This window comes from Prinia subflava, chromosome 14 (assembly GCF_021018805.1).
Source record: "Prinia subflava isolate CZ2003 ecotype Zambia chromosome 14, Cam_Psub_1.2, whole genome shotgun sequence".
Lineage (NCBI taxonomy): Eukaryota > Metazoa > Chordata > Aves > Passeriformes > Cisticolidae > Prinia > Prinia subflava.
In genome coordinates this window covers 17,639,134-17,709,817 of record NC_086260.1, presented here as the reverse complement: position 1 = coordinate 17,709,817, position 70,684 = coordinate 17,639,134, and the positions used below count along the sequence as shown (strand labels likewise).

Genomic DNA, 70,684 nt, shown 5'->3' with positions numbered 1-70,684 from the left:
CAGAGGCACTCAGACAAAACAACTCAAGTCCATCTAATCTCTAGTTAAAGCAGAAACTCTGTAAAACACTCTCAGCTTTCCAGAGGTGTCAGAAGCTGAGTAGTTCTCACACCTCCCTGCAAAGCAGTGGTGACGAGGTGAGGGAGAGCCATTTACTGTAAGGATGGAAGAAACTGCTGTGTTTCAGCTGTAGACTGAGTACCCTGGAGTCCCTGGGTGCTAAGCAAGAAGTCTTCCTCACCTCTGTGACTGATCAAGGCATCGGGGTGCCCCTGTAGAGGGAGAAGGGGTGAAGCTGGAAGAGCACTGCCCACTGCTGCTGATTGCATTTCCCATTAGCAGCAAACAGGGGCCTGAGAGTCTCAGCCCTGTCTGAAATTGCAAGAAACACTTGGGGAGGGCTCATTTGTATTTAATAAAATCCAGGAACAACAACAAAATAAAACTGTGCCCAGTCAGCCCAAGAAGTGAGAAGATGAAAATAAACCAGTAAAGTGTGGTCTAGACACCAGGAAGCATGGGGCACATGGAGGGGATGTGTGGGACCCAGGATGGTGACAGAGCTATGTGGAGAGCCAAAGGAGGTTTTCCAAGGCTTCTGGGGAGAAGTGCCCATATTGAGGGGTTCAGAAGTGCTGGAGACTTTTCTCCTGTATCATAAGAACTGTGAGAGGTAGCAGAAGAGGAGGAGGAGATAACTGTGTTTCTTTTGGCAGGGCAGCTTGAGGCTGGGAGATAAAGCACAAGGACTGTTTTGTCTGTGCCTTAACACTTTTTCCTTATTGTGTCTCCCAGTGCCTCTTGCCATGGGCCCTTTCTCTTCATAGCTGTGTTTTGGAGGGAGAGGAGCAGGGACTGCTCCCTGGCTCTGGTTCAAGCAGGGCAAGGCAGGTGCCAGCCTAGGAGTGCCTGTCCTGAACACCTTTCCCCCTTTTCCTTTGGGCAGAGAGCCCCAACACCAAAGGCTGGACAGAGCAGGATAACGCCAGGATAGAGCAGGTCCAGGAGACATTCTTTGGTGGGTTGATGTTGGAATCTTTGCCTGTCCTCTCCCATCCCTCTTTTCAATCTTGCCCTTCCTTTCCCACTCTGGGAGACCTCAGCACCATCATTTTCAGCCCTATTCCTCTACACACCACTTCCACAGTGGGATTTGTTCACTTCCCTGCTTGGCTCCAGTGTCCTTGGCCTCTGCTGCAGCACTCCTCCAGGTCATCAAACTCTTCAAGTTTGATTTCTCTCTGGATCCATCAGCAGGGCCTGCCCTGCACAGTCCTCTGGCACATGGTGTGCAGGGCAGTTGTTTTGGTGGAAGTGGCCTGTTCTAGGTGCAGACCCAGATGTAGCATAATTGTTACTTCCCCCAGCCAGGGCAGCAGACAGGTAAATCCCCAACCTGCCACGGAAGCCAGTGGGTGTTTGTCCCACTGGGTGCAGGATGTGCAGCCCTGGGAGGGATGTTACCATTCAGGATGCACAGAAGACAGGGGACACAGAACTGTCCCCTCTGTCCCTCTCTGGGAGCCCTGAAGAGAGACGGGGGTCAGGTGTGCTTTCATGGGTGTCCAGAAGGATCCTTCTGCCCCAGTTCAACCTCTGCAGGAGGGATGGGTCAGTGCATGGGCTGTGCTCCCATGGCGCTTCATAAACACACCAAACACCTCAACAACACCAAATAACCAGGAATTCCAAAACTTTTCCCACCTCCCCACTGCTCTGCTATGTGATGCTTGTTGCTGAGGCCATTTTGGGGACACGCTGGATCTTTGACAACAGTGTGACCTTGTGCAATCCCAAGCATTCAGATAGGATATGTGCTGCTTGATTTTCTGCTTTAACATCGTGGGTTTTGGGAGAAAGAGCCACGAGATCAGGCTGTGATGGCAAAGAATGGTTCTTTCCAAGGAATGCTAGTTTCCTCGGGAAAAGAGACACTCCCCACATACAAACCATCTTTTCAGGCACATTAGGAGTAATGGCTGTCAGATGGATGGAGTGAGCTGGGGATACACAGCCAGTGCAATTAGTTGGTGTACAACTGGAGGGAGTTAGTTAATTCAGGCTTTGATTCTGTCCTCTCAGAAGAAAACAAATGAGAAGACATACCATTAGAGGAGATGAGTTGTCTTAATCACTGGTTTGACATTCCTGTTCTTTCTGTTGGACACCTTTTACCAGCAGAGATTTGGGTCTGGCTGAGGGTGCCAAACAGACACTGCATTAGTCCTGGAGGAAAAGTCGTGGCATGTTAGGTCATGGCTCAGAAACTTCCCAGCAAAACTGCACTGGTGTAACAAAACCCCGATATTTGGGGCAGCCTCAGCATGTGGCTGCACTGCTGACTGTGGGGTAGGAGAGATGCTACGTGGTTTTACTGCTCTAAGCATTGTTGTGAGGGGACACTTGTGACGGAACATTCACGGAGGCGGATGTGCCAGTGGGCGTATTGTGACTTAGCTCGCAGTGTCTGCTGAAGGCAGTGCGTGTTTTCCTCCCCTGTGTATATATATATTTAGGTAGGCAGCAGTTCTGCAGCGTTGCTCACATCAGCCCACCAGCCCTACCTACCTCACGGAGAAAAGAGTGTGACAAGTTCAGATTTTGGGGGAAACGCCGCCAGGGCCTCTGCCCCTTGTCCAGCCGTAGGGTTGAGGGTGCTCAGGGGGAGCCCATCTCCGAGGTGGGTGTCAGGCCATGAGGATTTCAGCCATCCCCACGGATCCGTGGCTCAGCAGGGAAGGGCTGCTCTTCCCTGGACTGTAAACCAAGCCCTAGCTCTGGCAGATCCTGTGGATCTCAGTATGCTTCCAGCTAAACTCACGGTGGCACAGATTCTTACCTGAGGAGAAATCCTGCATGCAGAAGTCATAAGTAGAGAAGCCACATTCAGCTGGAGGGGAGCCAGCCTCAGAGCAGTTTTAATCATACAAGGGACAGCCCCAGTGCAGGGATTTTCTTGGTCCCTTTCTGTGGTCCAATAGCTCAAAATAGACATGAGTAACTCCGCTAGCACTTTTATTAGAAGAGGGGTATTTGGAGGGGCCGGGAAGCAAGGTGTGAGAGGCAATTACACACCCCGAGCTTGGAGCCCAGTCGTGACTTTTATGATCTCATTTCCTCATCCACACACAAACGCTTGGCCAAAGCCCAATCTCTGCAAATGAGCTTTGGTCACCACTGGTTTTAATTAGCAGGAACAGTCCTGTGCAGTGTTCCCAATAAGTTAATGACAAAGTATCAGTCTCAGTCTCTGGCACTTTTCTCTTCTTCCTCCTGCCAGAGGGCTTTTTCTGAGCCCCAAACCAGCCCCTTGATCTCCGCTTTCAGGAAACCTTCATAAAATTCAGACCAGATTCTTGAGCAAGAACCAAATGTTTCAGCCAGAAAGATTTCTTTTTTTTCTTTTTTTTTTCCATTTTATTTTTGGGAAGGGTGAATGGAGGATGATTAAATCTGAACCGAATCTGAACAGATGATATTTTCAATGGCATGTTTAGCATTTCTCTGAGCAGGCTCCAATGGGCACAGCACTGCCGTTGTTTTCTTAAAAATGTCAGTCAGGCCAACGTGTTTAAACAGGTTTGGCTGTTACCTTCTTTCCTCATGTTTCACAAGTACAACCAGTGAATCATGTGCAATATTATTTATTTGTATTCGAGCACAGCAGTGACGGGCTCCTGTGGGAGGCACAGCAGAAAGCCCAGAAAGGGGACGGCTTTCCTTTTAAAGAGGAACCCGGCAAAACACCCAAAGTGCTGCCTAAAATTGCCAAAGCCATCCGTGCAGCAGGGATGGAGGTGGCTGCCCTCCCATGGCATGTGCCACTGCACGGAGCTGATGTGACTCTCTGTGGGGCACGAGTGGTGAAATGCACCCACATCCCAGCAGGTGTTTCCATACAGGGAGAGGTTTAAGACTCACCCCTTGTCATTCTAATAAAGTAAAAAGGACCTAGAAACTTTGCTGTCCTGGCAATATTTGACTCAGTGCCAAATCAAAAACGCTGATAGGTCTCTTTACCTGTTCCTCAGAAGGTGGCTATTCTCTATTGGGCTGTTTGCCAAAAAAACCCACCCAAATCGTTCAATACTTAAGAGAGAGCATGAGGCTTCTCAGCGCATTCTCAGGGTGTTGTAGCAGGTGTGTGGGACCTGTCCCTACACTGTGAATGGCCTTGTTCTTTTGTTTTGTATTATTTTCTTCTTCTGTTAAAACCTTTCTCGTTTTTCAAGACATGCTTGACCATGCCGTCTCACTAGTTATTGAAACCATTTTCTGTGAGGTACTGGACACCCTCAGAGGTATCGAACCCTCAAAGAGCTAAATACACCCAGCTCTTTGAGAAATTCAATACACATGGCCCCTTGTTGGCCGTGCCAAAGAGGGGGCTGAGGTTCTCCGAGCCAAAGGACAGCCTGGTGCTGCTCAGGGACTGCCCACAGTGGAGCCGCAGCCCAGCTCTGAGCCCTGCTGGGGGGTCACACACACAGGGGCTCCCATCCTGAGCGTGCAGCTGGGTGAGTGAAGGGAGCCTGACATCCCTGGAGGTCTCTGCCTCCATCTGAGCGCTCCCCCAGTGTAGGCACTGAGCGAGGGCAGCGTTGCAGCGCCCGTCCGTCTGTGCCCTCTGACGGGCGCGGTGTAGAGCATCCCTCACCCAGCACCCAGTGTGACTGCCCAAAGATGTTTTTCTGCATTAAAGACCGTCTCTCTCCAGACCTTAGTTAACATCCCGATTAATGCAGAATCATGAATTATTCATCAAACCGCCAATGAGGCCATTAAGTTTCCCATCCTTTGAAGACACCGATACCTATTCCTATTACAAGAGCAAAGGAGGAGGCTGCAGATCTAATTGCAGGCAACAAAGTGAGGAAGACTCCTGTCTGCTGCTTTCCTAGTGAGCCTGAAAAGCCTCTCTTTTATAGAGGTGTCAATAGCAATTTCATTCCCTTTTCAGAGAAACAAGTGCCTTTAACCATTTAAACCCCCTTAAACTGACGGCCTTTGTGCTTCGATTACAGACACAATGCAGAGAAAACCAGCCCGGCTGGATGCAGGGTCCCCCGCGGGGGAAGGTCCAGCCTGTGGCCAGAGGGGTCGTGGGTGCTGCTCTGCCCTCCTGACCCTCCCGACCTCTCCCAGCTGGGACAAGCCTCTCCCTGCTAATCTGAGCCTGCATGTGGGGCTGGAAGGGCAAGGTTTGGTGCATCAAGGCTGCACTTTGTGACACAGAGCAGAACCTCTCACCTCTGAGGGACACCCTGCTTCACCCTGCAGACACCTCCAAAAGCCCCCACATTGCTTCAGGAGGCCTGGGCAGCCAGTGCCTGACTTGGCATCTCAGGAGACATTTTCTCACTGCTTTGCCTTCCCCTGCTGGCTTTGTCCTGCTCAAAACTGCTCATGGAAGTGGCCTTCTGAAGCCCACAGGGGTCACTTTGCTGCAGAACTCAAGCCTCTGGCTGGGCATGGTGGTTCTCTTTGCTGTTCAAAATGCGTCAATAGCTCTGGGCTAAGTGGACGACAGCAGCATTAATAAATAATAAAACACATCAATAGTTCTGGGGGATTTTATAGCCACTCCTATCTCAAGATCTCAAAATGCTTCACAAATTTGTGGAGCCTTACACATGCTCTTGACAGACTGAGTGGAAATGAGCCGGGACATGCAGGAGAGCAAGAACCAGATCACAGCCTCTGCCCCCAGGCTGTGAACCTGTTGGGCCACAGCTCTAAGCAGCCTGCACTTGTACAAACATCCAGGGATGCTGCTTTTGCTCCCTGATTTTTATAGGCAAAGCACCATTTTGGTTGGATAGAAAAAAAATCAGGGAGGCTGCTTCTTCTTGTTGAAATTTTTTCCAGCAACTTTTGGTATAAAGAGCCCAGAAGAGTGATGGTGATACCCACCAGTAAGCACTGGCCTGTTTATGTGCTGTGAACCATGTCCTGAAGGGAGCATAGTACCACTGTCATATTGTTTTGATGTTAAAATGCAATAGTATTAATTGATAAGGGAAGAAGATTGTTTGGTCCAGGCAATCTCATCCTCCAGGTAGAGTTAAGCAAATTAATAGTTAAACAAGGACGTAATGAGTTTTAAGGGTAGTTTGCTTTCAGAGTCCTTCTAGCAGGGATTGTATTAAACCTGGTCCCAATTAGCTCATGGCTGGAGCGAACTTGAGGAGACTTTGCTGGGCAGGCTGAAGGGCCACAACTGTAGGAAAGCCTGGAGGAAGACACCCTGTCTTCTTTCTCCATGCTTTCAAGGTGTTTGCAAGCTCACCACATTGAAACGTGTTTCTTTTGGCATTGCAGTGGCCTTGACTGACTTGTTGCTCAGTCTGGTCTGAGGAGGGTTGCAGATGGCAGCAACTGAAAACTCGAGTATGAAGAAGTTGCCTGGTCTGAGTCTTTCAGGGAATAAAGTCCTGTTGAACAGCAATATTAGCAGAAAAGGTTTTCTCTTCATCCCATCTAAACTGACTTTTTAGTCTTGGCACAAGGCAGCAGGGAAGAGAAGGGACAAAGCAAGGCACAAAATGCACCTTTCTCTCTGACCTATGCTCGGTTATGTCCTCTCCGATGGTTCCCCAGGACAAATTGTCTGTGCTGGCAGTCTCTAGTGAGGAAGATCTCATCTCCTAGGTGAAACCTTTTTCACCCACTGAAGATTTAGTTGTTTTTGTACTGAAGGCCAAAAAAAATCCCATGGAGACTTAGATCCTCTTCTGTTTCCAGGAACATTGAGGGGAGGGAGTGATTTCCACTGCAGCAGCCGAGTACTCGGCAACGTGACTGTGCATGGTCCACCCCAGGGCTGCCTCACTGCACACCAAAAGTTGTACCAAACTTTACCCCTTAATCACTGAAAAAAATGTAAGTGGATCAAAATAATTTAGGAAATAATTTCCAAAAAACCTCATAGGAATTCAGCATCTGCACTTATCTGCTAAGCTGCAGAATAGTGATTTTGGTTCAGAAGTGATGCTGGAAGCAGTTTCTGAACTGTGTTAAGATCTTTCTTGGCTAATACAAGCCCAAAGTGGCTACAGCAAAAGCAAAATGCTTATGTGGCTTTGTAGAAAAGCTTCCCAAGTTCCTGGATAACAAGAGCAAAGGAGAATCCAGTTGATTTTGGTTTGGTTTTTTTCCTTTTTATCAGCCTCAATTTTATTTTAACCCACCTTGGCGGGAGGTGGATTCCTTTGGCAAACATGCTGCTATTGGTGCAGCAAGTCCCCTGTGCTGATGCTAAAGGCTGCAGCACCCCAAGGTTCAGTGAGCCACAGATGCAGCCTTGCCCCTGGGTTTATAATGGCTTGTCTGAAAAAACAGGGAAGGCACAGCACAGAGCCACAAAAAGAGAGGAGAGCTAGAGGAAATAGGAGAGGAGACCTCTTAAAAGAGGCAGAGAGAAGTGAGAAGAATTTGACTTCTGTGCCCAAGTAGCTGAACAGAGAGAAAGCATCAGATAAGGAGGGGCTCCTTAATCTTGGGAGGTAAATCAGGGAGTGCATCCCTGGCTGGTGAAAAGAAGCAAAGAAAGTTCAACAGGGCTTGTGTTTTTGGCAGTGGTGACAGCAAGCCTTGGGGACAAATCACCCACAGCAGAGGCTGCTTTGTCTCAAACACTCTTAATAGTCCCTCTTTTGAGATAGGCGTAATCAACAGAAGCCATTAATCTTAATGTTGGGGTAATTAAGCTTAAATATAGGGCAACTGAGTGAAAATGAATAGGCTGGGATGTATGGGAAATCAGATGGAATAATTCTTTGTGGCCTTCCAGTATACAAACAAGCTCTGTAGACCTTTGAGCCCCAGAGATGCTGTGTTTCACTGTGAAAAGGTGTGGGTTTACTAACACCAGATACCCTTCCAGACCACTTTCACAGAAGCTGGAGGATGTTGCTGGTGTAGAATTGTTATGAACAAGTTTGTAAGTTAATCGATTGTTGCCATGTTCTGTTAATTGTTAAATGTTACCATGTCAAATGTTGATCACCAAGATGAATGCATAGATTCTGTTAATCACCATCTTTTTAATTACCCTAACCAACAATCCCTTACCTCTATCCTTTTTCTGTTGGGTATGGCCTCTGCTCCCCAAAATGGCACACAACATGCAAATGAAAGGACACTGGGACACTGGGTACTACTCAAAGATAAAGAACCCTTAAGACAATGAGCCAGTGCAAAATCCAAGACTAGAAATAGATTGGCGTAGCAATGGAGAAGAAAAGACCACCAACCAAAGCTCCACCTTGTTGCCATGACCTAACAGTTCTCCATCTGCAAGAGATCTTCAGAGAACGAGCCCAAAATGGGACTTGCCAGGCACGCCCGTGAGGAGGGCAGCCCCAGCTCTGCCCTACAGCTGCCCTCCTTGATGATCAGTGGCGGCATGCGCGACCCTAGGCCCCCCACCCAAAGCTGATTTCATAGTGAAGGCATTAAAAAGGAGCAGGTCTCCTTGCCCATTCATTTCAGAATGGCTCTGGAGTTATTTTGAATGTTGGCAGATCCGCTCCCGCTCTCTTTCTGCTCCTCCAGAGCCTGCAGGATGTGAAGGGATCCGGGTCCAAGGCCGTGGCCAAGGGCTGCTCCCGCCGAAAGCGTGCGGGTGGCGCTGGTGTCGGGGCGGGGACGGGCAGTGCCACACGTGTGCTCAGCTGGTGCCACCCGAGGAAAGGTCAGCCCCGACCCTGCCATTTGCAGCGGGAGCAGAAAGCTGTCCGTGCTGGAGGTGTCCCTGAGCAGGGAGGGAGGCAGCGCCGGGGGCGCTCTCCACAGTGTAAATGTCACTGCCCATCGCCTCCTCCTCTGCCCAGCCCTCCATGGAAACCTTTCAGCTTTATCGAGGGAAATGCATTTCTTTCTGTCTGCTTTCCCTTTTATGACTGTGCTGGTTCTGATTTTTTCCAGCCACATTTATTTTATTAATTTTTAAATCGCCGTTAGTTTCAGCCACGTTGTCGTGCTGAGCAACACTGGGGAGAAAATGTGAATATGCTGTTCTGCCCAAACCTGGGGCACGTACAGCCAGGTGGCAGTTCAGGCTTGGCTTCTCATCCGGAAGCTGGAGCTGTGTTTCTAACACAGCACCCACCCAGCATGAAATTGTAATGGATCACGCCTTGCCCTAGGTCCTTGGCTTATCCTTGGTTGACACTGAATTAAAGGACATGATGTGTGGGACTCAGTAAATCCCTAACCTGCTGTCCCAGAGACAAGTATTTCCAACCTCACTGCACTGACACACGAGATTAGTGGGAGAGGTGCCCTCAGTGCCACAGGCAGAAATGGGTCAGCTCCTATTTGGAAAGCTCTCTACTTGAAGTGAGCAGCCATGCAGCCTGTAGGAATAAAAGGCCAAAAATCCTGTGTTTTCTGCCTCGCAGCCCTGCTGAGATTCACAGGCAGTGAGTCCTCAGCAGCTGAACAGGACCATTTTTGTGGTGGATATTAGCTTTGTGAATTGTACTTTATTAGAAATTAGGGAACAGTGCATCTTAGGAGCTGCACTTATTAAGTGTAAAACTCCTTGCTACCACCAATGCCCCTGAATTTGTATAAAGTATATCAGCCAAGAATTGATTTATTAAAGGCTTTATTGTAAACTTTTCAAATGCAATACCAGTGTCCCCACTGCTTCTAATAACTGAGTGCAACAACAAGACAAATCTCATATCTATTGCCCTTTCCCTCTTCCCTTTGCCCTAATCAAATCCTTTATTCATTCTTTTTCTGACATACCAGGTTTCCTGGCTTGGTTCAGCAGTGACTAAGTAGCTGTACAGTAACAGAACAGTGCTGTCTTTGTTCTGGAAAAGTGGAGAAATGAGATGTATGATCTTGAACTAAGGAAGCTCACAAGTAAAAAGGAAGCCACGTGTATTCCAGCACGAGCTGGGTTGAATTTCTCAATGCTGCCTAGAAAGACAGCAAAGAAAAAAACAAACTCATTTGTTGTTTTGTTTTACCACCTCTTAAATGACCCAAAGCCCATCAGAGCTGATGGTGTTTTGCTGGTTAAACTGATGATACTCATCTGCCTCTCACACATTTGCCTTATTTTCTCCACTTCACTCTCCCACTGTCTGTTTGCTCTCCCACACTGCACATGCTCATCCTGCCAGCTGGGATCACGAGGAGCCCTGATTATGTTCTTTCTCCTGCATAGCATCATGTCTTCAGCTGGTATTTTGGACAGCAAATCATCCCCAAAGCTGCACTTCACTTAGGACAGCCTACTGTGCTTCTTCCATCATGTGGGCCCCTCCAAAGACAGCTCAGTTGACGTGCATCCTCTAAGGAAACCTTAGCTGTATCCCTTCCTGGGTCATTTCAGTAAGTCCCATTGATTCACCAAGCTTGTAGAAAGCAAAACTGAAGTGTAGGAGGTTTTCCCTGCCGTGTGAATCTGCAGGACAAGAAGGCAGAGCCACGCTGTGCTTTCCATGGTGGTTGGAATGCCCCCAGTCTGCCTGTGCTCCTGGACTGGCCACAGTCCCTCTGGGAGCATTCTAAAAGGGAGAGCTCATCTGCCACAAATGTGTTACTGCTGCAAGGTGCAGGTGGGACAGGGTAGGGAGATCCACTTGTATTACATGAGAGTCGTAAGTGGAGGCAGAAATCATGACTCAAGTCCTCTTAATCATAAGACAAACAGCCTGTTTTATTGTTTAAAACTTTCTTATATAGGGGGTTCAAAACTCCTGGATCTAGACACTGATTGGTTTGAGTTTTAGCCCTGCTCAGCTCTTGACCAGTGATGTCTGCTCTCTGGACTGGCTATGATTGACTGAGGTCTCTGCACAAGATCTCTTATTCACCCAGGGACTTCTAGAACAAACCAGGTCAGCTGAACTGGAGTTGCCATGACGAGATTTATTTTGTCTTAGCTAAAGACTAGCTGTGACACACTCGAGCTGAGGACAAACCCCTGCTCCTCCCTGGAGCTGCTGTAGCCAGGTATTGAGCTGGAGAGCAAAGCCCTGTTTTACTTGCTGGTAACCTTGCAAAATCTACACAGACATTCAAGGCATGCATCAAGCAGGAAAGGGGAGTGCAGAAAGGGTGGAAGCCAGATGTGAGCTGGCTCATTCGAAGGTTTGTGCACAGACCTGGGCAGCATTGCTTTGTCTGCTCTTTTCAGCCTGCCCTTTGAGCCATTCCACAGCATGTACACCAGTGGTGCAGTTCATTCCCCTGGGAAATCTGGCTTCTCCAGCCATCCAGTGGTGTGTGTAGTCTCCCCTGTGTCCAGCTGGGATTCTGTCCTGGTGAGATGTGCTCCTGCTCTAGGTCTGGCCCTCAAAGGCAGAAAGATCTGCCTGCCCAGAGCCTGCTCTTTGGGAGAAACATCTGAGCTGGCTACAGGACACTGAGCCTAATGGGGAAGAGAGGCAGGGACAGCTTGACAAGGACCCCAGCTGCTGGAGAAACCAGCTGGAGGCTCCTCAGAGCAGCAGAACAGGGGTGCAGAGCCAGGCCACAGAGCTGATGGGAAGAAAGACACTTGGAGAAGGCTTCTACACTTCACAGCAGTGTAGAAGGCTCAGTAAAACCAAGCCTAAAAAGGACTTGTCTTCCAGTCACGAGTGGGAGGGGAGTTAGTTTTAATCCTTTTTGGTGATGGTTTTGACCCTTTTACTGTAGTTCTTTATTCCAGGAGTTCATTTCTCAGGAGTAGGAGGCAGTCACAGGGGCTTCTGGTGATGTGCTCACAGCAAGGGAAGGCTTGTGTAAATCCACCTCAAAGGTCTTCAGCTTCTGAAAACCCATGGCCAGGTTTATCCCTTCAGCCAGTTTCTGTGGTCTTCTTTGGCCAGTCAGGACTGGTTACATCAGCATCAAGCCAGAGCCACTTCTTGGCCCAAGCAGGGACCCCAGTGGGAGGGCAATTCTGGACTGGAAGTGTGCAGTGTCCCAGCAGCACTTTGCAGAGCAGGCCCTCAGGTTTCCAGCCTGCTGGGATGTGTTACTGTAGCAAATCCTGTTTCCCAGATTTTTCTTCGTTGGTGGGAGCCTCATGAAACACAGGGCTACCTTCTGCTCTTTCCCATGTCTTGGGGGTCCTTTAGGTACTGTGGGCTGTTTTCTCCATCAGGGTGGTTTCCCTGTGTGTTCCCCGTGGGAAGAGCCATCACTGTGGTCGTGACACTGGAATTCATTATGAGATGACTGTGACAGCTTCAGGAAATAAACAGAGGGAGCAGATGGGCTTCCAGAGACCAGAAATCCCATTTCTCTAAGAACATCCTCAATAATTGGATATGTGCAAAAACAAAGGAAGGAAGGAAGGAAGGAAAAAATGCTGAAGGCTTGGGACAGCCTGTGGGCAGAATTGCCTTAATGAGTGAGCCCTTTCTGGTGGCTGCAGCGTGGTGGGCACCTGCAGAGCTGCACATGAATCACCTGACATGCTCTTTGTTTCACTGTGCTGTTACTCATGGAGCTGTTGCAGGAAGCTTTCCACCCCGCCACCCCAAAGCACGGTTATCCTTCAGGACTTTGCGTTCCGTCAGCTCGCTGGTGTGACACAGTCACCTCATTTAACTGGGACTTTTTTTCCCTCCTTTAAGTGCACTGTTGTGAAAGTATTCTCTTTGCTTCTTTGCTCTTGAGGCAGTGGCTGAACCCCATTTTCCTTCCCCCTTCCCCATCCCACTTTGCCCATCTGTAAATCCTGTTCTCCTGCGTTGAAATGCCTTTGCTGCACAAAAAATTACATCCTCAAGGGTGGTATTTGGCAATACATAGAAGACAGGAGAACTGGAGGAGGCTGTGGAAGCAATGGCCACCTAAAGCATTAGGTACTGCTCACAGCAGACCCGCTTGGCTCCAAACCCCTTCTAGCCAGTTTTGGGTTTTTTCTTAGAAGGGATTTTAGAATTTGATACCTAAATAATTGCTGTGATAAGTTTTGTGCTTTCTGCAGCACTTTTGAGTTGTGCAGGAAAAGGAAAAGCCTAGAATCCATTTTATTATTTTTAATGAAAAGCCTCAATATTCTCAGGATAGGGAGTCAATCTTCCAGCCACTTCTGAAAGTGGTGGTAACTTGCTGATTTTCTGGAAGCGACATTTGGTGTCTCCCAGAGGGCTCAGACACACAGTGATACCCTCCTTCATGTTGAGAGTGTGCTGTCCTGGGTTTGCTCCCTGAGAAGAAGCAGATTTTCCTAAAAATCCCTTGAATTGTGCTCCAGCCACAACCTCATACACAGTGATTTAAATTGCCAGTGCAAATGAAAGTTGGTTCAAACAGCTCCTTGTCTGTAGTGATAAATTAAAATGAAGAGCTCCAAAATATGCAAAGATGCAAAATAATCCTGGCAGGGGGGAGTTAATCAGGCATTAAAACCCAGGGCAGAGTCCAGGCAGAGATTAGAGAGTTGCTCTTTAATCAAAGCAGCTGAGCTCATGTGTGCCTGTTAGTAACACTGCTTTTCAACCTGGAATTGGAGTTAGAAAAGCAAGGATTTCCTGTAATTCCATTAATACTATTATTATTTGTGCAATGATCTAGAAGCATTCACTTCAGCTGTGGTCTGGGATCAGGTGCTGTCAACCCCACTCCCTGTTCCTGCTGGAGCAGCAGTGGGATGGGGAGATCCTGCCTGGCTTGGTCCCTCACACTGCAGGAACCGTGGCAAAGCATTGCTTGTGCAGGGGAACAGCTCCCCTGGGCCCTGCTGCCCCTCCTGTGCTGGTCACGGTGAGGATGATGCTCTCTCTTACTCCCAGGGCCTGGGGAGCACAGCCCAGCAGAGCTCTGTGCACAGCCCAGGCCCTGCCGTGCTCACAGCCAGGCAGGGGTGTGGTGGGTTGGGGTGTAAGCTGGGAGCTCAGTCCCACAAAGCTTTCCCTCATCACCCGTGCTGGGAGTGATGCTTTGTGTGCCCTCCAAGGCTCCACCACCAAACTGGAATGTTGCTGCTGAGTGGCTTCAGCCCTCAGGCACAGCCAAACTCTGGGCAGACCAAAGAGGGACCAGAAGCCACTTGAAGGTGTCAGCACTGCACGCACAGCAGTGCCAGCCCCTGGCTCCTGCCTGGTGGAGCTGTGCACATGTGAGAGCACAGGATCAGCAGGGCCCTGAGCTCCTCATTGTCAGGATTTAAGGATGGATTTGAGCTGAGCAGCTCAAGCACAGGGCAGCTGCCCTTGTGGTTGCTGCTTGGTTTCTCCTGGCCTGAATGCCAGTGTGTTTCACCTCTCACCAGGCTGCCTCTCTGCATGAGTGCCTCTCCTCCCAGCTCTGGCAAGGTCTCCACTCACCAAGCAGAGCTGGTGCTTACCGGAGCTTGCTGGGCCCTCCTGGGTGCTTACTCAAGTGAAACTCTTTATGGCATTGGGAAGGCTGCCAGGTCTGTGAGACACAGCACCAGGTTTGCACTCCCACATGCACATGGTCCCTGAGAAATTGCAGCCCAGACTCTTTGGTCCTTCCTAGTGCCTGGACAGGGTGGGTTGTTACAAGCAAAGCAGAAGGAATGGTAGATAAGGAGCTCATTTTGGCAGTTGTCAAAGTTTTCGTGGCTCAGGTTTTGTTCAGGTAGCAGGTCAGGCAGACACAGGTTGGCTTTGCTTATCACTGGTCTTGGAAAGCTTCTTGTCCAAACCTGGCTGCAATCTGTGCCTTTTGCCTTCAACCCTCTGCATTTCCATGCTGATCCATTTGAGCAACGGTGTTTGAATGAGCTTTGCCCAACAGTTGCTCCATGATACTCCAAGGAACAGAGAAATAGAGCAAGTCCCTTTGTTTCCTCCAAGGGTGCCAGTGATGGCTGGCTTGAGAGAGTAGATACAAGTCTACTTAACTTCCTAATTTTTTAACTAAACTCCAAGTATTTCACTGTTCATTGATCATGACCTGTCTCCTCCCTAGCAGATGGATGTGTATTGGGGACAGTCCTCATTTTTCAGGATTAGAGAGAGTCTTTTCTCCACCCTAGGCATTGTGCAGCCATGAGAAGTGCTTGCCAGAGGCACTGTCTGCTGGCTGACCTGGCACTCTGCTCTTAAGTTTGGCTTTTCTTGATGTTAATGATTCTCATCACTTTCCAGCTAGGATAGTGCTGTATATTGTGGGCCATAGAGAGTGCTAAAAGGAAATAAAGCATTTGGGAATAGGCCCATGCACACAAAACTCAGCTGATCTTCATCTTGAAATTCAACAATAAATAAAAGGAGGTAAAGATATTTGCAAGAACACCACCTTGTTGCTTTTCTGTGCTAAAAGGCTATGAAATAGAGATGTGTGTGCAGACACATGAGGATGCTGCTGGGCAGAGTGATCTCCAGGTCCTGTGCTGACACCCTGCTCCTCTCCATGGTGATGGGCTGCAGTACCCACTCCTTGTTGATTGATGCTCATTGCCATCAGGACTGCAGGGCAGCAAAGGCACTGAAAACAGGCCAGCCACAAAAATGGCTCTTCTGAGTTGATTTCTGCTGTGTTAGGAGAAAAACAGTCTAGGAAGGAAAATGCAAGAGAGAGCTGGGACAATCAAAGGCAGCACAGGGGAGAGACTGCTAAATAAAAGCAGTGGCAGTGATGTGCCCCCACGAGGAAAGGCTGCTTTCTCCATTAAGAGTTAACACTGGATCATCACAATCCCTATTTTTAACTGTCTCCAGCAGTTTCCTAGCAGCCTGCTTTGACTGGGTTATGCTGAAGGCCTGCCTTAATGTTAGTGCCATTGGGGAAAAGAGGAATTCCTGTGCTGGCCCGGGAGCGGCAGGACATTCCCAGAGTGTCCTGCTTTGCTCATTGCCTTTTCCACAGCTTCTGTCTGGTTGAAATAAGAGCCCTTCTAAAATTTCCAAGCAATTAAATTAAAACTCCTTGGAAGGCAGGCCTGGGCTGGCTCTCAGGAAGGGAGGCTGACTGCAAGGAGAGTTAGCAGTGCTGGTGTTGAGCTGTACAGCAATGCTTGGAGCAGTTTGCCCTCCCATGGCCAGTTGGAGCTTGCAGCTTCTGTTCTCCACTGCTGCCACAGAGGATTCCTTTGGCTCAGATGGAGTCAGACTCTGGATTAGCATCGTGCTCTTTGCCTGTGTCTTTACTCCAACCCCAGGATAATCTGTCTGAAAGGGAGAGCAGGGGCTCGTGGAGAGTGCCCAGCACCACCTTCTCCAGCAGCACCTGCTTCCTTGCAGGCAGTTCTGACTTCTTGGGGATACCACGGGCCTGCTCTGCATTCTGTGGTTTGTTCACTTGTTTGTGGTTTGTTGAGGCTCTTGTGTAAGCTCCAAAATGCCCAGAGCTGCTGCACCTCAGTGGGAGCACCTGACAGTGATTGCAGGCCAGAGTCCTGCTGGATACAAGCTCTCTGGAGACCCCTGCGTTCACAAGACAAGGGAAAATGGCCTCAAGGTGTGCCAGGGGAGGTTCAGGTTGGACATCAGATTGAATTTTTTCACTGAAAGGGTGGGTAATCATTGGAATGGGCCACCCACGGCAGTGGTGGAGTCACCATCCCTGGAGGTGTTCAGAAAAGGAGCAGATGTGGCCCTTGGTGATCTGGTTTAGGGGTTTGGCAGTGTTGGGCTAAGGGTTGGACTTGCAGATGTCAGAGGTCTTTTCCAGCCTTTATGATTCTGTGGTTCACGGATCCCGTTGTGAGATCATTCCTGCATTTTGGGGATCCCTCACACATCCCTGAGGTCTGAGCAGCCCCACTGCAGGGTGTGCCTGCCACAGGGGCTGCAACCTGCCCAGCGTGCATGGGATCAACAGAGCCACAGAGCAAAGGGGGATAAAACAGGAAACTATTTTGCTTTTCATCAAGGTTTTGCATAGGAAAACAAGAGATTAACTGCATACTCCCAATTTCTGCACTTTTTTGGTTTTTAAATTGCATTTCGTGAGATTCAGCCTTTCAGGCATTTAGGCAGCAGACAGCCAGCAGTAGATAGGCTGATTCCTGCCTCCTTCCCACCATCTTTAGTGACATCCCAGTAGACAACCAGGTATGAGGCACTGATGTTTCTTTCCTCCATCCCTCAATAGTTTGCCCGTTGAATTTGTTGGGTGTCCCTTCCCCAGCATCTTCAGCAGATTCCCAAACCCCAGCTATCCCTGCAGCCCAGACTATCTGCAGTGGATTTCCAGGCAGTATGTGCATGACAGCAGTACCTTCTCCCTGGTGTCCTGTGGTGTCCCCAGCCCCACTCTCCAGGAGACAAAGCACAGGAATCTGGTCCCTGTTAATAGACCATTAGCACCAGCAACATCCAGAGTTGAATGTCTTGGTCTTTGAGCAGCCAGCAGTTCCTGTGCAGTGTCCAGTGCAGCAAGTGTGGAAAGCCAGATGATTTTAATGACAGGGTGTCCATTGAAGTCTCTGGTTTGCAGGAGGTTGTGATAATTTCCTCTTTCTCCCAGATAAAAGAAATGCAGAGTAAGAGAAGTTCCTTGGCCACTGCTGGGTGGACACTTTGAACATCTCATTTAATTTACTAGATAATGATCACATTTATGGAACAGCTTGTTTCAATTTTCTCATTATCACTAACGGAGATGATAGCTTATTTAATCCACTTCTGCACCACTTCACAGACAATGAGAAATGTGGGAAGGAAAGTCATTCAGAAGAGCATGTGGAGCCCTGGTGTAAGCAGGTTGGTACAGATGAACCTTCAGTGTGGAAGCCTCAGGTTTCTGATGAAGGTCACTTATAGGAAGCCATATGGAACTGAGTAATTTTGCAGGACCTGTGCTGTTGTCCATTCAGGACTCAGGTCAGGCTGGAGTTCAGTGGCTGAACCAGAGGCCAGAGCTTTTTCTCTGAGACAGTAAGAAGCCTGTGCTGTTAAAAGACTGATGTATTGTCTGCCAAGAGGACTGAAGCAAATGATGAATGAGATCAGAGATGAATTTGCTCTAATACTAATACGTTATATGTAAGAGCACAGAGTGTTTCCGCTGATCCTGAAAGAAATTTAATCCTCTGCCACTGAGAAGGAAATGGGCTTGTAAGTCTGAGGAAGGAATGCATCATAATCCCAGCAGAATTAGGCAGTGATTTCTTGGCACTGGAGATCTGGCAGGATTTTGAAGTGGAACAGGAGCAGGTTTAGCCAGTAGATTTCAGCAATGGCAAGTGGGGTGAAGGACACCTGTGGTCTCTTGGCTGTCCCTGGGCTGTTGTGTCTGTTTTCATATCCTTACCCATATAATAGTAGCAAGATTAATTATCCAGGGTTTTCACGTGGAAGGGAGCAAGTTTTCATGCTGCTAAACCACCTCCTTCCCTGCTCACAGGGCATGTAAAGCCCTGCCATGGGACAGGATGGGATCCCAGCTTCACTGTCAGCCACGGAGGAGAATCACCCAAGGGGAGCTGCCAGAGAGCTCTGACATCTTCTCTTGATTTTTCCAATGTGACAAACAAACAAACCCACCAGCTGTCCATAGCAGAGCAGGGAGAATGTGACTGAAGGATTTTATTTACCTTTGCACCTTTTCTGAAGGCTTATGCAGACCCCTGAAGCATAAAGTAAAATTCTCCTCTTTATTTCAGTTGGCTTCTAAAGAAGGAGGTACAAAGGAGGGGCCTGAAGTATTCAGACACTGAGCTGTGTTCAGTGGTCTCTCCCTAGAATCTTCTGGAGAAGTCAAATGAAAAGCCAGCTGTGCATTGCAAGGGATTTGTTTTTCCAAATAGAAATTATAAGATGAGGAGAAAGGCTGTGTTTTCAAAAGCAAGGAACTCTTTGTACTCCAATTGTAAATCAGACTTTCCTGTATCCATCATATAAAATATCTGCTTGACCTGTAGCTGTTTAGGAATTATTCTTTAAATATTCTTTTGAGCACCAGTGTCAGAGCTCTGTCTAAAAAGTCCTTTATAATGGGCTCTTCTGTCTTCAGCTCCTACTCATTTTATGCTAATTGCTGACAAGTCATAATTTTCCAGTAAACCACTCAGAATAAGCTCCATGTAGATATTAATGACACAATAAGTCTTTGAGCAGCCACCGAGACTGAAACATGAAAAGCTAAAGGCATTTCCTCTTGGAATTTGACCCCCTGACGTACTGCTTGTCTTCTAGGCAACAGGCACAAATTCTGTGTGGGGATGGTTGGTTTCTAATCCCCAGGTCACAGTGATGAGCTGAGCAGTTACCTACAGGATCAGCTGCTTTAGGATGGGAGTGCCTGGGTTGCAATTCCTGCCCTGAGTTAGGGGAATGAGGTGCCCAGATCCCAGCAGGTCTGGCAGCAGGCAGTGCCACATTTACTGAGGGTTCCTGGAAGCCAGGCTGTCGCCTCAGGCGCTGCTGCCTGCACTCCCACTCCAGCCTTGGGGAGGGGTGGCTGTGAGTTGTGTGGCATGGAGGGGTGGCCAGGGGCACTGGTGATCAGAGGAAGACTCAGACAGGACTGGGGTACCCCTCCTGCCTGAGGAGAGAGCCTGGGTAGGCAGCCCCAGGAAGGGGTGCCCCAGGAGGAACTTGTGGCCAGACCACCTAAGCTAAGGGATAAATCCTCCCGTGCATTTAGCCCTGCAGACACACATCTGCTGTCCAGTGGTGAGCGGGGGAAATTCTACAGAGAGAGCTCATTCCAGCAAGATTTAGCCCTATTAGTTTTTGGAGGAAGCCCAGGAAAAATTCCGTTGGAAAGCTGAAAGCTATTATGGCAGGATAGCTGCTAAGTGACTTGGTATTTGCCCTTGGAGACCAGCTCTCCCAACTTTATGAAAAATTATATAATCTGATTCTCTGGTTTTGTGTCACTGCAGGCCCAGTGTAGTGTTTTCTACAGAATGATCATGATGTTCAACATCTGCCATTGTATTTCAGTTCTTTTTTTTTTTATTGGTAGAACAAAAAGGAAAATTAGAAAGAATATGCTGAAAATATAAAATTTCTTACTGACTTGCTTCTCCTTGGAGTACAGTAAGTTGTGGAACACTGTAGAATTTTCAGTCCTTTCAGAAACTTTATTAAGTAACTCCTAGTGTCGCTTATGGGTGTTTAAAGAAAGGAAAATGGGTTTTTTCCTGTCTGCCAATTAATTTATTGTGATTAGCACCCAATCTTCAGGGCATCACCACCACCTGTGGGCCTCTCCTTCCTCTGCTTCCCACCACAGCTGTCTGGTCACCTGTTGAGCTGTTAACTCGGGGCACTGTCCCCACCTGGAGATGACATTTGTTGACATTTGTCTGGAACAGGCTGAGGATATACTTGGGAGGAGATGTGGAGGTGTAAATGAGCAGCCAAGCTGGGATTTCAAGGGAAAGAGTCAAGTAATCAATTCTTACAAACAGCTCAGCCCGTGGTGGGGCTGCACTGGTTAGGAGCTGATGAATACCTTCCTCTTCCTTGCTTTGGTTTGAATGGACAGGCTGTGCTGCTGTGCACGAGCTCGAAGCATCTCGGATTTGAGGGGAAGGTTCAGTTGTCCTTGGGGACCAGGGCTGGCCCTGGTTGTGGCTGGGAGAGGAAGAGGGGACCCACACAAGTGGTTTCTGCTGCTCAAAGTGACCATTGCCCCTCTGGTACCTGCAGCACCCTGCTGCTCGTGGTGCCTGGTGAGGGCTCGAGGAAGGCTCTTCACAGCTCTGCCTCACACCCCTGAGGTTGGGCTGAGTCACCCCCCAGGCAGGTCCTGACAGAAAATCCCTGTGGCCCAGGAGGTCCCGGGAGCAGCAGCTGGGCAGCGCCACCAGACAAGGCAGGATTTCTGCTTGCCACCAGAGGATTTCAGCTTGCCACCACACTGCTGATCCTGGCCTGCCTGGGGGCAAACAGGGCATTCAGACAGCTCGTAGACTTAAGAAGGGAAAAGAGTGAGCAGAAAGCAGGAGAAAAGAATGAGAATGGGAATGGAAGGAGGAAAAAGTCATTTTGGCCTGGTGGGCTCTACAGCTGCCTACACCAAAGTCTCTTCCCATCATCCCTGTGACACAGAAGAGGCTTCAGTGCTCACCAGGAAACTGATGGAAGGTGGAAATGCAGAAAGCAGAGGATGTTAAGCTTTGTTAAACACTGCTGAGCAGTGGCCAGCACAAGCAATTTCTGCTTCAGAAGAGGGTGCCCAGTGTTGGGAGAGCAGTGCTGAGCCTCAGGCTGTGCTGTGGGGGCATTCTGGAGAGCAGAGGGGCTGGGTTTGTGGCAGAACCAAGAATCTGGGCAGGATACACACCACAGGCATTTTAGAGGGCTGTGGCCATCACCAGGAGGCAGCTGATGTTGCATCTGGTCAAAGAATGGGCCAAAATGAAACTGTGGTTCTCTGAAGTGGCCGTGTCCCCTATGGAATGGCTGAAGGGAAGGCCAGCCTGCACTTCCCAAAAAATGTTATGTTGTGGTGTCATTAGCAGGCTAGGCAGCAAGCTAAGGATTAGTCCTTTGAAGTTCCCAGCCCTCTCCCACTCTGCTGTTTTGTGCTTGGGGCTGTTTGAGGCCAAACAGTGTCTCTGTGTTTGCAAGGAGCTGTCATGCTGTCAGAAGCTAGTTAGAACTGACAGATAATGCTTGATTTTACATTATAACCCATTTTCTCCCCCCCACACCAACTGTACGTGTCTCTTCATGCCCAGGCTGTGTCATTTCCGTTTGTTTCCAGTTCTTACATCTCTCTCTGGCTGGGCTCTCCTCCTCCCTGCCTGCAGAGCACCCGTGAGGTCTGTGAGGTTTGGGCTGTGCCTGGAGCTGTGCAGACCTGCAGTGCTGTGATTCCAGGTGGGCACAGGGGCTGGGATGGCACAGGCTGGGTTGGGTGGCACTGGGCCAAGCAGGAGGCAAAGCCAACAGCTTGCACTGCTCCCACAGTAGGTGTGGTATCACTAACAGCAAAGGTCTAGGAACAAATGAGTAATCTCCCTTTCAGCCCCAGTAATTTTGTCTTTCATAATAATAATAATAATAATTAAAAAACCTAAAATCCCTTTGTGCTCCATTGCTGCACCCTGAAGGCCTCTAAATTTACTGAACTAGATAATGTTAAAGGTCTCTTCCAACCCAAACCACTCTAGGATCCCATGTAGCCCTACCATCAGTGTGGCCCCAGCTGAATCTAGCCCCCCTCTGTGCTCACAAGTGTTGTGCACCAGACAGCAGGGATGTCCTGAGGTGCCATCAGGCACAGGAAGCCCAAGGGGGAGATTGAGGCTCAGTTCAAATCCCCTGAGCCCCAATCAAGAGCTTTTAAGTTTCTGACCACTCTATCTCACCTGATCTGGAAAAGCAGCAAAGCAACTTGTCCAGTGTTAAACACACCAGGAGTTTTGCTTTGATTTGCATAGCTTGTGACCACCAGCTGCATTCATTTTAAGGTGTCCCAATTTTAAGAAGATAAAAATAAAATTTATTCCATTTAAATAATTTGGCAATTCATTTAAGTCTTCCAGGAGTAAAGGCCAAGCTGTACAACTTGTGTTAAAAGAACGAGCTGTAGAAATGCAAGGATTTTTTTCCTTCAGGGAAGAAAAACCCCACCATTTTCAGACTGCTACGACAAGTTTTTATGTATTTATCTTTTCCCTCCCCATTGATGTGTTGGAGTTAACTAATAAGCTGGTAAGGCTGATTATAATAGATCCAAAAATAAGACTCAGAGAGATTCCCCACAGCCTATATCCGACAGGTCTTGTCACTTGGATGCGTTTGTGAAAAGCTGGTTTGTCTCTCAGATGACAGATGCTTTGATGAGCTAATCATCTCATTTCCGTGAACTGCACATCTGTAAAAACAAAAGGGGATGAGACTCCAGCAAGTGACTCAGCCCTGCTCTTGTTTGCCCTGTTCCACTGCTGCTGGTGGAGGGGAGCTGCCGTGCCCCGCGCCAGCTGACAGGTGATGTGACACGGGCTGTTCTCAGCAGATCCTTCTCTCCGGGGCTCTGCTCACCACAAAGCCCACAGCAGGTTTTTACCCACACCCTGGTGGTCTCTGACAGCCCGGGAGCCACCAGCCTTGGCTCAGCCAGCCTCCCATCTGGTGAAAGTGCTGCTGCAGCTTAGGAGGCAGGTGGGAAGGGCAGAGCTGAGGAGGCGACAGCAGCACGGAGCTTCCCGGGGGTGGCACAGGCTCCTCTCCATTTCCTGCCCCAGTGGCCACTTCAGCCCCACTGCTGGGTCTCCACAAAGGCCACAAGCAGCAGCAGGGTCCTCCTTGTGCTCAATATGTGTAGAGCAAGTGCTGGCCAGGGGTCAAGACCCTGCCACAACTTTTCTGCCAGGGCCATCAATTTTTACAGCAGCTCTCTCATCCTTGTTAGCTTGGGCAGAAACTGGATGCTCAACAGGTGGTTTCCTGCCTTTGTTTTTGCCAAACCAGCATTTCCCACTATTTTTTCAGTGTTTGTTCTCAGCAGCCAGTGAGGTACAAAGATGAACAACCTCTCTGAGGCTTTCTATACATTTTCTGTGCTTTTTCTTTGGGTGTGGCACCTTTAAACCGAAGCATGAGGGTTCTGAGTTCCCGTGGACTGCAGAGGAACTAGGGGCAGTTCAGTGGCTCAGTCCTGGTGCTGAAAGTCCTCATCCATCCTGTGCATCAAACCCTGCAGCCCATGTATTTGCTCTGGAGAAGGGTCCAAACAAAGAAATTTAGTGTGTGGTAACTAATTTACATTTGCTGTCCACCTTTAGTTAATTTAGATGGAATTTTCTGTATGTACCTTGCCAGTCATGTTTTCCTGGTTTTCCTCTTTAATTCTGTGGTCCTAGGTTTCACTCCCTTGTTTCAGTGTTTTCTGAATTAATTTTATAGCAAAATAAATTGTAACTGTGTCAATCCACCAGTATGATTATCTGAATCAGGAAGTTTGTATTTTCTTTAGGTTTTTTTGTGCAATAGAGCTGTGATGAAGGAGGAGCAGATAAAGATCCTTGAGAGAGGATTATGCCCAGCTACTGAGGCTGCAGATCCTCAGAAGTTTGTTTCCTTTTTTCAGTTCAAACATGAATTTATGAGAAGGACACACTGTATGTCCCCCACCTCCGCCTGTCCAGAGCCAATTATTTCAAAGCAAGAAGGTCTTTTCGCTCTGAAGTGGAAGTTTAAAAGGAAATTATCAGGTACTTTCTAAACCAGTTTTGCATCTTTGTTGCTGTTTTATCTGTAGTAATTCGAAATGCTGGGGGTGGAACTCTTTTTGATGGAAAGCCAGCAGAAAAGTAAAGCCCAGCTTTAACCCTTGGGCTCCTCTTGTCATAGGTCTGTACCTCAGGATCGTGTTCTGTGGACTGAAAAACTTCCTTGCACTTCTCTGGCAGATGTGAGGGGAATTCAGGCTGTGTGTGTCTTTGCCTGACAGTGGGCACAGAGCTCTGGGGGTGTTTTTGCAGGGCCAGGGTGGTGTGAAGGGAGCTGGCAGAGCTGATGGGGTGCAGCACGTGGGTCTGTGGCTGTTCTCTCCCTGCTCTGTCTTTGCTGGGGCTCTGGGCTGTGTTTTCCTTTGGTAGGGGTTGCAGAGGAGCAAGAGGAGCTCGTGCTGTCCTTACTGAGGTGTTTCCAGGCTGAAAATTCAGCAGCTACGCATCAGCCAAGTTTGAGGTACTGGAACAGGATTATCCCAATCCACAAAAATGAGTTGCATGGTGAGCAACCAGCCTTGGGGAGTCTCCTACCTCCATGTTCATGGATCAGCCCTGGAACATCACTCAGTGATGGCTTTTTCTAAGCAAGTGGTTCCTGTTCTTTTTGGTTTTCTTTTTTCTTTTTCTTTGTTTTTTTTTTTCCTTTTTCTTCTTTTGTCTTAGTTAAATGTATCAACATCAGAGCATGGAAGCTATACCATGGGCTAATGCTGCTCCCAAGCAAGAGTTAAAGCATGACCATGCCCTCTTTTCCATTTCCTTGCCAACAGCTTCAGAGCTCAGCATCTATCAAAAGAGATGCTGGAGCCAAAAGCTAACAAAGGTGGAAATGATCTCTGCAGGGCAGGCTGCTGTTTCCTGTGATCTGGTCTCAGGCCAAGCAGACACAGCTCCAGCTCCAGCCCCTGCTTGTGCTGGAGATGTTTGCAAAGAGCTGCCACGCTACCCAAGGCTGGAGCAGCCCAGGGAATGGTCTGTGCAACATGGGAACAAAACAAAACCAGGAAAGAGCAGATGTCCCGCCTAGGAGTGTGGGCTTGGACTGAACATGCATGAAAGGATGTTATGGTTGTGGGTTGTAAGGTCACCTGTCCCTTGGGAACCAGCTTTAGCTTACAGAGGAGAATGGTAGGGAGATAAAAGTCTGGAGGAACAAGAGTTTGGTGGAGCTACATCTGAGCTGCTGAAATGGAGGGAAAGGCAGCTGCTTCTGATCCCTGGGGCATGTGATGGGAGAATGGCAGCCCCTGCAACCCCATTTAAGGGCAGTGGACACTACTGGGGGTTAGAAATTCCAGCTCTGTGCAGGTATATATGAAGGGCAGGTATTTAAGTCACCCTTGTCATTGCATCTGCAAAGGGTTTGGCATTGACAGAATTTTACTTATGGCTCTTGCCTCAATGCAGTTAGGATCTCCTTGACTTTGAAAAGCGCTTTGAGATCTTAAGATGGATTGGTCTTTCTAAAAAGACAAAACATTGCTGTATTCACCTTCCTTTTCAAACTTTTTATTATAATTGCCCTCTGTGAGCACCAAATTCATATGAAAAAAAAGTATAAAGCATTAAAAAGTCATTGCTGTCTGTCTCTTTTCCCCCACAGATTGCTGAAGTTTCTCAATTTTGTGCTCAGTTTCCATCACTTGGGAGACACATACATCAAGCCAATAGGATCCATAAATATTCTTAATCCCATTTTGCTGGCAATTTTTTCCTTGCTTTAATCTAATGCAAATGGGATCCCAATTCATATGAGAAGCCACTCTTCTGCCTGGCTGCCTTGGCAGCAATGCCCCCCCAGATGAATCACACTTATTTCATGTTTACATGATCTCTAGACTTTGAAACCCTTCAAAGGCACCCCATAACACACCCTCAGTTTCTACCAGTTTGCAGGCACTGGAGGAAATACTGGAGGCTGTTCAGAACAACAGCCTCGAGGCAGGGATCAGGGTGTGCTGGAGACTCATCTGGCAGTGCCAGAAAAAGGGAAATGCTGCGTTTCAGGAGGGTTTCTGCAGCTCTCCCCAGCACAGTGGGCATGGGGCTGGCAGCAAGGGGGATCAGCCAGAACAGAGCTGCAGCCCCAGCCCTGAGAGGGGCTGGTGCCTCCTCAAAGGTGTGCTCAGGGTACAGAATGTGTCACCCTCGTTCAGCTCCCCAACGTCACCCAGATCTGGAGCTGGGGATTTGCTTCTGGGACCACTGCCATGCCTCGGGGTGCCTGACGAGAGGATTATTTTTGTTCCTTGCAGAAGATGCTGTTTTCCAAACGGACCATAAAAAGAAAAATGTGCTCGTAGGTGTTGAAAGAGCAAATGGTTTTGCATTTGACTGCACTGTGCTTTTTCTGGTTTCTCTGCTCCTTGGAAGGAAATGGGGGCTTTTGTCAGGATTTTACATTCTGGGTCCTTGTGGACTGGCTTTGTGCACATAACTGCAGTGAGGACTGTGATTTTGAGGGGAAGGCAATTGAAGCAGTGTACATTGATTCACAAAACAGACCTTCCCAGGCACCCTGTGCTCCCTCAGCCAAGCTTTGCCTTTTATATTTTTCTGGGTCTTTTTGGGTTTGGTATGGAGGCATTCATGCTCTCACAGGGTTTCTAGAGCTCCTTTAGGGCATCAGCCATGCCTGGTTTGAAGCTCATTTCCTCTGTTCTCAGGGAGATGCTGGTGACCCCCTCTGCAGTATTCTGGGGCAGCCTGACATGCTATGTCCTGTAAATCCTGTTGTCCTGTGTTGAAATGCCTTTGCTGTACAAAAATTTATATCCCCAAGGGTGATATTTGGCAATACATAGAAGACAGGAGAACTGGAGGAGGCTGTGGAAGCAATGGCCACCTAAAGCATTAGGTACTGCTCACAGCAGACCCTCTTGGCTCCAAACCCCTTCTAGCCAGTTTTGGGTTTATTCTTAGAAAGGATTTTAGAATTTGATACCTAAATAATCGCTGTGATAAGTTTTGTGCTTTCCGCAGCACTTATGAGTTGTGCAGGAAAAGGAAAAGCCTAGAATCCATTTTATTATTTTTAATGAAAAGCCTCAATATTCTCAGGATAGAGAGTCAATCTTCCAGCCACTTCTGAAAGTGGTGGTAGCTTGCTGATTTTCTGGAAGTGACATTTGGTGTCTCCCAGAGGGCTCAGACACACAGTGATACCCTCCTGCCCATGGTGCTCTCATTCCCTGCTCTTTCTCTGCTCTCTGCTACCAGAGACCCTCCTGGACCCACCCATGCCTGCCCTGGAGCTTGCTTCTGGTGCATGTTTTTTCCATGCCTCTGGCTTTTAGCTTGGGTTTCTCCAAGTCCTTCCCACAAAGTCCTTGGCAGCTTCTTATACACTGATTTTGGAGGATTGTGGCCCTGTTTTTCTGCACTGTAATGTTTGGATCCATCTGGAGATCTGTTGGTTAGCAGCTCCCTATGGCTGGCCTGCTGTCCTACACCAGCAGGCTTCTCCTCAGCCACCAAATGTGCTGGTGTGTCATGAAATCCTTCCCCTGACTCATCCCTCTGATCCTTCAAAGTGCCCACTCCAAAAGCAGCTGTAGGCTGGGATGAGGCACAGCTGATGCCCTCAGCCAGGCCTCTCTGAAGCTTCTGGAAAGGAGACACTGGGGACTGGGACATGAGCTTGTGTCTTGTCTGGATTGCTGAGGAGAAGCCCTGGATTTTCTGAACCCAAGAGGATTTTACCTTCTCGTGCTGGGAGAGTGTCTGGGGAAAGGCTGAGTCTGGTGGTCAGACACAATTCTCTGCTGCTGGTGTTTTGGATATGGTGATATCTCCCCTTTCGTTCAGTGCTTTCAAAAAGCTCCTTTTTGGAAGGTCAACAAAATCAGTTTTTCATGTGTATTTTTCACTCAGTGGAGGAGAAGGAGCCGGTGTGGCTGCAGCTGGGGATGTCTCTCCCATCACAGGCTGGATCCTCACCACGTACTGTGGAGGCCGAGCTGGCACTCAGTGAATGGCCAGAAGGAAATCAACAACATCCTCTGCCACTGGACATGCAGGGTTATCAGATATTCCCTGCTATTAAAACCCCACAGAAATGGAAACAGCAGCTTCAGAGAATTTTTTCTCTCCATCATTTCATTTCCCAAGCATCTGAGCTCTGGTTGCAGGGTCTGTCTCTGCAGCAACCTTCCTGGGGGGGTGGATATTGTCTCTTTCTCCTGTGACTTCTTTGTGGCACTGTTGATCTCCTGACTTAAATTTTTTGGTGCAATTAAGGAAAGCAGTATCATCAAACTGTCTGTGCAGGAAAGTGATGATCAGTGACAGCCTGAATGTGTCACATCAGCAACTTCCTACGAGGTATTCGCTACCTCCACAGAAGCTATTTGCAGATAGTTTTAGTTACCCTCTGACTTGCCCAAAGGGGAAGGAGTTGCTCAAAAATTAAAGAGGTCAGGGGGGCCTGCAGAAATTGCCTCTTATTTCTGTGTGGTCCTTGGAAGTCTTGCTTCCCCAGCCTGTAAAAAGGAGGATGTTCTTGCCTGGTGGAGGTGGGAGGTGTGTTGAGATGTGCAGCACGAGTGTGGCACAGGGAAAGGTAAAGAGGCCCAGTGCTCTGCAGTGAGCCCAAACCACACAGGGCAGAGACTGAGCAGAGCTGCCACTCCTGGAGAGGGCAGGACACAGCTGAGGTGCTCCTTGCTCCAAAATAAAGGGGAATGCACCAAGCAGGCAGCCCTCACTAGGAAACAACACAGGGCCTGCAGAGAGGCACGTGTCAGGTGGGAGACATGAGTGACAAAGGAGCCTTGCAGAGAAATGTTATTATTGGTGCTTGTGTTTGTGTGTCTGTTTATTAGCCTTCAAACACTGTATTTGGTTGGGTTTTTTTCATTTTATATACTTTTTGAGCCCAGCTTCAAAGTGACCTCCTGAGGTAATGGATCAGATAATTCCTGGCAGGGAACGACTTTTGAGTAAAAGCTGGAGCCACACAATGAGGCCTTGAAATATAAAGCCATCACTTCATTTCCCCCAGGTACCTTTGTGCCTGGAATACATCCTCCTTACACTCCTTTGTTTGAACTCCAGAATGGGTGACAGAGTTATTAATTAAAACTGTGGCATGCACAAGGTTTGGAAAGGGAACAAGAAATGCAAAAAGCAGTGATTTCCTCCTCCTCCTCTCCCTCCCCTGCAACTTATTCTATTCTTGGATTTCCATGTGATATCTTGTCCTGCAAATAAAAAACCCAACCCACCTCCCCCATCCAGACTTACTTTGAGGAGGTTCTTGGGAACACCTTTTGCTTTGAACTGAATCATTGCTTTATTTCCTAGGTATAGGAAAGGCACCAGCAGAGACCCACCCACCTTTTCCTTGGTCAGGGGTATTGGCACTCTGCAAATGTAACACAGAAATCCATGTAGGCAGTAAATCCCTGGGCTGGGGCTAGGAGGGAAGTTCACAGAAACATCTTTTCCTTTGGATCACAGCCTTTTTTGAGTCAATGGTGGCCACTTATGTTGCCTCCATCTAGGTCAGGCTCCTGAAGTGGAAAGATGCTGAGAAAGTTACAGGTAAAATCAAGGATCCACTCTGGTTATCTCCTCTAGACAACAGCTCAGGGCCCATTATCCAGTCTGGCATTCTCCAGTGCTCTGCATCCCACAGAAAACCTTTTTTTGTAACCTTCTTGCTGCTGCTCCCTGTTGCTAAAGAAAACTGCTCTCCTTTACTGGCCTGAGTGCTGCAAGGAAAAGTTCATTGTCAGTAGGGATGTCATTTTAAAAAATTAATGCATTAAAAATGTTTCCTTCCTCTACAATAATGATAATTTTTTTAGCTTCCTGCAGTGGAACATTTTCTTAATTGAATTCCTAGTACATTGAATATCTCTAAAAAGCATGAACGGCAATTTCATCTTGCTGGCTGCATTCTCCTAAGGGACACTCTCTGGGGACTGTTCATGACACAAAGACCCTTTTATCCCTCTCAGGCCAAGGTTTTAACAGCAGCCTTTGCTCCCCGGTCAGCATCAGCCCTTGTCCTCGGTGTGGTGGGTCCTTTGGTGGAGGTGAGCTCCTGTGTCTGTCCCAGGGTACAGCCACAGCTCTGCAAGAGCTACATCACCACTGGGCTGCCCCTCCAGCAGGTTCAGCAAATCCTCTCCTGCTCATAGGAGCACAAATCCTGCCAAGGGCTTGCTTGCACCAGATGATTTTTGCACCCTTGCCTTGCCTGACACTGGCAGGACTCCTGATGGGGGGCCTGCTCCACCAAGCTCTCCATCCCAAAGTGCATCCAGAGACGTCTCCGATTCTTTTAGGTTCTTAGGAGCTTTGCAGAGTTAGTAAAAGTGCCTTTGGTGGTGTTACAGTTGCCTTGTCTCATTGGAAATAAGATGAATGGAAAGGGAGAGGGGGAAGCAAAGGGAGGGTGGGAATGTGCAGAGCTCCCCCAGAGATCATGTGCCATGCTGGGTCATTCCCTCTGGCAGAGGTTTTTTTGCATGATTACTTTGTAGTTGTACATTGTACCTGTCATTTTGTGGCTATGGATTAAACATTTTCATTTGAAAAGTTATTCCTTAGGTCTGGCAGAAAGATGACAAACTTGATGGACAGGGGGAAACCAGGAGAAGTACCGGGAATTAATCTCTTCGCAGGAGGTCTGAATTCTTCCCTCTCCTCTGAAGGTCAGTGTCTGTCCCAAGCTCAGCTGCACCTCAGATCGAGCAGAACATCTCTCCCTTGGTGTCCAGCTTCATTATGGCTTCATTATCTCTTCCCTCCCAGGACAATTGTGCTGCCCTGGGCTGCTCACGAGGGAAGGGAGCCCCACAAGAAACCTCCTGGGCATGGGAGAGTCCTGCTGGAAGCTGTTTGTGTGCAGTGGGAAGATGCCTGCCTCAGAATCACTCTGCAATCTTCTGCTGTGCTCCACTGTAAGGGTGGCAGCAGGCAGATCAAGCCTGCTGGGTGACAGAGAACAGTTTTTTACCCCTAAAAAATGGTTGAGTGCATCTGTTGAGAAATAAAGCACTGATTATCTGCATTTCACACCAGGTCTGTGGGCAAGAGCACCTTGAACTGCCAGGGCTCAACACATCTGCCAATAGAATAAATTGTACCGGGGACTGACTGGGCCATTTCACTCTTCAGTGGTGATTTTGCAGAAAATGCACTGTACTGAAGATGGTTTTCCATTTGGAATAGCACAGGAATGCTCTCCTAAAACACTGAACATGCCTGGTATTTTTAACTTAAAATGGCTGCTCAAAATACAAAGAAGAGTGTAGGTAATTAAGCCCCCGATCACTTAAAATTAGAGCATGTGGCTCAGAGAACACAGCCCAAATCAGTGAGACCACAGCAGCTGGCTAAAGGCATTTCTAAAACCAGCTGTTATGGAGTGGAAGAAAGGTCTAGAGACCTTTCAGCTCCCATCTACAGAACAAAACTGTTCGCTTTTGTGGTAATTTTAATATTTTTCTAGTGACTTTGATTTGCTATGTAGAAGAAACAAGAGATAACAAACACCAAATCATTTCCAGCTTCAGTGTTGTATTTTCCAACTGCCCCCCTTTTCCCTGGTCACATGTGTGAAGTGCAGGACACATTTTACTCAATGCCAGAGCAGACCAAAACCTCTCAGTGTGTTTTATATTGGTTCAGTTAGTTACTTAAAAATGTACAGAGAGATGGTGACTGCAGCTCAGCCAGGTCCCTCTGACAGTGGTCTGTAGGAAAAGCTAAGCAACCTGTTATGGGTGTCAGAGGAATAAATCTCTTATCTCAAAGGGCTGATCCATAAAGGACTGATGATTCTAGCCCTGCTCTCAGACAGGTCATTTTTGCTATAAAATGTAAAGGTTTTATCAGCATCAGAACATCCCATGGACTCACTGAGCCTACAGGAAGACTCAGGTTATCAGCCCAAGCTTTTCACATTAAAGGGAAAGCCCAAAAAGAGTCTCAGTGTTACAGGCTGGGGTTCTGCATTAAAAAATAAATTAAAAAAAAAAAATTTAAAAGTCTACAGCTGAGAATTTTCAGAGAGTAATCAAACCCCCCTGACATGACTCTTAACTCCAGTTCTCTGGCTCAGACCCTAAACAGTTGAGGTCAAATTATTAATAGAGAAGGTGTGTGACAGATTCCAGATTTTCAAGTCAGGCTGCCTCCTGACATTTTCTGTCTGTAAAAATAAGTAGCCTTTCTCTACTTCTAACAAAAATCTCTTCCCTGGCTCTCCTTGACGGTTTCCTCTCCTGTTTCCACCTCCAGAGATGTCTGAACAGTATAATTTCCTTTTATTTTTAGCCATCTTTCATAATTGAAAGTATCTCTGTGTCAAATAGAAAACGTTCCCATGAATTCCTCAGAAGGCACTTAGAGCAAGCAATTTATGAGAATGAAATATTTAATGGGGCTTTATACCTGTGAACTGAGTGACACCAACACATCTCAGCAACAAAGTTTTCATGGCATCAGGATGGATGGGCATGAGGCTTTCATCTCCCCAGCTTCTCTGGTGCTTCTCCTTTGGGGTCAGCCCTGGACCCAGCCTGAGGGGCTGTCAGGCAGTGGCAGCTGAGCTTTGGGAAGCAGTGGCTGCTCCTGCCCCCAGAGCCTCCAGCTCTTCCTACTGAGGACCCAAAACTGCTGCCTGAGGCAAAGCTGATGTTTCTCACTTATCACAGCACACAGGGTGACTGCAACGCTCCCCAGAGATCCAGCCACATTCACAGGCAGTTATTCATCTCATTGATGAATATTGATTCTGCTAAGAATCCCTTGGAATCAGATCCAGAGTCCCACCAGCTCCTTTTGTGCCCTTGCAAAGTAGCCAGAGCAGATGCCTCTGAAAAAACACGACACAGGAGCCATTCAGGTCTCCTGCAGGAGAGAGCTCCTCCTCCACACACAAGTTTGCACTCAGGATCTTTCTGAGGCATCATTTTTGCCTTTGTATTTAATGATCTCTGAAGGATTTTTCATCTCTGGATTATCTTACCTTTTCTCAGGCCTATTCTGTGCTCCCATTTTGATGCTCTGGGAGACACCTCCTGCTCCTGCTCATCCCCAGCAGCTCAGCTGGATTTTGCCTTGACCTGAGGAGCAGCAGCAAGAGCAGTTCAAAGAAAGTGGAGGAGCAGAAACAGCCCCTCCATGGCCCACAGTGAGGCAGGAGTTGATTCAGTTTAATGTAGCTGCTAAAATCGACCCTGAGGATCCAAGGTTTTAATTGCATGTGCTTCACAAATCAAGCTCTCTCTAATCAAACCCTTTTGCTGTGACTCACCCTAGCCCAGAGCCAACTGCTGTGGAGATGAAGGAGACAAAGCTCAGCTCTCTCTGCCCTTTCTCCCTTCCTGACCAGCCAATAACAGCTCTTCTCTATGTGCCCCCTTCTAGGTTACCTCCCCTCATCCCTCACGTGTCACTGCTCTGTCCCCTGCCACCTTCCAGGTGGCTCATGCATCTCACCCTGGTGGAAAAGGTGCAAGGAACCCTGTCTTGTCCTTAAAATTAAGGAGGCCCCTAAGGAGTACATGGCCATCAGCCTTGGGGGGGCCTCCTGTGCTGCCTGTGCCAGCCCCTCGTGGTTTTCTGTTGCTAAAGCAGTGGAGGAGAGTTTTCAGCACGCTGTGTCTGTTTGGGAGCCATAACACCACTGGAATTTATGAATCACAACGAATCACGTTGCCAGGTACAGGGAGGATTATCCGTGTGTGATCTAATGTCTTTAATCACCTTAGGTGGGTTCTGAGCACGCTGCATGACAAGTAGCAGAACTGACCTTTTAAGGTGAAAACACAAAAAGGTGTTTCTCTCACAGGTCTTTCCTTTCCTGGCTTGTTTAGAGCATCCCTGTGAGCAGCAGGACCTCCTGGCCTGGCAGGAGCAGGAGGGAGTGCTGTCCCACTTCAGAGGAAATTCCCACTGGGATTTCTGCAGTGATTTCAACATCAGGTAAGGAACTGAGTCTGAATTTTGCATGGGGCTCTTGTTGCAAAGTGCCATAGACATTCAGAAGCCAACACGGTCTCCCAAGAAGCCTGGAAAGGTTCTGCCATTCCAGAGGAGACATCTCTGGGATGATCCTGACTGTGACTGTAACCCAGCCCCACAGTGTGTGGGGGGGTGAGCTGTGTGGGCTCAGAGCTGCCAAGTCCCCACCATTTGAGCATCCTTGTCTCGGTTTAGAAAGACATGTGTCTGTCAGGGAAAGATGGAACTCCACTTGAAATGGAAAATATAAACCCCCTCCCTCCAAATTATTATAATTTTGAAATTAGGGGCTTTCAGGCTAAAATATGGGAATAGGAATAACAGTTCTTTACTAGGAATATTAAAAATACATATGTAGTAATTAAAAAAAAAACAAGCAAGCAAACAGACATAAGTCCTAGAAAACCCTGACAGAGTCAGGAACACAACCTGACACCCTGTTGGGCAGGGTGTTGGAAGCAGTCTGAATAAATCCTCCTGGAGTGACAGATGTGGTTCTGTGGAGTAGAGATGATAATGTAGAAAAAAAGGTCCAGGATTGGTGAGATGGGTCCAGTCTTCCTCTGGGAATCCAGTGCAAACAGGCTGCCTGGTGTTCCTACATCCCAGTTTTTATCTGGGTAGGGAATGGTTGGCTCCTCCCCCTGGGTGGAGCATCTCTCAATGGGATGGTGTAATGTGTCAGTCACTGGTGGGCCTTAATGGCCCATTAACAGAAGATATCCCCCGGAGGGTGGACGAGGTTGATGAAAGAGATAAGAAACTCTGCCCCACCTGGTTTTAACAGCTGGTCTATTACCAGAAAGCATCTGCCCTCCTCCCCCCTGGAGTTACAAGAAACAAAGAAAAGCATCTCCCCAACTGCTTTCAACAGATGAAACAGAATACACTTTATTTTTTGTTACATAACCCAAGACAATCCTTCACTCACTCCTACCCCACACCCCAAGGGAAACATTTTCCCCTGTGAAGAGCTGCCTCTGTCAAGAAAATATGAATTATGAAGATAAGGAAATGCGCCTTGCCTGTCTGGGGCTGTCCTGTCCTGCTGCCCCCCAGCAGCACAGCAGCTGAGGTGAGTGCCACCAGCACGACATTCTCATCAGCCTCGTGTGCTGAGCTTAGCTTACCCAACACAGATACATCTGCTGTGTGAGCACAATCGCATTTATTGCTGAGATAAATTTAAAATAATTGCCTGGGTAACATCCACCCTTCCAGGGGTGTTTGTGGATGAGCAGGGCTTTTCTGGGTAGCCCCACGCTCTGCCCAGGCACTGGCAGCAACTTTTCCAGACAGCCAAAGCACAACTGCTGCTCTCCAATGCTTCCCCGCGGCCCTTGGAGTGGTTTCAAGTGAAAAGCAAAACGGCGACATTTTAAATGTTGCCTCCCACGCTGTGTCTCTCTTCAGCCTCCATTGCCACTCGCTGTGGGTTCAGAAGGCTCTGGTGGATCAGTCTACCCCCGGAAAACTGTGGGTTTGCTAAAATAGAAGCATTTCTGCAGAAGGCAGTGATTTGGACGAATGTTTTGCCAGCACACATCTCAGGGACGTGCAATTTGTTTCAGCATTCTGTGTTTTTATTTTATTTTAGATTTAGTTGTCTTGTAGGCAATACTACCGAAACAGAATATTTTAATGTTTGTAAATAATTTTGGTGGGAGGGGTGGGGGGGAAACTGTTATTTTCAAATACATTTTGCAATGCCAAGATTCCCTACCCGGCAGTAGTCTCATTTTGCTCTCATCTCATGGTATCAGCTCTGGTTACATAGAAGTTAATGCCACTGGGAAAGGACCTGAATGTCTTTCCCACTTAGATGCTTGACTTTCAGGATGGTGAATTATTTAAAATGCTTTCTATGGCCTTAGTCTGTCCCAGGTCACAATCTCATATTTTGTTAATGTCGGTCTCATAATCGATTGTTCCTTTTCTGGTAGCAGCTGGCATCTCCTGTCAAGGACCAAGGGGCAGCTGACACCTTCCTGGGTGGTGATGGAGGCTGCTGTGATGCACCAGCTCAGCCGAGGCTGGGGGTGTCCATGACCTTCACAGCCCAGGGAGGGTTGGAAGAGAGCAAGGCCAACAGCTGAGCAGAGAATCACACCAGCCAAGTGAAGCAGACCCTGGGGTTGGTGGATCCTAGAGAGAAAGCATGGGACATAACAGAAAAAGCCTTTTCAAGACAATGGGAAACATTTGAATTTCAAATGCCTCGGTAAATGCTGTTTTCTGGCACCTGGGAAACCTGCCCAGTAGTTATAGCAGGAAAAAATAGTAAGGAATAGTGTGTCCAGTGGAAATTCCTGCAGCTCTTGGCTCAGCAGAGCAGAATTACTGGAGACTGGAGCCTGCTCAGGACACTGGAGCTAACGCCTCCACCCTTGCAGGAAGTGGGATCTGGGGTGACCACAAGTGGTGAGCTTGGGATGTCATTAAAATGCAATTCCTGCAGCAGCACAGAGCCCAGAACGCCCTGCTGAGCAGTTTCATCATGCTGCAGACTTTAGAGGGAAGGTGCCACCTACTAAATCACCCAAACCACTTCCTGCAGCACCTGTTTTTAACTCTCATCTGCTGTCCCAGTGGTGGCCATACCCTCGTGCAAAGTGCTGGATCTGCAGCACACGTTGCCACTGGGGGGATGCAGGAGGAGGAACACAGGAGTAACTCCTGTACCCTCACTGTGGGCAGAACCAGAGCATGGCCCTGTTCCATACAGGAATGCAGCACTTCTCCAGCACCTGGCCAAGCCTCATGGATGACCATTGCTCCTGGACATGGGCTGGAAGGCAGCAGAGACATCTCTTGGGCTGGCTGGAGCCTTCAGTGGGGGAGGAGGACTGTGACACCCCCTGCTCACTCCTCAGCTTTCTCTTTCTCAAGGGCTTCAGGAAGCTGCAGAGGTTCTGAGATTTTTCTTTTCCCCTTTTTTGAAAGTGTGGCTAAAAATAAAGGGAGTGTTGAAAGCAAGCCCAGCCCAGAGAGCAGAGTGTGTAGGTGTGATGCAAACCAACACCTGGGGCTGTGAAGCATCCTGGGGGAGCTGGCACCCATCTGGCAGAAATGTTCTCTCTTTCTCCTCACTCTTCCTTTGGCACCTTGTCAAAGAGCACACAAGAGGCTGAACTTTAAGTACTCTTGTTTGAAAATGACCTAGACATGTTGTTCTGCTTATGAGGAGAAGAGAGCAAGGAGAGGACAACAGTTTTTATTTGTAAAACTATCTGGGACCCCCGAGCTACTGCTGTGCTCTCTGGTTTTATTTCCTGGCTGAAGGTTTCAGGAGGTGGATGGTAGAAAACAGTGAAGGCAAGACTGCTTTGAGGTGGTGGACAAGGATATTTCTGAGGTTTTGCCCCTGGCAGGTATAAATAGACCAACAGACAAAATGAGTTCTTGGACAGGGTCCAATGGAAAGGAGATCCTTCAAGTGTCATAAAACCAGGGAACTTCAGCTCAGAACCTGTAAGGAGGGCTGCTGTGTCTCCTGAATTGCAGGTTTTCCATGTCTGCACAACATGGGCATGCCAGCCCCACAGAGCCCCCTCACTCACAGCAAGGCTGTGGGCAGGGCTGGGGTGTGACGGGGAGTCTCCCCTGAAAATGGGGGATTTACAGGGACTTTGTACAGTGAGAGAAGTCATAAAACATGTGCATGATGCTCCCCCAGACCCCCAGAGGAGGCACATCTGCATCCTGCCAGAGTGGAGGGGATGTGTCAATGCTTAAACAGCCTGAGGACTGCAGCTGCCAGGGATGAAGGGCTACGGTGGACAAACATGGACTTGGTGTCATCTCCAATGGGATGGAGATTGGCGTTTGGTACAAGGGGAATGTGCCCCCATTGGGTTCAGTAAATTGCTTGGTAATACTGTGATCTTGGGGCAGCTCTGATCCTCCCTTTGAACAGCCAGGAGAGGCTGTGTGCAGCCACAGGGATGGGGGAATTACCCTGGGACACAAAAAGGGCCCAGATTTGGTGGGTAAAGGTGGCACAGGTGGGACATTGCATGTACAGGATGAGTGTGGTGAGCTGCATTGGTCTGCAACAGCCTACACAGGGGCACCTTTTGGGCAAAGCATGCCAGCAGCAGCCTGACAGGCAGTAATTCCCCTCTCCTCCCTGCCTTCCTCATCCCCAACACCTTTGGCAGGACTGCAAAATGGTAGGAAAGTATCCTCCAAGCAAGCTGAGTCAGAGAGCCATGAAGGTGGAAGGAGGGCTGAGATTCCAGGGACATCTTCTGAGGGAAGGGTTTCCAGGGCCAGCCCAGCTGGTGATGTCTGTGGTCACCAGCCAGAGAAAAGGCCCTGGGTGCTGCCAGACCCTGCATTAACCTGCCCTGCCCTCATGCATGCCCTTGCTGGTGTAAAGCAGGTCTGAAGCAGTTTGTTCCCCACCAGCCTTCCCTGCTCATGGGGAGCCAGAGGAGGAGCTGCTCTCCCAGAGGGGCCCTGCAAATCCTGGGATGAATGCCTGGACCCAGAGCCCTTTCCCAGGGGGATCGGGGTGGATTGGATAATTAATCACAGCTTGTCTGGGGGAGGATGAGGAAGTCTGAATAAAGGTGTTAACGGCTCTTAAAGGCTTTCCTGGTCCGCAGAGGGTGCTGCCTCAAACAGATTATCTGGAAATATTATTAGCTGAAGTGGGAAAGGGTTTTTTTTCCTCCACTAGGCTCTTTGCAGCAACCCTAAATCTGCTTGAGCTGAGGAGACAGGTTTTATTGTGCAGGGGGAGGTGGGGGAGAGGTGTTGGCTGTCAGTGGGTCAGCAATTAATTGGTTTATTCCTTTCTCACGGTTATTTTCTAACCAAAGCCCCGGCGCCCACTTTGTCCCAGCTCAGGAAACAAGAGCCACAGGGATTTGCTCTGGGGGGACCCCAGGCCACGAGATTGGCTTTGCAGGGGCTGCTGGGAGGTCCCTGATGCTGCCAAGCCTGTTATCTGCTCTTAGGAGGAGGATGTGATTAGTGTTTGTGCCGTGGGATGTCAGCTGAGGGATGAGAACTGTGTGCCAAGGGGAGGAGCTGCCACGGGCGTGTGGTGAGCGAAAGCAGAGACCTGTCCCTTGTGCTCCAGAGGAAACTTCCCTTCCAGTGTGTCTGTGGCCCTTAGCTCAGACAAATGCTCTTGTTCAGCCCTGTGCTGCCTTCTCTCCTGGCAGAAGTGACCCTCAGAGAGGGTGGGCTCTGCTCCATCTGCTGCTGCCATCTGGGAAATAATTTCTGATTAATCCAGCTTTTTTGAAACAACATTTCTGTTTACCTGTGGCTTTGTTACAGTTCTAGGGCCTGTCCAGGTCAGAAACAGAGGGTGCCATCAAGGCAGAGACCTCGTGCCCTCCCAGCTCAGCCCAGCCTTTGCCACCAGCTCTGCTGCAGTGGTGCTGGGGTTGTGCAGGCTCAGCTCTGCCCAGCGGTGGGGCTGGCTGTGAGCACAGGAATTGCTCTGATGGTGCACTTTGAGCTGAGAAATCACCTTTCAGACCACAGCAGGGAGAGAGGAAGAGCACAGTCTGAAGGATTTCAGTAGTTGTAGCTTGGCATCATTCCAGCTCAGAGAGAAAGCGGAAATTTTGAGTCCTAGAAAGGTGATGGAGTGGGGACTGTGGAACTGCTGGCGCAGGGCAGTCCCCACTCTGAGCCTTCCTGGCCTCCACAAGGCCTGGGCAAGTGGGAGAACCCCTCCATGGATAAATTTATCTGAAATCACATTGTCCACAGGGAATGTTCCCTGTTGCAGTGCTGCTGCTTCCCTTCCTATTTACTTAATAGGAATTAGGCACTCTGAGCAGAGCCCCAGGGGCTGCGTTCTTCATGGCTGCACTGATTTCCAGCAGCTAAGCTAGCCCCAGAGAAAGCCTAATGGAAGCAGCAGATTTCCAGGTCTCTTTTTTCCTTCACAGACTCCTGTCCCTTTCACACACAAAACACAGCGAGCCTGAATCAGATCCCCATTCTCCACGGGGATCAACCTGCCAGGACGACAGGAGAAACAGAGTGAGTGCCCAGCTCTCCAGAGCTCTACTGCAGAACCACAGGATTCACCAGAGCCCTTCAAGCCAGCCCATTCACTTTCTCTGGACTCTGGAAATGATGGCAGGTACGGAGAATCCATTACAAAGAACCAAACAAGCCCCAGTGCAGCACTGCTGGCTCTGTGAGCACTTCTCCAGCTGCTGGGAGGCTGCAGCAGCACTCCCTGAGCAGGCAGACACAGGTGGTGCTGGCATGTGTCTGGAAACAGCCCAACAGTGACAGGAGGCTGAAATTTCTGGTTGTTGGGGCCCTTCCCCTCTGCCATGGGACCTCTCCCCAGGCCCTGTGGTTTCCAAGCAGCCCAATGTCTGCCCCTGTCAGCCCCAGGGGCTTTGGGCTCAGGGATTTGAAGGCAGTGTTGGCAGAGCAGGGAGACAATCTGTTTCCTGAGTTTAAATTGCTTTTTCCTCCCAAATGGTCCTTCAGGATTCACAAAGCTGTTGAGAGCAGAGGGGGGTTTGGCAGGCCAGCCTGCAAGGCAGGGCTGGGATGGAGGGAAGGGAGCAGGCACTGCCTGGGTGGGCACTGGAGACAGCACATCAACCATGGGAAGGGAATGTTGGCCAGGGGCTCCAGGGAGAGCAGCACACCTTGAGTAGCTCCTGTGGGCTCATACTGAACCCAGGAGCTGTGCCCACCCCCAACACTGCAAGATTTTCATCCAAGGGCTCCTGGAGAGCCTGGAGCAGGCAGAAGCCAGGAGAGGGACAGGCTCTTCCATGTTGGACTGGTTACTATGCTAAGCTAACCCAAAAGCAAAGGGCTGCAATGCGAGCTCCGAACTGAGTCAAGCTCTTGCATGTTCAGGCATTCCTTTCCTCCTGGTAGGATGTTTCTGGTATCCCATTTCTCATGGAGGTGTGGTCAGGAGGGCGGCACACGGATCCTGACAGTGCTTGATGAGGCAGATTGATGCTCCAGGAGGAGTAACTGGACAAGGGCCTTGTCACAGGCATCTCCAGCCATGTTCCCCTTGTGCCCTCCATTTCCTTCAGCCTTTACCTCTGCAAAGCAAGTTGGATTGCAGCCACGGGGACTGAATGCATGGAGTGGTGATCCTGTGTGCCCACTGCAGTGCCAGATGTGCATAATGTCCGTGATGGAGAAGAGCCCAGCCACTTGTTCTTGCCTTGAAAACCTCCTGTTGCCAGGCAAGGACCAAGGCTCACACCCCAGCTTACATGTCATCAATAACCTCTCCTGCTGCTAAAATTGCTCTGTGTCTCTTAATCATAAAAGGCTTATTTTCCCACACTGGAAAATGAATTCAGCACCGTTGGCAAACCTGGGGGCTGGGAAGTTTTAATTACTGTTTGTACAGTGCTCTGGGGCTCTAGGGTGAATGGTGCTGGAGGCCTGGGAAGGGTTATATTATATAGTAGCAGTTACTTATCTTTTATTTTATATGTGAGTTCTGTGGTCTCATGAGCAGCTCCTTCCTGATGGCCCTGCAATGGGGCTTCCTAGCACAAGCAGTGCAAATCCCCCTCTCCTGTCACAGTTACTGCTGCTGAGCATCACTGCAGAGTGAAAGGGGGGCCTAGAAAGTCCAAAGCCCACCTACAGCCAAAATAAACTCAACCAGAGCGTGCCTGTAAATACCCACCTGCTGTGCAGGGAAGAAGGGCCCTAAAGCTCTCCTCTCACAAGGCTTTTCCCATTAAAACATCTCTTCCTCAGGCAATTCAGCCACATTCTGCATTACCCTTCCTGCCCCTTCCTTGTTCAGAACAACTCCTTCTTAATTATAATCCATCAAATTCCTCTCCCTTCTACCTGGAAAGAAAAAAAAAGGGGGGATTTGGGGACAAGGAACAAACATAAAGTCATAAGTCTATTTTCGTGGGAAAGGAAATCAATCCAGCACCCTGCTGGGAGCCCTGCTTTGCCTAAACCCTGGCAAAATGCAGCCTTAAGAAGTTAAGGCTCTTAGCAGGTGAGCACTACAAGAGCTCCTTTAAGCACAGCTCAGGTCTTTGTGGTCACCCGGGCACAACGGGGCAATTGTGGCTGCCCCCTCTGCTCGGGGGACAGGCTGCCCAGCAGCCCCTCACAGGCCAAAGTCAGCGCCTTGCAGAGGGATTTGGCAGAGGGACACGAGCGTTTTCCAGGCAAACTCCTGGGAAAAGGACACGTTAGTTATCAATTAGTGTGTGCCTCTGTGTGTTCAGCTGCAGGCAGGTGATGGTGTCTAGGCTTGTGATGCCACCCACATGAAAATCAGTGAGAGATGATGATCACTTTGACCTAACATTTTCTAGAGTTTTCCTTCCTCTCACACTAGTGTTTTGCTAACAAACTTGGTTTTCTGACAGAGACTTCCGAAATATTCCACTTATTGCTTCGAAGGACAAAACTAGAGTTAAACTTAAAGCTTGCCTAAGCTTAGCAAATGCAAAGCCCTCTCCCAAAGACATGCTTTCCCTCTCTAGCCATCTGCCACCTGGTGGTTCCTCCTGGATGGGGGCTCCTGGGATGGGGGGCTTGCTGCCTGTGCTGGGCACAGTGGGCAGGGCAGACAGCCCAGGGGAGGCCCCAGGGTCAGGGCAAAGCCCAGGAGTGGCAGCCCTGCAGTCACCCCACAGTGGGTGACATGCCAGCACTGCTTCTGGGACAGACAGAAGGCAGGAAGGAGTTTAGCTGAGCCTCTGTGCCCCTGATGCTGCTGCTCAGGAGGGTTTCATTTACTGCCAGGTCCTCCATGGCTTCTGCTGCTGTGGCTTTCCCAGGGCAGGTGGCTGTAGCTGTCATGGGTTACCAGGCCCTGTCACTGAAATCAGGCAAGGAGCACATTCACCAGTCCCTCCAGCAGCACCAGTGTGTCAGGCTGTGGTGGAGCCAGCCCTGCCCACACCAGGAAGGACAGAAAGGGACGAGGGTGACAATCCCCACCAGCTCACACCCCACCAGCACCTCTCCACTGCTGAGCAGGTGTCAGAGGGACGCATTGTGCAAAGTGTTTGCTCAGTTTGGAGTAACTCCTGTTCTCCCAGGATATTCTTCTCTTCAGCTCTTCAGTGGGGAAGGATTCAGTGGGAAGGCACAAAAGCAACCCTGGGGAAGAAGCACAGATTGTCTCCTGTCTCCCAGCCCAGCTATCCAAAGGCTGTCCATGGGTGTCCCTTTGGGTCAGCATCCTGGGCAGGGCAGCACCCCTGGGTGCTCAGCAGTCTCTAGGAGTGAAGTTCTGTTTGAACTGGCTGCCACTGATCCCAGCCTGTCTTCAGCTCACAGATGCTTTTAACCTTCAGGGGAGGGGTCAGCATGGCCAGAAACTGCTGAGGACACTGCAACAATTCAGCCCCATCCCTGCTCAGGGCATGGACTGTAAACACAGCAGGGAAACCAGGCCACATCCCAGCCCAGCCTGGCTGCCTGCCTCGAGCTCCCCAGCACCCAGAATCTGGAGCTCGCCTCTTTTTTCCATGACCTCTAAGCAGCAGTGGTGAATGTTTCAGTGATATTTCCTAAAAATAAAAATGCCAACAGAAAGAGCCATTTAATAATATGAGTCTGTGCATCTTTGGGCCCTGGGCAATCAACAAGCTGGGAGGAGAAATGTGGAAATAACCCAGGAGTGTGAAGGTAGAAGTCCCTAACAGCCCATGGACCTGCTCTCCCCAGTATCACCTGGGGCAGGAGGGCTGTTTGAGGACTGTTTTCCCCTTCTCCCCAGGCAAAGAGCCAGTTCTCTCCAAAAACAGTCCATGTGTCTCTTACTCTGCTTGACAGAAGAGTCTGTAGCTGGAAACAAAAAATAAAACCTGTGTGGCCCTGCTGAGATTCCTGTAGTGTGGCAGTGCAGGGACTGGTCACTGTTCCATCACTCACAGGGGCTGGTAATTTTCTGTTATGGCTTTCATTGGGAAAGGATACAGGCACCCAGTGTCAGACAAGGCTTTGCTAAGCAGGAATACATAAACCCAGCTCATAATAGCCTTCAATATCAGGAGTGGCTTTTGATTCAAAACTCAGGAGCTCTTGACAGCAACACAGGAGAAAAAGCAGAGAGCAAATAATTTGTGCAGCCTTTTGGGGAATTAATGGATGAGCCAGAGTGTAAAGATAACAAAATTAGCTCCTTCTGGCAGTTCAGGAAATATTAAACCCCAGCAATTCAGTTTTTGGGGAATGACCCTACTTGGCACTCTTGCCTGCTTTCCTCAGGCCCTCATCTGTGCTCATCAAATATTTGGCTGGATCCTTTGAGGGAGCTGGGGACAGGAGCTTCTCCCCAGCACCTGAACATGGGTGGTGAATTCTCAGGTAATGAAAGCACTGGTACGAGCTGCATTCACCCATCTTCTGTGCCCCATCTACGTGAGCAGGTCTGATGGATGTGCTGCACGCTTCCAGAGCCCAGCTCAGTGCAGGAACAGGGCATCTGAGGACATTAGGAGGACAGTGAAAGCCTTGTCATGCAGCTCAAAGTCTCACTGCAAGTGTCTATTAATAAGCTGTGCCCAAGCTTCCTCCAGGTATTTACAGTGCCCTTTCTCCCTGTTAGCTTTGAAAACCACAGCTCTGCTTCACAGAACAAGTCTTTTTCTTTTAGGGATGCATTTGGTGCCACAAGTGCATTTGACTGGGGGTGTGCTGGTAAAAGCCTACCTCATTTTGGGAAGTGAGCAGGATTTCCCTTAAAAAATGATCCCTGTCTCCGGATGAACAGTTCCAGCCTGTCCTCTGGGAGCCTCTGCTGTGGAGTCAGTGGCTGGCTGGCTTTAATGCTGGCTCAAAAAGGGAGCCACCGAGCCACAAAACAGAGTGGTGACAGCATCAGTCCTGCCAGCAAGGTCACCTCCCCCTGGGCAGGTTATCCCAGGGAAGCAGGGACAGGTGGGGATTCCCAGGTGCTTGGAAGGGGATCTTTGGAGGCTTGCTAGTGTAGGGGGACCCCCCAAAAACCATGAAGGGTGGCTGGTTCCTTACCCTGGCCTAGGGCAGAGCTCCTTGTGCCACGCTGATTCTTGGGCAAATTAGCCAAAATGGCAAAGCTGCAAAGTGGGGCCAGCTGACAGCTGGGATAGGGCTGGCCTGTGAGTCAGGTTGGGCTGGAGAGGTAAGGAAAGGTAATTTGCAGCCCAGGGAAACAATGGGGAAATGAAATGGAAATTGGGACCTCTGAGTACCTCTATCTCTCCCCACAGAGAGCTCTGGGGTGCAGAGAGCAGTTTCCAAAATCCAGGGCTGTTGTAACTCAGTTGTACCCTCTGAGAAATGTCTTTTTTTCTGTTACATGTGCAGTTGCTGCTGATTTCCTTCTCTTCAGCTAGAGCTGGAGACAAAGGACAGAATCATTGCTAATGAGCTATTTATGGAGAAATTGATCTTGGTTTGCATCACTAATACCAAGCAAGGTGGTGCCATGACTTTCTCACCACGGTTAAGGACAGGACTCAGAGGAGGTTGAGAGCCTCGGGGTCCTGCGAGTGTTAGGAGCATGTTGGGTTGCAGGAGAGGAACCCAATTTGCCTCAGTGGAAAAACAGCCCTGCACAAACCACAGGCACCCATCATTCTGGTCAGGCCCTCAAATTTTGTCAGGATTTTTTGAATACTTCACAAATAAAAATTCCCACTGAGCTGCCTTGCAGTTTGCAAGGCCGATGGGGATTGTGATGGTGCAGGTAAGCTGGTAAGCAGGATTGCCCTGGAGCATCAAGCTGTATTCAGTCAGCCCCTTGTGCCTACAGGAACGTGGTGCTGGCAGCTCACCACCCCTCCTGGTAAATTAGATATCTCACGGGGGCTTAGTCACACTGGAGAAGTACAAGGCTCACAACTTGCTGAGACAAATTTCTCCCACCTTTAATTAGCCGTGAGATGGTGAAGTGCCTGAAGCTCTCTCTCTGCCCATGTTTACACTCAGTGAATCAATACAGTTTGGACTGAGGTCTCCAAATATTTGCAGTTAGCAAATATTGCTGTGTTTTGCCTTTCCAGCTCTCTGCAATTAGCTGGAAAACAATGGTTTGTAACCCCTGTCTTTTCAAAAACAAAAGGGTGGATGCTCAGGTCCCAGGACTTCAGCAGGAGAGCCAGTGCTGCTCACCCAGCATCTCTGCTGTGTGCTGGCCCTGAAAAGCAGTGAGAGGAGGAGAGGTTGCTGGCACCCCAAGGACTGAGCAGGGAGCACTTAGCAGGAGCTGTTGATAAAAGTGAAGGATCCCTTAACATCTGAGACTTGATCCTGTCTTTGCTGTGTGTTTTTTTTCATTTGAGGACACTCTCTCCTTTCCACGTCTCCTCCCCTCCCTTCATATTTCTCTTACTGACATGACAGCCAGGTAACTGAGGTGCCATTCTGATGGTGGCATGAAGGTTCCCATCCAGCCAGCTCACACCTGCAAGTGCTGGACTTTCCCCTTCTCATCTGACAGCAAATGCACTGAAAACCTTAAAAATAATCTGCATTTCAAGCATGGTCATGCTGAACAGCTTTTAGGATGCAGTGATGCAAAAGATGCAGTGATGCAAAGAGTGCTATTGGCAGTTGTTAAATAATTGTTTTTAATTTGCAGGAACAAAGCACACGAACTCCATGTCACATAAACTCTGCTAAGGGTAAGTGTTGCTTTTCTATAGAAATGCACAAGGTTAATTTAAAGATTGCAGGTCTGCTGATCCCCCAGATTGTTGTACAACCATTGTTCTATATAAAAACGGATGTGAGAGGCAGCCCAGGGGGGTTTACATGTTGGTGCTGGCAGCAGAGAGCTGCAGTTGCTCAGAGGGAATGGATGGGTTTGAACACGCCTGGTGCAAAGGCAGTGCTTAAAAACCTCCAGCTCACGAGGACTCACCCCTGTTCCATGGGCTCTGCCTGAACCTGACTTCAGGGAGCTGTGCTGGGACACTCACCCTGGTGTGGGCTGGTAGTGACTGTGGCACTGACTGCCAGCAGTGGCCACAGAGCCCTGGCTGGTGGCAACCTTGCCTTGGCACTGGGGAAGCAGCCCCAGCATGGCAGGGGGACAGCTTGGCTCTGGAGCAGGGGAGGGGAAGGACCTGTTTGGCTCTGGTAAATGATGCTGTTCTCCTCAAGCTTAAATGGAGCTTGAGCTGGGGCTTCATTTCTTCCAGCCAGGCTCAGAAAATGTGAACCTTGGTTGCTGGGATGTTTTCCTTTGGCAAGCCTCTGCACAGCTCAGTTTTAGCAAAAAGTAAGCCCAGCCCCTGAGATATCTGTGTGAAGGATGTTGTCCTTGGTAATGGCTCAACATGTATATTTAAGCCAACACAAGTGACATGGAGAGTAATCCCACTGTACAGCCTCGTGGGTTTCTGCCTGGGCTATAGCAGTGTGGAGGAAAAGAGGGGCAGGAACAAGAGGAGGGGACAAGGAGGTGACCCTGCTGTCAGGAGAGCAGAGACCTGACCCTGCTAATGTGGTTCTTCGGGGTGATTTTCTTGTTTGGCCCCTCCACCCAGCACTAGGTCCAGCACCTTTGGGAGGTGCTGCCCAGCCCATTGTGCCCAGCCAGGTGCTGCTGTGGTGGTGGAGCTCCACCATTCACACTGTGTGGCACCTTGGAAAGGCATTTGCTGTGTGTGCTCGTGGTTGAGATACTCAGGAACTGAGAGGGCTTTCTCTTCTCCAATTACCAGAGTGGCTGAAAGGCACAAGTTCTGTAGTATGTGGTGTTTTATCTTCCATCTGTCTCTGGGCTGGAAGAAGCCAAAAAGGATTGCATTTACCCCTTCTCCCAGCATGGGTTAGGAGAAGCAAAACAATAAATCAGGAGACGTTTCAGCACTTACCTCTTGTTTATACAGAAATCACTATACATTACAAAGTGCCTTTGCATATTTTATAGCACTTTAAAAAGCCAATGTAGCTAATCTGGAAGTTGGCTTGTTCAGAGAAACACAAGACATGTGCAGCCATAAAAATCCCTCATTTGATGTCAAGCTATTGCATTTTCAAGTGTCTGAAAGGCAATCACAATTATGTATCCAAAGAGTTTGCCTTGACTCACCCCAGCTTCTCCTGGCTGGTGAGAACAAAAAGACCAGCACAGCTTCTTGAAAAGTTGTGTTGAGTTGTAGCTGCATGGGACAGATGTTTTGGTAACAAAGGCAGCCTCCATCCAAGGGCTCACCTTTAGAAGAAGGGCAGTGTGGTTTTGTGCAGCTGGAAAGGTATTCTGGCTGAAAATGGCAGAAATAAGCCAGGTGACGCCAAAGAGTTGGAGGACCAATGATCCTGAAGCAGCTGGCATCCCCCTCTCATGGAAAGATGCCTCATGGGGGTCTGGGGTTGCAAAGTGCTGTCCCATCTCTGAGATGGGTGTTGGATATTTGTAAGTTTTCTCTCCTCTTGTTCTTGCTACTACAAAATCTGTGGGCTTTTGTCATTTTTGGAAAGGCTGCTTCTCTCTGCCTGGATGGATCAAGAGGTTTAGCAGTTAGTGTTGGTATCTATAAGATCTGTATGTGCATGCACAGATAGGGTGACCACACAAACCCTCATCCCATGGAAAACCAGACAGAAAACTGGCCCTTCCAAGTGCTTGACTCAACTTCCACTCTAAAGACTGTTCCCAGGTCCCCTTTTTATTGTCACTGGACATTTGGACATTTGAGACTGTTCCCAGGTCCCCTTTTTATTGTCATTGGACATTTGGGCATTTGCTGTGTTTAATTGCTGGAGGGAAGTGGGGGGAGGACAGTGTTGGGGTTAACAGTAGGGGATGCTGGTTGTCTCCAAAAGTCTTGCTCTGCCCTGATCCAGGTGATCTTGCTCCCTCTTGTGCTGCAAAGAGCAGCTTGGCCAGGCCTAATCATGTTACCAACTTCAAAAATCGTTCCATCTGTGGAAGGAAAGCTGTCTTCAAAAGGGGAAGGGGGTCGGGTGGCTGTGTGGGGCCAGGCAGGGGGAAGCTGAGGGCTGGCCCACGTGGCAGTGGCAGCCTGTTCATCTGGAGCAGAGGACAGCAGTGAGCTGGCAGTAGCAGTTGGTGTATTTCCTGCCTGTAACCTAGTTAAGGGGAAAGCTGAAATCTGTTGCAGGCACAAGCAGCCAGGAGCATTGGATGCTGCTGGAAGGAGGAGTATGATTCAGCCACCTGAAGGCATCTCCCTGTAGGAGAATTACCTTCCCTATAAAGCAGCAGGCATTGCTCTTAAGTGTTATCAAGCTTAAATCGGTTCCCTAGGTGACATCCTGGTAAGTGGATTTCCCAATTAAGCACATCCCGATTAAGTGGGATGTACTGTAATTACAGAGCGCTCAGCACTGGGAGCAAATCAGACCCGTTTGCAGCAGAAGGGCCAGATTGAAGCTCTTCCCCAGTCTGCAGTGGGCTGTACCCAGGCATCTCTGCAAGCAGGGATGTGGGCAGGCAGGAGATGGGATTCTGCAGCCGCCCCCGCCATGCCAGTCAGCAGAGTGTTCCCTGCAGGAGGAAGAGGCTGGAGGAAGCCCTGCTGCCACATCTTTAAACACTCTGATAATGGGAGCATTCTCCTCTTGAGGTGGCTCTCATGTCTCCTGCTAATCCACAATCTGCTGGATGAAGCCTTAGCTCCTGCCAGAGAAAACAGGCATTAGCAGAGATGGCTGCCCCCGCCAGGCAGAGAGCACAGCCCTTCAGGGCCAGATCCCCTCTGCACAGCCCAGGTTTTTCTGCCATGGTTCCCTGCCCATCCTTCTGACTTCCTCCTCAAAGATATCCCACTCCCAGCCTCATGGCCCTGCAGTCAGGCTGGGGCTACCTAAGCTCACTCTTCTGAAGCTCTGTGGTTCCCAGCTACCACTGGGACATCATGGGGGAGAGGAAGAAGATGGTCCTTTGTTTGTTGTCTGTTACTGAAAGGAAGAAGAACAGAGATTTCCTGCCTTGGAGAGCTCAGAGCATTTTTAGCTGGATGGGGATTTGAAATCTAACTGGAGACCTTCTGACAATTAACTGGTCAAGGCAACACTTGGACACTGGAGATAAGACATGAGATGTAGATGAGGTGCAGTCAGGGGTAGAGTCTGTGTCAGGAGGCACAACCACTTTGGAACTGGAGCAGAACCCTAGATCTTGAACATGGACCCTCAGACCACACCAGTCTCTGGTGCAGAGCCTGCTTTAGCACTCTCAAAGTTGACCCAGCTGCCTCAGGATCCTGAGTTCCCACTTGGCCAGGAGGTGATGCAGCACACTTTCCCTTGGGGCGCCTAATCCTCTGGGTCATGCACATCTCTGGTGGCCATGGTGCTTCCAGGGGTCCTGTGCCTGCAGGCAAGATGGTCCAAAAGCTCTCACAGCTACCACACCGTGTTCTTCCCTGGGGCTGCAGGCTGGGGGCAGGAGCCTGTCCACTTCCCAGGGGTGAGACCTTACATTTTTGGCTGACACCTTACATTTTAGGATGACAGCTTATGTGACTTTTAGCTGTGGACAGAACACTCCAGTAGGAGAGCAGGGGAAGCTGAGGAGCTGTCCTGCCCCTGAGGAGGTTATCCACATGGACATGAATTGACTCTGTCCCATATGGATGTGGATGGATTCACTCCTGCTGGCTGGGTGACCCCACACCACCGCAGCACCTGGAACCCCTTGGTGATGCCTCCTTGCCTGCCCCTGTGCCTGTTCCTCTCCCCCTAGCAGCTTCCCTGCTCTCACCAGCCAGGCTGCAGCGTCCCCACGGTGCCCATATCCAATCCACGGGATGTGCAGCACTCTGTGAGTGCAGTGTCTGAGCTGCTGTTCCACCCCCAGGCCCTTGCATCGCTGCTCCTTCCATACTGCTGGTTTTGCAGTGCCACCCACTGGCAGAGGCTCTCCAGAAATCCTCCTCTGCAGCTTTTCTCTGCCACAGGTGATGCTCCAAAGATTAAATACTAGGAGGATAGCTCTGGTGGGTGGAATTCACAGAGAATGTCCCACGAGTGCTGGTCCTGGACATCTGGAAATCTTCTGGCATCCTTTCCTGTGTGTCTCAGTGTATGCTGAGTTGCTCTGTGGACAGAGTCACAGGTCTCAGCTCAGGCTGTGTTTATGTTTAAGCCAACTCATCCTGCCTCACCCCAAAGAGCCATCCAGCCCCAAGTCCTGCCTGCAGCTTGGTGGGGCAGGCAGGGCCAAGGGGGTTCCCTTCCCTGCTTGCTGGGTCAGCCAGATTGGTTTAGGGAGGTTCTGCATTCCTGTTTGCCTGTGCAGGATAAGAAGCCCCTGGCTGATACCAAAACCCACACAGTACAGGAGGGAACATGAGTCCAGTTGGGAACTCCCAGACATGCAGGCTCGGGGACTCCTGGGAGAGGATGCTTTGGGGCCACTTCATTTAACAATTGCCAGGTCTCCCTGAATTTTCCTTGTCCCTCTCTGACCCCTTTTACAGCCTTGTCTACATCCCCAGTCCAGAAACAGGAGCAGAGGCAGCAAAGGATCAGAGCAGTGCAGTTCTCAGGGTTTGAATGTGTGAGTGCCACATGCAGGGGCTGCTGCCAGCCTGGTACCCCATGGGGCAGCCAGAACCAGCCACTGCCCAGATGTGATTGCCATGTCCCCGCAGCAGCAGCAGTGTGCCTGGATTGTCAGGAACTTTCTCCCCAACAGGCAGGGAGTGCTCCTTTTGAATAAAGCCTGACAAATGGCATCTTGGGAAGACAAGTCCTGGAGCAGTGTCTTCCAAAAAGTATGAAAAGGCCCTGGAGGGGAGCCTGGCACAGCCTCCCAAATGACAGTAATTAAAGGCTTTTGCTCTCAGCCACTGGGAGCTGCTCCTCTTGCAAATCGGCCTTGATTGAAGAGGAAGAGAATGATTAGGCTGAAGGGGAGTGATGGGGGTGGTAGGCAAAGAAAACACGGAGGTAACTCTCAATTTGTCTTCTGATTTTTTTTTCCTCTTCCTCTCTCCCAAAGAGTGTCTGTGTGGGTGGAAGGAGCAGTGCTCCAGCTCCACACAGCCTGGGCTGGCTCTGCCTGCGTGCTCTGGGGAGGTTAAGCTGAAAAGAAGCAGTTCTGCTCTGTTCCTGCCCACGCAGCCCCAGAACAACACCCAGTGTTTCCTGAAGCTGGCCCTGTTCTGGAAAGCTCTCCTGGCTGAATGGCACCAGGGTCACCCATCCTTTTGCAGAGCTGGCAAAGCAGTTAACCCCTGGGTTGTTACATCCTTTGTTCCCAGTAAGAGCCGTACCACTAAATTACCTGTGAAGCTGAGGGGTTACAGGTCTTTCCCCTATTTTATTTATAAAGAGGATATTGATAGCTTGTTTAATCCAGGCTTTGCCATGATATGTATTTTAGCCCCTTGGTTTTTATGAAGTTATCTAAATATATTTATGTTCAGTGCTGAGCCCTGAGGCAGCATGAACAGTTACTGAGGGGTGGGTGAAGGCATTACAGAAATGTGCTCCCTTCTCTTCCTTAAAGCTGTGTCCCTTCTCGGACCCACAATCACCAAAGATGTCCCAGCTCTGGCTGGGGTCCTCTGTGGAGCAGTTTGTGTTGAAGTACTTGGAGAAATTACTGTGCTGTGAACGTGGGTGCTCCAAAGCCAACCAGATGCTTCACCATGCAAGGCCAAGGAACTGGTCCAGAATTCAACCAAGAGCCTTTGACCTCCGAGCCCAGGCCATTAGCAGCCAGGTAAAGCAACTCAGCTCAGGCCATGGCAGGACAGAACATCTGTCCATCTGTGAAGAGAAGGTAAACAAAGGGTTGATTGAATGCAACTGTAAAAGCTCCAGCAGTGAGTTTTTGAGCAGTCAGCCTTGCTCAGGGAAGCTGCTGGCCCTGTCTGCAAATGGATCCTCTCATCTGGGTCCAGTTCTGCAGCTGCCAAGCCCAGTGGGCAGACTCCTTGTGGGAAGATGGGAAGGCAGGCCCATGGCTCTGCATTTGGTGCCTGGTTAATATCTGGATGAGCTAAGTGGTGAGTCTAGTGCAGCAATTGTGTTTGTTACAGAGCAATAACTCTGCAGAGTTACCACGAAATTCAACACAGCTTCTGGGAGATGCAGGCTGATGCAGAGGCAGGGCAGCAAACCTTTGGCAGGGAAACACCCCGAGGTGTTGGGGCCAACCTTGAATCACAAAGGTGATGTGACTGAAGAAGGAACGGACAAAGGCACTTTATCTGCTGGTTCAGGTGAGGTGTGATGACTGACCGCCCCTGCCCACAGCCCATTCCCACTCTCTGTAGCAGCACTCAGCCACCCTCAGTCCTCCCTGGCTTTCAGAGGGGAAGCTGCTTGCTGGAGGGAGCAGGGTGAGTGAAAGAGGCAAAAACAACCAACCTGCCCCGGCTCCTTCGGCAGCAGAGGCTGCTCCCGTGTGGGCAGGGCTGGCAGGGTTCATTCAGCACAGCAGGGCTGTGTGCCCAGACCCCACGCACAGCAGGCTTTGTGCTCTGCAGGTCCACTCAAAAAACTCCTCAAAGCCCACAGATGGTCCCTGAGCTTTGCATCCACCTCAAATACTCCACTAAACACCTGTCAAACAGCTCTGGTGGCCACCTTGGAAATGTCACAGCTGTGAGCGGCTGTGAATTGCTGGAGGGGCACCTACAGGATGTTGGGGGGTGACAACAGCCCAGTTCCATGCAGCCAGGTGGGATCACACTGGCCTTGAGGGGGGACCAGTGGCACCACGTTCCCGTGGGGCTGGATGCTCCTCTGGGCAGGGCGTGCTGCTCGTGGTGGTCCCACCAGGTTGCTGCAGGATCACATCCCAGATTAGTCCTCCTTCAGAAGCTGGAGAAGAAGAGAGCACACTTTCTCCTCCAAACCAGGAGTAAAGCTGGATTCTCTTTCCTCCCCAGAGCAGCCAGGTTTGGTCCCTACCCTGCTTTGCATTACCAAGGGAGAAACAGCATCTCCCAGCTCCTTCCCATTATCCCCATTCAAACCATCCTGGATCCCAGTTTCACTCAGGCTCCCCAGTGGGTTCAGCTGACTATCTCCCACAACAGTGCAATAAAACCTCTAGAAAATATTTTTTTCATTTCCCCCAGCTCTGCCACAGCTGCCTGCCAGCCCTGTGCAGTGCCTGGCTGCAGGAGGTTCCCTGGGGCTCTCAGGGTTGGGCTGCAGAGGGTGCAAAGAGGGGTCTTAAACCCCCCCAGTGCAAAAGGCACCTTCGTGGCCCTGCTGCTCCTCTCTGCAGGTTATGCACTAGTGTGACTCGACAGCAGATGACAGAGGTTAGGACAAGGCCTGGGGTGACTGGGATGCTGTTGCCATGGAAATCACACAGTGTCTGGAATAGCAAGAACAAGAGCAACTCAAAAAGTAATGATCTGTCACATCGATTAAGGGGGAGTTGGGTGGATTTTTGGGGGGGAAACCTTGTGCTTCAAATAATACGAATCCATATGCCACATCTCCCCGTTTGCCTTTCCCTGAAGGGCTCTGTCAACAGAAAATAAACTGATTTGTTTTGACCAGGGGTTTCTCCAGGGAGCACCGACAGGGTGCCTGCCCATCAGCTGTGCTGCACAGCTCTGCCATCCTGGGATGAAAGGCACCAAGTCAATGCAATATTCATTCACTTCCTCTTCCCTCCTTCATTCATTTCTTCTTCCATTCATCTACTTCATTCACATTTCCCCGGCGCTTTAATGAGCAGTGCTTAGCCCCTGCAGCCCGCGGAGCCTTCCCCGGTGCTCTGTGCTGCAGATGGCTGCCTGCAGCCCTGTGATGCTGCAGGGCACAGCTCGGGCTGGCTGCAGTGGGGCTGTGTCGTGTCCAGCTGGCACTCAGATCTCTAAACCCCCACAATACCCCCTGGGTTTTGCTGCTCCACCTCTCACACCTTGCTGATTTCTCTGTGGTGTGATTTCCATGTCACCCACCTCCTGTCCTCTCCATGAGAGCTGCTGTGGCACTGACTCCCCTGCCCGTGGCAGCCCTCCCAGGGGCAGGGGGTGGCCTGGGGGCAGTGGCAGGGCTGGGGAAGCAGGAGGGAGCCAAGCATGGGATGGGCATCACGGCAGAGCTGGTACCAAGCACTTGGTGCAGGGCCAGAGCCACAGGCACAAACATCCTCAGGGCTGAGTCCCTGCCCACCTGCTCCTGCCACGCCGCTGTCTTTGTGGCACGAGAGGAGCGTGGAGTAACTTCTCTTTTCCTTTGCCCCATGTCCTGCCCTCAGAGGCCACTTCATCAGAGGCAGGGGGGTGATGGCCCCTGCGTGAGCTCCGGGCTTGGGCCAGGGCAGCAGAGCTGTGGGCCAGCAGACACAGGGCAGTCAGCCAGACCCTCAGGATGGGCAGCTTGGGCAACGAGAGCTCGCAGCCACGTGCAGGAGCAGAAGCAGGAGCAGGAGGCACCTGCACCAGGCACAGGCAGGCTCCTGGGTTTAGGAATTTTCCTCAGATAAGAATGGTTCAACCCTCCTGTTGCCCAGTCTGGAGCACTCACAGGGTGTGGATGTGGGAAACAAGCACGTCTGTACCTCAATGCCCCTTTCTAACCACCCCAGAACAAGTTTTCATTTTCCCCCCACTGATATGCAAACATTTCCCTGGAAGAAAAGAAAATGCCTGGATACCAGCTGGGTAGAAATCCAAGAAAGATTAAAAGAAGAAAACCAATTTTCCTATTCATGATCTCAGCAGTGAAGGACGACCCCTTCCTCCCCCAGCCCCAGCCCCCTGGTGCTGTGAGTGCGGGCGAGCTGTGCTCTCAAACAGCCAAGTGCATTTCTGAAACGAAGGAAGCAAACACAAAATATCCGCTCTCTCTTCAATAGGGAAAGCTTTCTCTTTTGTTCCCTGCTTTTTATCAAGTATCTGCTGCCATTATTGTTACTCACTGGGTTATTACCTCCGAGTGGCTACTTCCACCAGCACAAGCTGGTTTATTGTCTGCTCGGAGCAATTATGGATTGGGATAATTCCTGCCATGCTGTTCCATTGTGGAAGGATCCGCTGTGTTCCGTGGCCAAGGTAACTTGAGGTGATCTGTGCTGCTGAGTTACCCATCAAGTTAATTAGGAGTGGGTGGCTGGTGCCTCGCTGTATGCTGGGACAGAAGGAGCAGCAGAGGCTGAACTCAGGCATCTTCTCAGTATTCAAAGGAAAGTTTGTTCAGTGGAGCAGACACTGAGTTAGGTTTCTTCCTAGGAGTAATTAATCTTTATGTATTGGTTGACAAAATGTTGGCTAATGCATCCTCCCTCAAGGGTGTGGGATCCCATTGCTCTGTGTGTGTAGAGCACTGGAGTGTCCCTGCAGGAGGACTTTCAGTCTGGTGGAAGACACTTGCATCTGGCTCATTGCTCATCTAGGAGGTCATTTATTCCCTCATCCTCTACGGCAAAGACAAGGGAAGGAAACTGTTCCTTGCTCTGGGCAGGATTCCCCCTTAGGAACTGTCTCACCTGGCTGGTGGAGAGGGGAAATGAAAGGAAAATGCTTCTCTGAAGTCTGAAATGGAGACCCTGTCCTGGGCCTCGTGCAGCTGTGCAGAGCCCCAGTGCTGTCGTGCTGCCTCTTTGAACTGGGGGAGCTTCACCCCAGGCAGGAGCACCTGGATTCACGGCAGAGGCTCAGCCTGCAGGTTGCAAAAGTACCTGGTTATTTTCATTCCTTTGATACTTGATCTACTATCAAAACAGCTTCTTTCTTTCTCTTTTACTTCCCAGGAATCCCAACAAACTTGCCACGGGAAGGAGCATTTATTGGTGAGGCATTGCCAAATCCCCCGGAGCTGTCCATGCACAAAGGGGTTGGGTCATCCCCGTGCAGCCCCACAGCTGCAGCAGGGCTTGGCACAGGGTTTCTGCTGAAGATGAGAGGGTTTGGTCCTGCAGGAGCAGCTGCGTGGGCTTTGCAATGCAGATACTCAGGTTAGTAACAATGTGTTTATACATTCACTTTGTAATAAATAAACACAAAAGTGTGACACTTTTAAGCCCTTGCTAAGGCAGTGACAAATGTGTTTTTCCCACAGTTAGTAGTGGATTAGGAAGCCATGGTTTTTATTTATTTTTAATAGCACACCATGAGGACAGATTAGCATGAAACTATAATGCCATCACATGGTCTCCAAATCCTCTGTGTCAAGACCCCATCCAGGTTCAGCACAAGCAGCAATGAGCTTTTCTAAGGAGGCTTGATGACAAGAAGTGCTTTTCCTTGCTGGCTTAGAAACTCTAACAAACAGGGTTGAATTTCTAGAGTTCTGCGTGTGCAGAGAACATTTTGAAACAACATTGTTCAGTTATTTACTTCACTTTTAAGCTTGGACATCAGAAATTTCTTGGTGTTTGGCCTGCACCTGACACAGGACTCCTGCTGGACTCTCTTACCAGAGCTCTCTTGTGTTTGATGCTCAGCTCACATCCTGGGCCAGGTCACCATTTGCCCATTTCCCAGCATTTTCTTGAGCAGAGCATGGCTTCACACTTGCTTTGCTATTCAGTCCTGGCCCAAGGATCACATCCCAGGCCCATCTGTGTTCTCAGATATTCCTTCTGCAGGAAACTGATGGTTCAAACTGATCAGACCAGACACAAAGGTTTCACTCCTTTCCTGCCACAGGCTGGACCCTGGGAAATGTCATTTGAGAGTCAGGACACGGGAGGAAACCACCTCCCTCCTGCTCCTCTGCTCTGCCTCTGGTTCAGTAGTCCCTGAGGGTCTGGAAGTCTGTCCTGGAGTTTCAGCACAATCTTCCTGGTGTTCTGCCTTATTGGTCTGAATTCCCAGAGCCAAGGGACATGGTGTGTGGCCCTCAGCATCTGGGGGTCTGGAGGACACCCTGCCTTGCCTCGTGAGGGGGCAGAGAGCAGGCAGGACCGTGGCTCTGCTGCCCTCCCTGCTGCCTCCTGTCCCCATCAGCCATGTGAGACAAGTTCCCCGTTTCTGCCCAAAACCTGCCTGGATCAAGGTTTCACAGCTACTCTGACCATTTCAGAGTGCACCAAGGCAGGACTGATTTTCTCCACAGTATCCACAGTGCCTCAGTGGATCATGAGATTCCAGGATGGCTTGGGAGTCACCTGGAAGCCAACATCCACCTGCCAGCTGTGGGTGGGCTCTGTCTGCTTTGGGGCAGGAACATCTCAGCTCCAGGCCAGCACCCAGCAGTGGCCTCTTGGCAGGGAACTAGAACCAGATAGACAGAAGACAGTGGAAGACTCCAGAGACTTTTCCTACATAAGGTCCTTGTCTTACATCTCTTTGCCCCCATGGTTTTGGCTCCTGGCCTGTCCACTCCCCTTCTTTGCCTTGCCCCCAGCTCCTGAAGCAGCCCCAGGGCTGGGCACGCTGCCTGCAGGTACCTCCTGAGTGCCCATCTGTATTCATGGAAATAATCCTATCAGGATCCGGTGGCATTTATAAATATTTGCATTCTGTGAAGAAATACCCTGTTTAAACATAGGTTGATATTAATTCCATCTTCTTTGCATTCCCCCACGTCCTTGAGCTGCGTTCACCAGCCCTGGCCCCTGAGACAGCTCTGCTGAAAGCAAATATGTCAGTCTGCACTGCACAGGGAATATTTTAAGGCTCTGAAAACAAAGTTTCTTATAGCAAAGCTGCCAAAAGTGTAACCACTGCCACGCTAAAATATCCTCTGCCTCCTACATTTGTAATGTGGGAGTCTTTTATATCCTCTTTACTGCTGCTGAACCATACATTTGTATTGGCAGCAGATGTATATAGACTGGGACCTATTTCAGTGTCATGCAAAAGAGCTCTTAGGTTGAAAGATACATTACAGCTTACTGGAAAGCTTGAAATTAACTGTGTGATGATGCCACACGAAGATAAAGAACCAGCAATTTTATTGAATTATGATTTTATCCATATGGGCTGGAGGTTTGAACTGTGTCAACGTCTCCAAAGGTCTCCAGTTGCCAAATTAGCTATTGAGGTTTTGGGCAACTAGCTGGAGACAGGAAAAATAGACCTGATTTAACTGTTTCCAGACAGTTAAAAGACTGCCCAGAAAAGCACTGCCCCCTTCTACCCTGTACAGGAGTAACCCAAAAAGAAGGCAGCCAAATACAGCCCCTGCTCCAGCCCTGTCTGGGCAGTGTGAGGAGTGCAGGGAGGGCACAAACTTCCTTGGCTCTCAGGCACAGTGGCAGGAAAGGCTCAGCTGGTCCCTGTGAAGATCTGCAGTGGTTATTATTAACAGCAAACCCATAAATGTCAGAACTTCAGGGGTCAAATTCCTCTGCAGTGCTAACAGACCTCTGCAGATTCAAGCAGCAGAGCCAAAGGTGTCCTCGGACAGCCCAGGGTTTCCTTGGGTATCTGTCAGTGGCAGACAAAAGGTTAATGATGGAAAAACGCATATGGGTTCAGAGAAAGGATGAAGGACTTTTTTCCTTAATATATGTTTTTTGCTTCACATCTTAGCTCCTGGCACAGCGTCCCCCGCCTCTAATCACACCTTACAACCGCAGTTTAAATCCAAACCCCCAAGGCTGGACCAGTTGGATCCAGTTTCTATGAAGCCATTCGAGCTGTGACTGAGCAGACTCGCTGTCACCACGCCAGTCCCCTGCCTGTGCCCCAGATAATGAGGCTCCAGGGGAATCCTTGGGATCCCGGGTCAGGATACAGCCCCTGCACCGGCCCTCTGCTCTCGCCCCCTCTGCAGGCAGCCGGGTGCTGAAGGAAGGACCAGCACGGGAAGAGGCTCTTGCTGGGTTGTGCCATACACCTAAAAAAATTTGGCCATTTCACAGGTCCACAAGAAAAAAAAAATTAAAAAATACGTTCCCAAGTTACAGCGAAATCCCTTTTTTGTCCCTCCCTGTAATTTGTTGGGTCATTCATCCCCTGAAGAGTCTGCTGGTGGTTTTGCTGGGAAGGGCACTGCCCAGCCACCAGCGGGTGTGTGGCTGCAAAGGATGAGATCCCACCCTCTCCGTGGGGCATCCCCTCTCCAGCAGGCCTGGGCTGGAGCCACAGCTGATAAAATTAAAAATTGCCTGGGACCCGTTTTGCTCTCTGCTGGTGTCAATGAGGGAGCTGCTCTCCTGATTTTATAGACCCTAAAAGAAGGTCTGTAACCATTTGTTCCACCACCGTTTGTTCCTTAACCCAGCACACCCACCGATGCACACAAGGATATGGAAGAAACAGTCCCAAACTCCATCCCAGCCTCCTCTGCCCTGCCCATGGCTGCTCCTGGGAGCCCTGGAACACAGGGCAGAAGGATGGAGGGGAGCAGTGCCTTGGCATCACTGGGCTCTGGTTTAACTCCTTCTTGCAGCCGTTTTGAATGCTGAATAAAGGAGGAAAAATAGCATGAACCACAAAAATGCAAGCCAGTCTCTGAGGTCAGAGGTGTTTGAAAGTGGAATTGCAGCTGTGACAGGGAAGAAGTGTATTTACTAGTACTTCCCACCTTCTAAATCAGTCTTTTAAAAAGCACTGGTTTGGGTGGGAAGTTTGTTTAGGTGAAATTATTGAGGAGGGAATTGGAGTTATTAATGGGATTTTTTTTCTTTCCCTTCATATGTCACTGAACTGCATAAGACAGCCGCAGACTCCAAACTGTGAATCCCTATTCCTGGACTCTGAGCTCCTGAGGTTGATTTTACCACTTCAATAAGAAGGGAAAATTTCGTGGATTGGTAGCAGAAGCAAGTGATATGGTGAGTGGAGAGGAATACATCTCCAGAGCCACGTTCCTGCTTCAGACAGGGCTGCAGCAGGCGGCGGCACCCGGCTCTACCGGCACAGGCAGCTACAATGAATGACTCAAGAGGCCCTGGTAAAAATTAATTGAGTTAATTAATTGAGCATCTGTGGCATGGCTATTTTCTCTGCATGCCCTGGCTCTTAGTCCTCATTTCTGAGGGGAGAAAGTGCCATTGAACCAATTTGTTGGCAGAGCTGGCTCTCTGAGGCAGAGGTTGTCACCCTCGGTGTCCCAGCGGCTCTGAGATACTCATGGGAGGTGTCTGAACCTCACCTGGGGCTGTTTGACCTTGTGGCAGGGTTTTCTATATGCAGAGAACAGGAAGAGGGAAATATTCTGCAGAGTTTCCATGCTACTGTTCACTGAGAGATGGCATTGCCTTCCCTCCAGCTGCTGCGAGCCCAGGATGGGACACGGTGCTGAGAGCACAGCGTGGGGTAGGTGCACAGCGTGCCTAAAGACCTCTAAAAATTATGTAAACCCAGTTCTTCACTTCCCTTTTGTTATGTGCAGCAGGTCAGGTCCTGCTCTGGAGGTCACTGAGTTGTGGATCAGCCACGTAGCTGATGGAAACGCAGCTGGTGGCCTGAGGAAGAGTTTTATTTTTCAGCCGATACATACAGGAAAGAATAAGGTTTTATTTTCTTAGCCATCACTTTTTGCAGCCTCTGTCAAGCTAACAATGGCTGGGTATTCCTCTGAAGTTGTAAAATAAGCTCATTCATGCTTTCCTTTCTCTCCATTTGTTGTAAGAAAAGTCTACTGAGCTTCTCTTAGCTTTCAAGGTGGAGTCCGTGGCATGGCACCAGCAGGCAAGCACTGCTCTGCTCAAACACGAGGGCAATGCCATTTGTGTTCCCTGAGCCACATGGATACAGAGAGAGGGAAATGTCAGTGGGAGCCTTTTGTGGGCTCCTCCTCACCAAGGGGAGCCCCCCTCCCTCCCTGCCTGCCTGCTGCCTTTGCTGTAGCTCTGCAATTTCCACCAGTGCAGGGAGCAGTGGCCCCCTCCCCACTGAGGCAGAGCTGAATCACCACCCCACGCCGAGCACAGGGGCCCCAGGGCTGCTGGAGATGCTGCTTTGGTGGTGGTGGTAGCTCAGGCTGTATCAGTGTGGGGATGCATGGGGGATGTTGTCACTTGGCACGCAGTGGTGGCCCGTTGTTGTGTGGCACTGAGGTACAGCAGAGGTTGGGTGGGGGGAGATGATAAAGTGACATCTGTGTTTTTGGAAAGAGAGACAGCCAAAGATTCACCTGACTCCCTGAGAGAGGGCTTGGGGAAGGAGTTTGGACACTGTCCCAAAACTTCCTGCCAGTGACAGGAGACTAGCCATGGCAATATTGCCAGCGTGGCTACGGGACAAGGGCAGCAGCACTGCAAACAGCTTCACCTGCCAGGAGCAAAATGCTTCAGGAAGGATAGCCAGGCATTGGGAAAACCTTGCAGGATTTTCAGGGAAAACTTGGCTGAGTATGTGGCCATCCTGGAGAGCCCCAGGAACAGCAGCTGTGTGTCTACAGCTGCAGAAAGAGGTGGGCACACACTGACACGAGACCAGGCCCAGTTACAGTCCAAATGTCAGAGCTCTTTAGCAACACTGAAATCCTGGTGGCCAGACACAGCTGAAAAGCAGATCTCACCAAAAATTAGATGAACCCACGGCCAGTTGGACTTTCCAGGTTTGAGGAGATGCTTTATCTTAACTCATCTAGGCTTAACCCATGGGCACATCCCAGTTGCTTTGCTGACAGGCAGGTCTGGCCAGAGCTGTTTGGCCTGGAGGGGCAGTCCACAAGTAGGAATCACACCTGGGGTGGAGGAAGACACACAGGAATGGCTGAGGAAAGAACAAGAAATCTCTCCCATCCCTTCAGCAGGTTTGGGGCCTATTCCTTGGTGTGTTTTACTGGTCCAAAAGCAGAGCAGCCTCCTGTCCTTAATTCCTCACCATTTCAGCATGACCAGTATGAATGCCAGCAGCTGGGAGACTGAAATAGCAGCTACCATTGCTTAGGCCCCACTGATTTGTCCTGTGGTTTTTCCATGTTCTTTAATCTCCAGTAAATAATCCCTCACTTCCTTGTGGTCTTTCTAATTCCATGCTCTGTGCTGGTGCTTCCTGTAAACAGTGGAGCTGGTGGCCCATGCGTGGCCACCGCCGTGTAATTGAGGCTGTCCCCTGCCGTGCAAAGGGCGAGTGACAGAGCTGTTTGTCAGGCTGGACGGGGCTGTGCCCGTGGGCTGAGGAATGGAAATGCCAGATTCTGCTCTCCATCGAGCCAGGAGGAGTCAAGGCTGGTTCTGGTGAGGCCATTGGGTTTTACAGGTGTAAAAGCAGCACGTGAGAGAGCACCAGGTCCAGACACTCGATGAATTGCACCATCTGGCCTCCAGAAATCATTATTGGGCCAGTGCTTGAAAGAAAAACTGAGCTAAATTCTAGGCAATGAACTCAAGCACATGTTTGCACTGGTACTTGGTCTCTGCTGCAGGAGCCATGTCCCATGCAGGAGCTGTGACCAGACCTTACTCAGGCCTTAACTGCCACATCTGTCATCTAAAATTTGGGGTGGAATACTAAAATAAAAGGAAAATATTAAGGATCTGTGCTGAATGAAGGCCCTTCCTGATGTTAGATCCTTTACACTCTTGTAGATAAGAGGCCACCAGACTCTCAAGGGACAGCAAGGGAGGCTGAGAAGGCATTTTTCTGATCAAAATGTCCTCAGCTGTTCTATGGTGGCAGGAGCTGTAAGATTTGTGTATCAGATACCCATCCTCAAACCTGAGAGCATTTATTTTCCCCAGTGAATTTGTGTCAAACCAATGGTGGATCACAGAGGGTTGTGACAAGAGCATGGCTGCACTTTTTGGGTGGCACAGCTTTTCCTCCTGTCTGAAATCTGCCCTCCGTGGGTTTCTGCTGACCAATGGATCCCTCCACAGATACCTGAGCATCCAACTAACTATTTCTGCAGGGATTTCTCTGCTCCCAACAGCTCTTGGGCTCTCACCTGTGCCTGTCCTGGCCATCCTTCTGCAGGGGCCACCTGCACATACCTGGCTGGAAGATGACAGTGCAGGAGTGTTTATGGAGGTCTTGGTGCAGTCAGATGTGTGCAATTCTGCCAGCCCCACCAACATTTGCAACTTTCATTGTCAGTGCTGAGATATTTACACAACCATAGGAGGGCTCCTCTAACCCTTCACATGCTCCTTTCCAGCCCAGCTGCTTCCAGAAATCTCCAGGTTTCAGTCTTGCTATTTCAACCAAGTCCCAATTTATTTATTTTCATTTCATGAGCTCCCAGCAGCCAAGCCATGGCAGCCAAGGGAATCCTGCTCAGTCTTTCAGCATTAATGTCTCAATTATCAGAGCACTGCCTTCCTCCACATGGGGATTGAATGTGTGTGTGTTGGAACTCCTTGAAGCATTTTCAGAGCTGAAGTGTAAGCAGGAACTCAGTTTGGAGTGGCATTGGAGGTGCTCAAAAAAGTGCCATGATGTAAAGTCCAGCCTCAATTTGTGTCATTTGATGCCACTTAATAGGACAGTCAATAGCAAACATGTAGCAGAGCTGAGTTTTTCCTCTAATGCTAATGAGCCAGCTGTATCTCACCGTGGTGCTTATATCCCAGGGAGTTTCAGGGATCCTGCATCTGGCTCCTGTGCTGGGTGCTCAGGGAAGTCAGGAGGGCTGATGCAAGGCAGCAGGTGGGGAGTTTGTGTTTGTGGCTGTTCACACAGCTCCAGAATGACTGAACATTGGCAGGAGCAATCCCAGAGCATCCCATGGAGATCAGAGGGGGAATATAATTTCCTTGCCACTTGGAGGACCGGGAATTGCTGGGTTTTTTTTCACTGCCACCTTTCCCCTGCAAAGTAGATGTCACATTGTCACCAGGCTGGGCTGTTTGGGCTGGAACAGCCTTATGCACAATTAGACTGAAGTAAAACTCCTACCAGCAGTTTGACAGCTCACTGAGCCCTCCCCAAAGTGTCACAGGTGGGGATGAAACTCTCCCATTCCCTCTGCATTTCTGCCTGTGCTCCTGGCCCCAGGCTGTCCCTGTGCCTCCCCCACTCCGTTTGTTCTGACCATGGGGATGTGAGAGCCTGGGGAGGAACAGAAAGGCTTTGCCCAGGCAGCAGTAGGAGCCCTTCAAACCTGCAGCCAATAATCGTTGCCTGGAGCTGCTCCCTTTGGCTCCAGGCACTGCTGAATTTGCTGGTGGAGAAAACCACTGCTTTGGATCAAAGCACTGTTAAAGGAGACTTCACAAAAGTGAATAGCTCGTGGTCAAGAAGAGCTGCCAGACTCCTGCTTTCTCAGTAACTAATAAAAGTGCTTTTTAACACAATTAATGTAATGTCTTACTAAAGACCAAGGGAAATTGGAATTGAGACGTTTGTATTTTGACAGACTTTGTGAAAAAGTTCTGTTCAGACTGGTAGGAATGAAACCAATAAATTTCTGAAGAAACTTTCTGAATTCAGCCTTCAAGATAATAGATAGGCTGTTCTGACTGTGGATAAATAAACTCTGTTTTTATAAGTGCTTAAAGACCTTCGGGATGACGAAGTGGAACATACTTCAAGTCTCCAAAGATGGGAAGTGGCTTCTGAGTCAAATGCCCTCCCGTGCCAGGGCTTGTATTTTAGACTGAGATCACTCTTTTGTGACTTGTTGACAGGTTTTTTGTTGTACTTTGAAAAAAAAAAAAAAAAAAAAAGGAAAACATCCCAAGCTGAAAATAGCAGTGAAACATTCCCCAACTGGCCAACCTGTTCTTCAAGAAAACTTCCCAGGGAACATAAAGCTCCAGCTGCAGCCCCAAAAACACTGGGTAACAAATGGCACCTTAAGTAATGATTACAGTGGAAAAAACCTATTTTGGGTTACTACAGCCCCTGCCTGAGCATTGCTCATCTCTTATCTTGTGGTGCAGGTGATCACCTGCAGAAGGAAGATTTGGTTCCCACCAGGAAATGCCTAGAGGGTGGACTCTGAATATGGGAAACCTAACTCACTCCCTTTTTGCTTCCCCCTCTCATGAAGAGCAGCCCTCCTTGCAATTCCTGCCCTCCCTGGCAGCCATCTCAAAGACAGGTGGTAAAAAGGCTGGATCAGAGCTCACGGCATTCTGGAAAATCAGGACAGGTCTCTGCAATCTATGCAAGGCCAGGGCTGAACTCTGCAAATGAAACCAAAGGAGATGCAAGCCAGGCCCATGGGTGATGAGCAACCCTTAGCACTGAGCTTGGCTTGCTTTGTCCTCCTGTGAAGCTACCTGCTGATGGAGGCTGGTGGATAAAGATATGTTTTATTTGAAAGGAATATAAAGTCAGTGGTGAAGGAAAAAGAGATGTCACACATACAGAGTGGAGCCCAAACCAAGCTGATGGGCTCTGAACTGATTCCTGCAGTGGCCAAAGGATGGTCCTGACACACGGTGGGACAGTGGAGCAGCGTGCCTCAGGATCAAACACCCGTGCAATCACCACAGGCTGAGGCTCAGAGAAGGGGCACCAGCACATTCTAAGAGCTGCCTCAAGGAACTCTGTTCCTCTGGTTTCTCAGAGAGAAAATGAAGGGAAAGTGGGTCAGGGCATGTGATGTGCAAAGTTGATGGAAATGGGGGAGTAACAGGATTTAGGAGTCAAAGTCTTATCAGATGGCAAGAAATGGGCACCAACTGAATCCAGCCTGTGATAAAGGCTCTATTATTTAAAAGTCATTACCCAGGGAACTAACTTAGCAAAGCTTCTGCTGATCCTCCTCTTCTGAGAATGTTTAGGTCACGACTGGTCCCTCCTCACCAAAGCAGATGCTCTGTCTCATGCAGAAATGAATTCAGGTCTGAGCTGCCCCAGGGATGAGCCTGGATGGCTGCAGCAACCCACCCTGCCTTGGAGCCTGGATTAGGGAAAGGCAGCTTGTCCTTGCCAAGGAGCCGAGGGGATCACAGAAGGGTTTCAAGAAGGTGCTGCGGCTTTGACTCGTGTGCAGATTTCCCGGGAGCAGCCTGGCGCGGCAGCATCCCTGCGGGTCGGCACGGGGCTGGTGCCCAGGTGCTGTCCTTAGCCCTCCTGGGCGCTGCCTGTGGGGCCGGGGAGGGCACAGGGGAGCTTTTTTCTAGCAGGGGAAAAATAAATCAATCTGCTTTCACTTCAGCACCTCACACTCGGGCTGGCTGCAAGAAACGCGTGCTCTGCCGCCAGAGACACCGCAGTTGCTACAGCAACTGCAGAGCGCAGAGACACCCTCCCTGTGCCACCCTCCGCTCCCCCAAAACAGGCAGAGCGGGGAAAGTGGTGATGGGGAGGCAAAGGGACTGCCAGGGACGACCCTCAGCAGCCGCGGCTGCTCCGCGCTCTGCTCCCACCCCGGCCGGTGCTCGGACACCGCTGTGTCCCCACGGATCCTGACAAGCACTTGGCTTCCAGGTCATTAAGATTCCATCCAGCAGCTCTGCAACCCGGGACGGCCTGGCAGAGCACGGTCCCATCGCAGCCAGCCCACCCCGCGCACCGGCGGGACGGGATGCGGTGCCCGGGATGCGGTGCCCGGGATGCTGCGGGGAGGGGGAGCAATGGGAGGATAAAACCGAGCTGTGCTGCCATCTCATTACTATTTAAATCGGTCTCCGCGTGGTTCCCAGCACTGTGCCATCCTGCCTCCATAAAAGCTCATGGCTTCCCCTGGTGCTGCTCTCTTCAATATTTAATGACAGGGGGAAGAGCTGTTTTAAGAAACACTTCAGTGCTTCCATGCGAACAGGTTGCTTCACGTGGCCAGAGCAGGCAAGAAAAACCTTTAGCTGTTAATTTTTCAGGATTCTGCAGCACCTGAAGGGGTGGCAGCATGATGAGGCAGACTAGCAGGGGGAAAGAGATCTTCTACGTGTCTGGAGAGAGTAAGGACTCCTGAGGTTTGTCCTGACCACATGTCAGCATGGCTTGATGTCTTATGCTAAAACACTTGAATTAGGCTACAGTTTTGGAACTTCAGTGAAAAATGCTTGAAGTTCACCTGCCTCCAGACCTTAGCTGGGCACTCTGCCCTGCCCATCCCCTCTGGGTGTATCAGATTTGCTGAGTGCCGGGGATGTTTGAAGGTGTCCACCTGCCAGAGACTTCCTAAGGATTTATTTGGGTTCATGGAGTGTTTGAAAAGCCTGAGTAAAACTACTGTAGAAGGAAATGTGTTTTAACACAAGCCAAGTCATAAATCAGGCCATCCCTCACACAAGTGAGGTGAGGCTGATGTGAGAGGGGAGGGCTGAGCTTCTCCTTGGCTGGCAGTCGTGTCCGAGTGCATCACTCCTGTGTGGACCAGCCCAGTTATTCTGGTGCTGGCTGTCAGGGCTGGGATGGCAGCAGGGCTAATGAGGTGCTGCTACAGCCCATATTATTTTCCCAATAAAGCCCATTTTGTCATAGGGAAGCAGCTGGTATCAAGCTGCAATCAGTGATCCTGAGCACCATTTCCAGAACAGGTTGGGCACTATTTAAAGCACTCAGGTGTCCCAGGCACAGACACTGGGACAGTCACAGGCACAGGCATCCAAACAGTGGGGCCTGCACTTAGGGGGACCCACCAAGGACCTCCCTCTGCTCCTTGGTGGGAACTGGGAACTGTGCCCCAAACCTGTTTGCCAATGCCAGTCCCTTCCCCCATATTTGAATTATGTAAAAAGAACGGTGTCAGTCATTTCTCAGCACTGATTTTGTGGAAGGGCAGCTCAGTAATTTATGTCTTTAATATCCAAGGACAGCTCTTGTGGAACCTTCTGTTGCTGCTACCCAGGATAAGAAGCAGCCTTCGAAGAGAGACAGGGTGGCTGCAGTGGGCCCCAAAAAGGTGCAGGGAGCACAGCAACAGGTGATTGCATCAGGGATTTCGATGGGGACTTCTCAATTAGCAAGATTTAGGATTTCTCAGTTAGCAAGACCTTCTGAAAAGATCCTGGTACAGAACCATGGCTAAAATCAATCAGCAGACACAGCCACGTGGATTTCTGCACATCTAAAGGCAGGAAAAGAAACAGCACAAGATCTGCTCGGTGCTGCAAAGGGGAGGATTCTGCTGTTGCTGAGCAAAGCCTGTGTGCAGCATCTCTGCATCCCGGGAAAGGTGGGATGACCCAGTGGCTGGAGCAGGTAATGCATCCCAAAGAAAGCAGGGAGGGGTGGGAAAGGGCAGCCCTAGTTTTGTGGAGGGTCATTAATTCTCTCTCAACGAAGCACTTTGAGATGTGCTACAAGAGTGCTGAGGATTACTGGTTTGTGTCTTGCCACCAGGGGTTAGAGGGGCAGGAATGAAGGCAACAGGGAACCTCGTGCTCTGCCTCCAGCCCTGCCTCTGCAGCACAGGAAGCCCTTTCCTAAAGGTTTGAAGAGGGATTGTATAAAAGTTCTTTCCAAAACCCCCAAATCAGGCTGCCAGCCAGGGTTTTAACCCTGCTCAGAGAGCAGAACACACAGAACCTGGCAGGATCAGGCCCCCTTGTCTCTTTATCCCTCCCCAGCTCTGCTTGAGCAATAACTTACTTTTTTTTGCTTTGCAGAAAGAACATCTTGGATTATGTTGCTGCAAATGAGAGGTTTCAGTCATGGTACTGGATGAGCTGCAGGTAAGCAGTGGGTTTAATGTCAGCTTTTTTGGCAGCTTCTTTATTCTCTCTCCACTTTGCACAAACAAACTGCCTTTGTGAGGAAGTTCATTTTCCTTTTTAGCCAAGCATTTGTCAACATAGCTTCCCAATAATCCTCTCCATGCAGATAAAAGAGAGCTGGCAGCCACACCGGAGCCCTCATCTCAAGCCTGCTGCCCACTCTGGTTCATTAAGGGATTTTCCCCTCTCTTGCAGGGCAGAAGCTGTGCCCACATGAAGAATCCTAAATCCCAGTGTGACACTCAGTTACCCTTTACTCCATCCTAATCAGCCCTGTGCAATTAAGGTGCCAGGGAACAAAACCCCAGGCCCCAGAGGGTGTGGGATGTAAGGCCTTTCTGCCTTCATTAGGCAGTCTGGGGCATCATCAACCAAATTCTAGTCCAGGATATAGGGAGGGTAAGAGAAACTTCAGATCCCTTGGGCTGCCTCTGTCCTTCCCATGTTCATTTTTTTGGTCTCGGAAGGCTCTCGGACCAAAGTATCACTTTATATTAAAAACATATACCACAAAGCCCTTCAGATCAAAGCCTGACACGGGCCAGGCTCCCACCCTGGTGGAATCCCTGCCCAGGATTCTCACTGCCACAGTTTAGCCAGTGAAGGCAGGAGAAGGGGCTGACTGTGCCAGGGAAGCAGCACCTCCTTTCCCAGCCCCATGCCCAACTGTTTCCCTTTGGTGCCTGCTGGTTTGGAGGACTTCAACCTGCAGCCTCCTTAACATCATCAAACTCTCCAGCAGCCTGAAGGCGGGTGAGCTGAGATGCCCCTGCTGCTGAGCTAAACAGCATCAGGGCTTGTTTTACTGCCTAGAAATCTGGAAGGAATCAAGCAGGTCGATGAATAATCCAGTTTAAAAATCATAACAGAGGGGTTGGGTAACTGTATACAACACTGGCCTAAATTCATCCATCAAGTGACGAGCTGTAATAAAAAATTAAAGAGCCCTGCTTGCCACAAGTTGGGTGCTGTGTGATTTGAATCCCCTGAAGCAGTCACTTCACATGGAGCAGCTCTGCCCGTGTCCCTCGTGTCTGTGCAGAAATGGTGCAGGAGTTCCAACAACCTGCACAGGCATCAATATTTTCCCCCCCAGCTTGTGGCTGTTCAAGGTCAGCAGTGCTAAAACGTGACGTGGGCTCTCAGGGAACACGTGCAGCCCGTGGGGTGAACCACAACCTGAATAGCTCTCCCAGCAGCTGGGGCTCCGTGTCCTTCTAGTAATAAATTCCTCCTGGACAGTGTTTCAGGGGATTGCTGGGATTTGAGGAGAGAGGAGGCTGGCTGGAAGCGAG

At 49.7% G+C, this 70,684-nt stretch overlaps 1 long non-coding RNA gene across 1 annotated transcript; it reads left to right on the top strand.

Annotated features, from left to right (window-relative positions):
- The first annotated feature begins 33,875 nt into the window (after positions 1-33,875).
- Positions 33,876-70,112, top strand: LOC134558195 (uncharacterized). The gene is made up of 5 exons (XR_010082306.1): positions 33,876-34,012; positions 46,623-46,665; positions 56,685-56,888; positions 60,545-60,659; positions 69,282-70,112. It is a non-coding gene; the product is annotated as an uncharacterized LOC134558195 (long non-coding RNA).
- The last annotated feature ends 572 nt before the right edge of the window (positions 70,113-70,684 follow it).